Source organism: Mirounga angustirostris, unplaced genomic scaffold (genome assembly GCF_029215605.1).
Source record: "Mirounga angustirostris isolate CCGP_5_RB_7025 unplaced genomic scaffold, mMirAng1.0.hap1 SCAF_1, whole genome shotgun sequence".
NCBI classification, from domain to species: domain Eukaryota; kingdom Metazoa; phylum Chordata; class Mammalia; order Carnivora; family Phocidae; genus Mirounga; species Mirounga angustirostris.
The window spans coordinates 208,930,637-208,991,584 of NW_026991709.1; the positions used below are offsets into that span (position 1 = coordinate 208,930,637).

At 40.7% G+C, this 60,948-nt stretch overlaps 2 protein-coding genes and 1 pseudogene across 9 annotated transcripts; all 3 read left to right on the top strand.

Moving 5' to 3' along the window:
- Window positions 1-36,951: 36,951 nt before the first annotated feature.
- Window positions 36,952-40,005, top strand: LOC123834115 (olfactory receptor 7D4-like). Of its 2 annotated transcripts, XM_045863076.1 has the most exons (2): window positions 36,952-37,845; window positions 39,985-40,005. In XM_045863076.1, exons 1-2 carry the CDS (start codon window positions 36,952-36,954, stop codon window positions 40,003-40,005), a joined length of 915 nt encoding a protein of 304 aa, XP_045719032.1. The 2 variants fall into 2 exon arrangements, with proteins under 2 accessions (XP_045719032.1, XP_045719031.1); XM_045863075.1 differs by lacking the exon at window positions 39,985-40,005 and having other exon boundaries at window positions 36,952-37,884.
- Window positions 40,006-42,761: 2,756 nt separating this feature from the next.
- Window positions 42,762-43,981, top strand: LOC123863063 (zinc finger protein 639-like; annotated as a pseudogene).
- Window positions 43,982-45,703: 1,722 nt separating this feature from the next.
- On the top strand, window positions 45,704-60,510 carry LOC123834112 (zinc finger protein 426-like). 7 transcript variants are annotated; one of them, XM_054504938.2, is made up of 8 exons: window positions 45,704-45,802; window positions 46,039-46,109; window positions 53,464-53,511; window positions 53,986-54,071; window positions 54,686-54,812; window positions 55,323-55,484; window positions 56,399-56,481; window positions 56,942-60,510. In XM_054504938.2, exons 3-8 carry the CDS (start codon window positions 53,487-53,489, stop codon window positions 58,208-58,210), a joined length of 1,752 nt encoding a protein of 583 aa, XP_054360913.1. In that variant the 5' UTR covers window positions 45,704-45,802; window positions 46,039-46,109; window positions 53,464-53,486; the 3' UTR covers window positions 58,211-60,510. The 7 variants fall into 7 exon arrangements, with proteins under 7 accessions (XP_054360913.1, XP_054360915.1, XP_054360914.1 ...); XM_054504940.2 differs by lacking the exon at window positions 53,464-53,511 and having other exon boundaries at window positions 45,705-45,802; XM_054504939.2 differs by lacking the exon at window positions 45,704-45,802 and having other exon boundaries at window positions 45,816-46,109.
- Window positions 60,511-60,948: the final 438 nt, after the last annotated feature.

The following is a 60,948-nucleotide window of genomic DNA, read 5'->3' on the forward strand; positions in this document are numbered from 1 at the left end:
ACTTTTTCATTTATAATTTTGTTGATTTGGGGCCTCTCTTTTTTCACTGGTTAGTCCAGCAAAAGATCTGTCAATTATGGTTTTTTTTCCATGCTTTACTATTTATTTTTACATTTTTTTTTATTATCAGTACATCATTAGTTTTTGATGTAGTGTTCCATGATTCATTATTTGCATATAAACATCCAGTGCTCCATGCAATACATGCCCTCCTTAATACCCATCACTGGGCTAACCCATCCCCCCAACGCCCTCCCCTCTAAAAACCCTGTTTATTTCTTGGAGTCCACAGGCTGTCATGGTTCGTCTCCTCCTCTGATTCCCCCCCTTCATTTTCCCTTCCTTCTAATGTCCTCCATGCTATCCCTTATGTTCCACAAATAAGTGAAACCGTATGATAATTGACTTTCTCTGCTTGACTTATTTCACTTAGCATAATCTCCTCCAGGCCCATCCATGTTGATGTAAAAGTTGGGTATTCATCCTTTCTGGTGGCTGAGTAATATTCCATTGTATATATGGACCACATCTTCTTTATCCATTCATCTGTTGAAGGGCATCTCAGCTCTTTTTATGGTTTGGCTATTGTGGACATTGCTGCTATGAACATTGGGATGCATGTGGCCCTTCTTTTCACTACATCTGTGTCTTTGGGGTAAATGCCCAGTAGTGCAATTGCTGGGTCATAGGATAACTCTATTTTTAATTTTTTGAGGAACCTCCACACTGTCTTCGAAAGTGGCTGTCCCACTTTGCATTCCCACCAACAGTGTAAGAGGGTTCCCCTTTCTCCACAACCTCTCCAACATTTGTTGTTTCTTGCCCTGTCAATTTTTGCCATTCTAACTGGTGCAAGGTGGTATCTCAGTGTGGTTTTGATTTGAATTTCCCTGATGGCTAATGATGATGAACATGTTCTCATGTGTCTGTTAGCCATTTGTATGTCTTCTTTGGAGAAGTGTTGTTCATGTCTTCTGCCCATTATTTGACTGGGTTATTTGTTTTTTGAGTGTTGAGTTTGAGAAGTTCTTTATAGATCTTACATACCAGCCCTTTGTCTGTAGTGTTATTTGCAAAAATCTTCTCCTATTCCGTGGGTTGTCCCTTTGTCTTGTTGAGTGTTTCCTTTGCTGTGCAGAAGCTGTTTATCTTGATAAAGTCCCAGAAGTTCATTTTCGCTTTTGTTTCCTTTGCCTTTGGGGACGTGTCTTGAAAGAAGTTGCTGTGGCCAATGTCAAAGAGGTTACTGCCTATGTTCTCCTCTAGGATTTTGATGGATTCCTGTCTCACATTGAGGTCTTTCATCCATTTTTAGTTTATCTTTGTGTATGGTGTAAGAGAATGGTTGAGTTTCATTCTTCTGTATATAGCTGTCCAGTTTTCCCAGCACCATTTATTGAAGAGACTCTTTTTTCCATTGCATATTGTTTTCCTGCTTTGTCGAAGATTATTTGACCATAGAGTTGAGGGTCCATATCTGGGCTCTCTAGTCTGTTCCATTGGTCTATGTGTCTGTTTTTGTGCTAGTACCATGCTGTCTTGGTGATCACAGCTTTGTAATATAGCTTGAAATCAGGCAGTGTGATGCCCCCAGCTTTGTTTTTCTTTTTCAACATTTCCTTGGCAATTCAGGGTCTTTTCTGATTCCATACAAATTTTAGGATTGTTTGTTCCAGCACTTTGAAAAATGCAATTGGTATTTTGATTGGGATGGCATTGAAAGTATAGATTGCTCTGGGCAGCATAGACATTTTAACAATGTTTATTCTTCCAATCCATGAGCATGGGATGTTTTTCCATCTTTTTATGTCTTCTTCAATTTCTTTCAAGGGTGTTCTGTAGTTCCTAGAGTATAGATCCTTTACATCTGGTTAGGTTTATTCCGAGGTATCTTATGGTTTTTGGTGCTATTGTAAATGGAATCGATTCTCTAATTTCTCTTTCTACAGTTACATCGTTAGTGTATAAGAAAGCAACTGATTTCTGTGCATTGATTTTGTATCCTGCCACGTTACTGAATTGCTGTATGAGTTCTGGTAATTTGGGGGTGGAGTCTTTTGGGTTTTCCACATAAAGTATCATGTCGTCTGCGAAAAGAGAGAGTTTGACTTCTTCTTTGCCAATTTGAATACCTTTTATTTCTTTCTGTTGTCTGATTGCTGTTGCTAGGACTTCTAGTACTATGTTGAACAATAGTGGCAAGAGTGGGCATCCTTGTTGTGTTTCTGATCTTAAGGGGGAGGCTCTCAGCTTTTCCCCATTGCAAATGATATTTGCTGTGGGTTTTTCATTGATGGATTTTATGGAATTGAGGAATGTTCCCTCTATCCCTATACTATGAAGAGTTTTAATCAGGAAAGGATGCTGTATTTTGTCAAATGCTTTTCCTGCATCGATTGAGAAGACCATATGGTTCTTCTCTCTCCTCTTATTAATGTGTTCTATCACGTTGATTGATTTGTGAATGCTGAACCACCCTTGCATCCCAGGGATAAATCCCACTTGGTCGTGGTGGATGATCCTTGTAATGTACTGTTGGATCCTATTAGCTAGGATTTTGTTGAGAATTCTGGCATCCATATTCATCAGGGATATATTGGTCTGAAATTCTCCTTTATGATGGGGTCTTTGCCTGGTTTGGGGATCAAGGTGATGCTGGCCTCATAGAATGAGTCTGGAAGCTTTCCTTCTGTTTGTTTTTTGAAACAGCTTCAGCAGAATAAGTATTATTTCTTCTTTGAATGTTTTGTAGAATTCCCCAGGGAATCCATCAGGTCCTGGACTCTTGTTTTTTGGGAGGTTTTTGATCATGCTTCAATCTCATTACTGGTTATTGGTCTATTCAGGTTATCAGTTTCTTCCTGTTTCAGTCTTGGTAGTTTATAGATTTCCAGGAAGGCATCCATTTCTTCCAAGTTGCTTAATTTATTGGCATATAATTGTTGATAATAATTTCTGATAATTGTTTTATTTCCTTGATGTTAGTGTGATATCTCCCCTTTCTTTCATAATTTTATTAATTTGAGTCCTTTCTCTTTTCTTTTGGACAAGTCTGGACAGTGGTTTATCGATCTTATTAATTCTTTCAAAGAACCAGCTTCTAGTTTCATTGATATGTTCTACTGTATTTCTGGTTTCTAATTCATTGATCTCTGCTCTAATCTTATTTCCCCTCTCATGCGTGGATTAGGCTTAATTTGTTGTTGATTCTCCAGTTCTTTAAGGTATAAGGATAGTTTGTGTATTTGGGATTTTTCTATTCTTTTGAGTGAGGCTTGGATGGCTATGTATTTTCCCCTTAGGACTGCCTTTGCCAAATCCCATAGGTTTTGGAGCAATGTGTTTTCATTCTCATTGGTTTCCATGAATTGTTTAAATTCTTCTTTGATTTCCTGGTTGACCCATACATTCTTAATCAGGATGGTTTTTAGCTTCCAAGTGTTCGAATTTCTTCCTAACTTTTTCTTGTGATTGAGTTCCAGTTTCAAAGCATTTTGGTCTGAGAATATGCAGGGAATAATCTCAGGCTTTTGGTATAGGTTGAGACCTGACTTGTTACCCAGGATGTGGTCTATTCTGGAGAAAGTTCCATGTGCACTCGAGAAGAATGAGTATTCTGTTGTTTTAGGGTGGAATGTTCTGTATATATCTATGAGGTCCATCTGGTCCAGTGTGTCATTCAAAGCTCTTGTTTCTTTGTTAATTTTTCTGCTTAGATGATCTGTCTTTTGCTGAGAGTGGAGTGTTGAGGTCTCCTACTATTAATGTATTATTATCAACATGTCTCTTTATTTTGGTTAATAGTTGGATTATGTAGTTGGCTGCTCCCATGTTGGGGGCATAGATATTTACAAATGTTAGATATTCTTGTTGGATAGACCTTTTAAGAATGATAGAGTGTTGGAGGCGCCTGGGTGGCTCAGTCGTTAAGCGTCCGCCTTCGGCTCAGGTCATGATCCCAGGGTCCTGGGATCAAGCCCCACATCGGGCTCCCTGCTCTGCGGGAAGCCTGCTTCTCCCTCTCCCACTCCCCCTGCTTGTGTTCCCTCTCGCGCTGTCTCTCTCTCTAAAAAAAAAAAAAATCTTAAAAAAAAAAAAGAGAATGATATACTGTCCTTCTGTATCTCTAACTACAGTCTTTAGCTTAAAATCTAATTTGTCTGATATGAGAATTGCTACCCCAACTTTCTTTTGAGGACCATTGGCATGAAAGATGGTTCTCCATCCCTTCACTTTCAGTCTGGATGTATCTTTAGGTTCAAAATGAGTCTCTTGTGGAGAGCATATGGATAGGTCCTGTCTTTTTACCCAATCTGCAACCCTGTGCCATTTTATGGGTGCATTTAGGCGTTCACATTGACAGTGATTATTGAAAGATATGAATTAATTGTCATGTTGCCTGTGAAGTCCTTTGTTTCTATAGATTCTCTCCATAAATTTCTGTTCTATATAACTCTTGGGGTCTTTCTCATTTTATAGAGGCCCCCCCCCCCCCTTAATATTGCTTGCAGGGCTGGCTTAGTAGTCACATATTCTTTCAGTTTCTGCCAGTCCTGGAAACTCTGTATCTCTCCATCCATTCTAAATGACAGCCTTGCCAGATAAAGTGTTCTTGGATGCATGTTCTCATTTAGTACCCTGAATATGTCTTGCCAGCCCTTTCTGGCTTGCCAGGTCTCTGTGGACAGGTCTGACGTTATTCTGATGTTCCTCCCTCTATATGTAAGCAATCTCTTCCCCCTAACTGCCCTTAAGCTGGTTTCCTTGGTTCTAAGATTTGCGAGTTTTACTCTTACATGCCAGGGCATTGATCTTTTCTCCTTGATCTTGGGAGGGGTCCTCTCTGCCTCTAGGACATGAATGCTTGTTTCCTTACCCAGATTAGGGAAGTTCTCAGCTATGATTTGCTCAAATATATCTTCTAGTCCTCTCTCTCTCCACCCCCTCAGGGATCCCAATAATTCTGACATTGGAATGTTTCATGGCATCATTTATTTCTCTAATTCTGTTTTCATGGATTTTAAGCTGTTTGTTCTAGTCCTCCCCCTATTCCTTCTTTTCTATCAGTTTGTCTTCTAGATCACATTCTTTCTTCTGCCTCGTTTACCCTGTTAGAGTATCTAGATTAGATTGGATCTCATTGATAGCATTTTTAAGTTCTTCCAGTTCAGCTCTCATCTCTGCCCTTAGAGAATCTATGTTGCTGTTAATCGTTTTCTCCATCCTAGCTATTGTCTTCATAACTGTTACCCTGAAGTCTATTTCCAACATCTTGCTTATATCCATATCCATTTGTTCTGTGGCAGAGGTCATGGTCTCTGAGTCTTTCCTATTTTGGGGGTTCCTCCTCTTACTCATTCTGGTGAGGGGTGGCTGAGGAAATGCACAGAGTCCAAATTATTGACCACAACCCAAACAAAATGCACCTGTTTTATAGGGACCTTAGGGTTGTTGGCCTCTTGATCTTCCTGCCTGTCTTCTGGGGAAAGGGCCTGCTGCACTGTTATGCAGGCAACCCTGTTGGGCAGAGTTGCCTGGCCCCCTGTTCGGGGGGGGGATGAGCTCAGTGAAAACTGGTTTTTGGGGGCTTTTGCTCTCTGGTGGCTTTCCATGGTGGCTTTCTCCATCTCTTCTGAGAGTCAGAGCAAAATGACCACATCCAAACCTCTGCCTCACTACATCAAAAACTAATGATGTATTGTATGGTGACTAACATAATAAAATAAAATTTAAAAAAATAAGAAAAGAGATCACAGTCTGTTCTTCCATGAGCTCTCCAGGCCACACTTTCTCTGGTTCTGTCTGTGCTGCTAAAAACTGCAGCGTCCTAGGTTGTGCCCCCCACAGCAGTACTCCCAGACCCTTGCCTCCAGGTCCAGGCACGTCTCTGCCCTTTGTGCTTCTAAAACCACCAGCTGCCCCCAGTTCACAGGTGTGCCCCCGCAGCTCCAGGTTTCAGTCTGGGGGGCTGCCCTAAAGTCCTTTCCCCACTGCTACTGGTCTGTGAGCCTGGTCCGCAGCATGGGAGGCTTTCACACTCCATTGGTGCAGGATCCCGAAGGCTCCCTCCCCCTTTTGTTTATCTTCCAATATCTGCCCAGAGAATCATGGCTCCCTGCTTCATACCTTGAAACCACCTGCTGGAGATATTTTGTTTGTAGAGATCCAGATATATCTTCTTACATCTCAGGCTGATTTCGTGGGTGTTCAGAGTGGTCTGGTAGATATCCAGCTAAATTCAGGGGACCGGTTGAAGTAGGGTCCCCTACTCCTCTGCCATCTTTGGGACTTCAATTATGTTTATTTTTTTTAACAGAATGAACACTTTTATCTTTTCTATTTTTTCCCTTTTTCTATTTATATTTCTCCTCTAAGTCTTATTTCTTTCCTTCTGCTAATTTTGGGCTCAGTTTGTTTTGTTCTTTTTCTAGTTCCTAAAGGGTTGTTAGGTTGTCTATTTGAGATCTTTCTTCTTCTTCTTCTCTTTCTTCTTCTCTTTCTCCTCCTTTCTCCTTTCTTCTCCTTTCTCCTTTCCTTCCTTTCTTCTTCTTCTTCTTCTTCTTTTTTTTAGATCTATCTTGTTTCTTAATGTAAGCATTTATTGTTAGGTAGGAACATCCTTCTTAGAAATCTTTTTGCTGCATCCTGTAGATTTTCATATGCTGTGTTTCCTCTTTTGATTGTCTTGAGATACTATTTTATTTCCCCCTTAACTCATTGGTTATTCAGTAGATTGTTTAATTTTGAAGTATGTTTGAACTTTCCAGTTTTCTTCCTGTTTTACTTTTTTGTTTTTACTAATTTTTAAAATTTTATTATATTAGTCACCACACAATACATCATTAGTTTTTGATGTAGTGAGCCATGATTCATTATTTTTGTATATTTTCATGCCATTGTGGTCACAAAAGATTCTTGGTAGGATTTCAATCCTTGAATTTGCTAGGAATTTTTTTTTTTTTTTTTTTTTTGCCTATCATATGGTCTTAGATAATATTTCAGATGTGCTTAAGTAGAATTTGTATTTTTTTGTCAGAATGTTCTGTATATGTCTGTTAGGTCCATTTGGTCTATGGTTTTGTTAAAATCTGCTGTTTCCTTATTGATTCTGTCTGGATGATCTATCCATTGTTGTGAGTGGGGTATTAAAGTCCCCCAATATTAATGCATTTCTGCTTTTAGCTCTGCTAGTTTTTGCTTTGTATATTTGGATGCTGTGATGTTGGATGCATAAATATTTACAATAGTTAAATCTTCTTGAATGATTAATCCCTTTATCATTATGTAATAGCCTTGTCTCTTTTTACCATTTTTAGGTTAAAGTATATTGTCTGCTTTAAGTGTAGTTACCCCTGGCTTTTTTCTTTTCCTTTTTTGGTTACCATTTGCTGAGTATCTTTTTCAATCCCTTCACTGTTAGTCTATGTGTATCTTTAAGGCTAAAGTGATCTCTTGTATGAAGCATATTGCCAGATCTTGTTGTCTTAGCCATTCAGCCATTCTGCATTTTTTGATTGGAGAATTTAATCCATTTATATTTAAAATGATTATTGATATGTAAGGACACTATTGCCATTTTGTTCATTGTTTTCTGTCTTATTGACCCTTTATTCCTTGTTTTTATCCTGCTGTTGGATTGTTGTTTTTCTCTGATGTTTTTTGGTATCAGTTTCTGACTTCTTTATCAATGTGGGGCTCGAACTTATGAACCAGAGATCAAGAGCTGCATGCTCTACCAACTGAGCCAGCCAGGTGCCCCTATTATGTATTTTTACTACAGGTTTTTTCCCCCCCATGTGGTTATTATGAGGCTTACATAAAATATCTTAAAATTTTAACACCCTTTTAAAACTGTTAACAACTTCAGTGGCATTCCTAAATTTTATACTTTTACTTCTCCCTCTCACGTTTCAGGTTAATGATGTTACAGCTTACATATTTTTAAAACATATATTGTGTATAGAATAACAAATCATTATACTTCTAGATATTTTACTATATTTTCTAACTTTTATATTGGAGTTGTAAGTGAATCATGCACCACCATTACCATATTACAGAATCCAACTTTGAGTATATTTACTGTTACAAGTGAGTTTTACTCCATCTTCTTATGTTTTTATGATGTCAGTTGTGTCCTTTTACTTCCACTCAAAGAACTCCCTTTAGTATTTCTTGTAAAGCAGGTCTAGTGGTGATGAATCCCCACAGCTTTTGATTGGTCAAAAGCATCTTTATTTCTCTGAAGGACAGCTTTGCCAGGTATAGAAGTCTTGGTTGACAATTTAATTCTTTCAATATTTTGAATATATCATTCCATTCACTCCTGGCCTGAAAAATTTCAGAGAAATCCACCCATCATTTACAGGAGTTCCCTTGTATATAAATTATCTCTTTTCTCTTGCCACTTTCAAAATTCTTTGTCTTTGACTTTTGACAATTATAATGTGTCTTGCTGTAGCCCTATTCACGTTCAACCTAATGGGGGTCCTATGGGTCTCATGGATCTGGATGTCCATTTCTCTCTGGGTTTGAGAAATTTTTAGCTATCCTTGCTTTAAATCTTCTTCTGGATTTCCCATAATGCAGATATTGTTTCTTTTAATTATGTCCTATTAAGTCCTGTAAGTTTCCCTCTTTTTCATTCCTTTTTCTTTTTGCTGCTCTGAGTACTTTCAACTGTCTAGTCGTCTAGGACACTGATTCAGTCTTCTGCATGGTCATATCTGCTTTTCAAGCTTTCTATTGAATTCTTCAGTTCATTAATTGTATTTTTCATCTCTAGGATTTGTTTAAAAAAAAAAAAAGGTTAAGTAATCTCTACACCCAATGCAGGGCTCAAACTCATGACTCTGAGATCAAGAGTTGCATGCTCTACCAACTAAGCCAGCCTGGCACCCCTCTGTTTGGTTGTTTTTGATGGTTTCTATTTCTTTGTCAAACTTCTCATTTTCTCCATGCATTGTTTTCCTAATTTTGTTTAGTTATACATCAGTGTGTTCTTGTAGTTCACTAAACTTCTTTAAGAGTAATATTTTGACATTTTATAGATTTCCATTTCTTTAGGGTCAGTTATTAGAGCTGTATTAATTTCCTTTGACAGTGTCACGTTTACCTGATTTTTCATGATTCTTGATTACTTACATGGGTATCTGCACATTTTGAATAAGTGGTCTCCTCTTTCAGGATTTATAGGTTAACTTTGACAGAGAGAGTTCTTTACCAGTCAGGTCAGTAGCTTTCTGGATTGTTTCCTGGTAGTGTCTTTGGACAGATGGGACTGCTAACAATGTCTATTTTTGGGTCAACTGCCTGAGCTCTGAAGTTGGGGGAGCTGCTAACAGTTGTATAGGAATGCTAGCTTGGTTCCCTGCCCAAGCAGGGCTGTAGGATGGGCTCTTAGTTGCCTGGGTTCTCTAGTCAGGCTTACTACCTGGTAAGGACTGGGTACTATACTCAGAGGTCGGCAGCGTTATTAATTATCTTCCCTGTCTTGGTTGGGCAGCAAGACAGACTTAAGTGCCTACATGGCTCATTGTTTGAAGACCCAAATTAGGAAAGACTAGGCACTGAATTCTCTGGCCACTCAAATCAAGTGTCTGTGGGTAACCTTTTACATTTATGTTGATGGTCACATTTTGTTGGATAGGGTGTACCTATGTAACAATTCAGTAGAAAATGCCAAATGGATTTTCCAAATATATTGTTCAAGAAAACACACAAAGTCAGCCAAAGAACAAAGGGGGAGGATACAGAAACATCACCTCAATGGAAAGAAGTACAAATAACTTGGAGCCATTCTTCATATATCACAGTATGTCTCTGGGTTTCAATGTCTGCATCTAGGGGACTGTCCATTATGTTTGCCTATTTATCAGTTTGTTTCCTAATAGCTGTGTCCACAGGTTTGTGGTTACTACTGTTTTATCTTGTGTGATTCTGGACTTGTCTGTAAGTACTGTACCTAGTGTATAAAATCAGAAGGTAGTTGATTAGAATGACTGTATTCAAAATTCTCTGTATGCTTTGTAAGAGAGAAGAGATACTGATTAAGACTTTTAACTTTTTTCTAAAGTCATCTCTACACCCAATATGGGGTTCGATTCACTACCCCAAGATCAAAAGTTACATGCTCTATTGATAGCCAGCCAGGTGCCCCTAATTAAGACCTTAAACTACAAGGCTTTCAGTGTAATGCAGTGTATAAATTTTGGACATCAAGAGGAAAAATAAATGAGGAAAAAATGGAATTCAAAGAAAGAAACAAAAATAAGACAAATGAAAAGCATAAAATTAGATAACAAATCCAAATATTAGTAATTATATTACAAATAAATGGACTAAATGCTTCCATTAATTGATAGGGATTGTTACTGTGGATTTAAAAACTATCAATATTAGTGAAATGTGTGATTCTGAATGCACCCTGGCCCAAAAAACAGGCCAAATAAAACAAAGCTTGAACAAGGTTTGTAGATTAGGAAATTAACATTGATAAAATATTATCAACTAGTTTCAGTAATTATACTATGGTTACCTAAGATGTTAACCTTCAGGAGAGGTGGGTGAAAGATATACAGGAACATATGTCCTATTTTTACCTCTCTGAATGCCTGAATTTATTTCAAAATTAGAAATTTATTTAGGGCACCTGGGTGGCTCAGTTGGTTAAGCAACTGCCTTCGGCTCAGGTCATGATCCTGGAGTCCCGGGATCGAGTCCCACATCGGGCTCCCTGCTCAGCAGGGAGTCTGCTTCTCTCTCTGACCCTCCCCCCTCTCATGCTCTCTATCTCATTCTCTCTCTCAAATAAATAAATAAAATCTTAAAAAAAAAAAAGAAATTTATTTAGAATCCAGAGTTTTTAAATGACAGCTATATGTCTTTATTTTTTTTTTTAAACGTTTTATTTATTTGAGAGAGAGAGCACAAGCAGGGAGAGCAGCAGAGGGAGAGGGAGAAGCAGGCTCCCTACTGAGCAGGGAGCCCGATGCGGGACTCGATCCCAGGACCCTGGGATCATGACCTGAGCCGAAGGCAGATGCTTAACCAACTGAGCCACCCAGGCACCCTGAGACCCAGTGTTTTGAAGATAAGCCTCTGAATCAGTGATGCAGCTTGTCAGCGTTCAGAGGAAGTAGCAGGGACAATTGGTGCAATGTCACATCCAGGTCAGGAGTGGAGGTTAAACTTCTCATTAACCCAAAACCTCCTGGGCTTTTCTCTTTTCTCTAGTTGATCCACAGAGTAAAACTTAAGTAGCTGTCAGCATTATGGATTTGGTGCAAGAGTTACTTAATTTCCCTGCAGGTAGAACATTGCAGGGGATCCCATTTTCTCTGTTCATTTATTGCTTATGAATGTATTTTGAACATGTGTTTCCTAAGAAATCACTTGTATTATTTTTTAAAAAGTCACATAAAATGTTTAAGAAATCAGGTTGAGAAATACAGACGAAACAATATGATAAAGATACATAAAAATCTGATAAGATATTTTAATGAAATGGGCATTTATAGAGATAAAGCGTTACTCATAATATTTAAAAGTTAATTCACCAAAAAGCTACAGCAATTCCAAAACTGTATATAACACAGCTTTAAAAAAAAAAAAACAGAAAACAAAAATGGACCAAATAAAAAGAGAATTATAAAAACCACCATTAGAGTGGAATATTTTTTATACACCTTTCTCTGGAACAGAATAGAGGAACATTCAATAACCACAAAGGCTTGAGCAAAACAATTAATGAGCTGGGCCCAGAGACACAGAGCATTGCTGGCTGCAAACATTCTTTTCAAGCTTGCATGGAACACTTCTAAAAATTGCCCATATACAGAGCCAGAAAGCATATCTCAAACATTTCAAAAGATTAATAGAATTCTGGGCGCCTGGGTGGCTCAGTTGGTTAAGTGACTGCCTTCAGCTCAGGTCATGGTCCCGGAGTCCTGGGATCGAGTCCCACATTGGGCTCCAAGCTCAGCGGGGAGCCTGCTTCTCCCTCTGACCCTCTCTCCTCTCATGCTGTTTCTCTCTCTCAAATAAATAAATAAATAAATAAAATCTTAAAAAAAAAAGATTAATAGAATTCTGTAAAGACAATGAAGCTTGGTTATAAGCAGTAACAAAAACATTAAAAATACAACATGTGGTGGAAATACACAAACACATTTTGAAACAATGTCAAACTATACACCATAGTGCAAATTAAGTATTTATAATTGAAAAGTAACAAAATTATCAATAATCTAAATTTTGTTAGAGATTCAGCTCTAGCAATACAAATACAACCAAAGCTTCAAATGCTTACATTAATAATAGAAGAAAGTCTGAAAAATGGGCTATGTATTTAATTTGAGGTAGGAAAAGAATAATAAACACAGGGGCACCTGGGTGGCTCAGTTGGTAAAGCGTCCAACTCTTGATCTCAGCTTAGGTCTTGATCTCAAGGTCGGGAATTCAAGCCCCACACTGGGTTCCATGCTGGGTGTGGAGCCTATTTAAAAATAAATACAAACATACAAAGAAAGTAGAGTGGCCTAACTACAGTGCTGCTTATTGATAAGCCAAGACTGGCATAAAAGAGATGGAAAAAGATGTCCTATGCAAACAGGAACCAAAAGAAAGCTGGGATAGCATAATCAGACAAAATAGACTTTAATACAAAGACTGTAACAAGAAACAAAGGTGTGGAGTTAGTCTTAGAAAATATATTGTAAGCCCTAAGGGGTGATCGTGGAAGCAGCTGAAACGTCAGCAGCATTCCGGTTCTTGGGTTATTGAACACAGTGGCCCAATAGGAGCAGGATCCCATGATCTCCAGGGCATAAGTTAGGAGCTATGAGAAAACGGGGTCAGTCCCCCCTTTCTGCACCTGGCAATTGCTAGCCCAAATATCCCACTCCTCCCTTATCCCATGACTGCCTCTCTGAAGCCTATGCCTAGGGGGAGAATGCAGGCTGCTTTATGGCTTCAAGATATTTGCCATCGCTTTGTACTCCTTTCCATGCTTTGAGGCATCTGTCCTTGCTTTTCTGATAAAATAAAAGCTATATGCAGGATTCAGCTGTTCCTGCTCTCCCTTGCAGAGGTAGCCCTGCATGGCTGCTCAGATTGGTGTATGAGAACTTTATTTCAGTGCTTGACAACAAAAAGGTCACTACAAAATGATAAAAGGTTCAATCAGCAAGAGGATAGGACAGTTGTAAATATGTATTCACCCAACATAAAAGCACCTAAATATATAAAGCAAATATTAATAGACCAAAAGGGAAAAATGGAGAGCAATACAATAATGGTAGAGGATTTTAGTATCCTACTTTCATTAATAGATAGATCATCTAGACACAAAATCAATAAGGACATATTGACTTTATAGACCAAATAGACTTAACAGATACATACAGAATATTCCATCCGAAAGCAATAAAACCTATATATTTTTTTCAAACACACATGGGATATTCTTCAGGATAGATATGTCAGCCATGATTACAAAGCAGTGATCACCAAGACAGCATGGTACTGGCACAAAAAACAGACATATAGACCAATGGAACAGAATAGAGAACCCAGATATGGACCCTCAACTCTATGGTCAAATAATCTTCGACAAAGCAGGAAAAAAATGTGCAATGGAAAAAAGACAGTCTCTTCAATAAATGGTGCTGGGAAAATTGGACAGCCACATGCAGAAGAATGAAACTCGACCATTCTCTAACACCATTCACAAAGATAAACTCAAAATGGATGAAAGACCTCAATGTGAGACAGGAATCCATCAAAATCCTAGAGGAGAACATAGGCAATAACCTCTTTGACATCGGCCACAGCAACTTCTTTCAAGACACTTCCCCAAAGGCAAGGGAAACAAATGAACTTCTGACACTTTATCAAGATAAAAAGCTTCTGCACAGGGGCGCCTGGGTGGCTCAGTCATTAAGCGTCTGCCTTCAGCTCAGGTCATGATCCCAGGGTCCTGGGTTTGAGCCCTGCATCAGGCTCCCTGCTCCGCGGGAAGCCTGCTTCTCCCTCTCCCCCTCCCCCTGCTTGTGTTCCCTCTCTCGCTGTGTCTCTCTGTCAAATAAATAAATAAAATCTTAAAAAAAAAAACAAAACAACTTCTGCACAGCAAAGGAAACGGTCAACAAGATAAAGGGGCAACCCACGGAATTGGAGAAGATTTTTGCAAATAACATTATAGACAAAAGGCTGATATCCAAGATCTATAAAGAACTTCTCAAACTCAACACCCAAAAAACAAATAACCCAGTCAAAAAATGGCAGAAGACATGAACAGACACTTCTCCAAAGAAGACATACAGATGGCTAACATGAAAAAATGTTCATCATCATTAGCCGTCAGGGAAATTCAAATCAAAACCACACTGAGATACCACCTTGCACCAGTTAGAATGGCAAAATTGACAAGGCAAGAAATGACAAATGTTGGCGAGGCTGTGGAGAAAGGGGAACCCTCTTACACCATTGGTGGGAATGCATGTTGGTACAGCCACTTTGGAAAATGGTGTGGAGGTTCCTCAAAAAATTAAAAATAGAGCTAACCTATGATCCAGCAATTGCACTACTGGGCATTTACCCCAAAGAAATAGATGCAGTGAAAAGAAGGGCCACATGCACCCCAATGTTCATAGCAGCAATGTCCACAATAGCCAAACCATAAAAAGAGCTGAGATGCCCTTCAACAGATGAATGGATAAAGAAGATGTGGTCCATATATACAATGGAATATTACTCAGCCATCAGAAAGGATGAATACCCAACTTTTACATCAACATGGATGGGCCTGGAGGAGATTATGCTAAGTGAAATAAGTCAAGCAGAGAAAGTCAATTATCATATGGTTTCACTTATTTGCGGAACATAAGGAATAGCATGGAGGACATTAGAAGGAAGAGAAAATGAAGGGGAGGAATCAGAGGGGGAGATGAACCATGAGAGCCTGTGGACTCCAAGAAACAAACAGGGTTTTAGAGGGGAGGGAGGTGGGGGGATGGGTTAGCCCGGTGATGGGTATTAAGGAGGGCACGTATTGCATGGAGCACTGGGTGTTATATGCAAACAATGAATCATGGAACACTACATGAAAAACTAATGATGTCCTGTATGGTGACTAACATAATAAAATATATAAATTGTGACATAAAAACATAAACTTTGCATGGGGGGAGTAAATGTAAAGCTTTAGAATGCAATGAAACTAAAATATAAACTGTTATATGTAACAAAACAAAATCTGTTGATACAGAAAAAAGAAAGGTATCTAAGCATACCACTAAACAAAATCATTAATTTAAAAAGGAAGAGAGCAAGAGATGAAAAGAGGAATTACAAAATAGCCAGAAAACAATGACAAAATGGCAATAAGTACTTTCCTGTCAGGAATTGCATTAAATTTAAATGAACTAAATTCTCCAGTCAAGACATAGTTGGATGGATAAAAAAACTCAAGACCCATGTATATGCTCCTACAAGTGACTCATTTCAGATATAAGGATACACAGAAACTGAAAGTAAAGGGATGGAAAAAAATATTCCATGCAAATGAAAACCAAAAGAAAGCTGGATTAACTTTTATTTATATCAGACAACATATACCTTGAAAAAAGAGTATAATAAGAGACAAGTGCATTATACAGTGATAAGGGGTCAATCCAACAAGTGGATATAGCCTTTGTAAATATTTATCCATCCAACAAAGGAGCACCTAAGTTCATTAAGCAAATAGTAACAGACATAATGGAAGAAACACACTAATACAATAATAGTATTGTATTTTAATACCCCACTTTCATTAAAGGATAGAGCCCAGAAATAAACCCATGCATATATGGTCAATTAATTTATGACAAACAAGCTGAGACTACACAATGGGGAAAGAACAGTCTCTTCAATAAATAAAGCTGGGACAACTGGACAGCCACATGCAAAAGAATAAAACTGGACTGTTAGAAAAATTAACTCAAAATAGATTAAAGACTTGAATGTAAGACCTGAAACCATAAAACTCCTAGAAGACAACATAGGGGGTATGTTCCTGGATATAGATCTTGCCAACTATTTTTTTGGATTTGATACCAAAATCAAAGACAACAATAGCAAGAATAAACCAGCAAAAAGAAATGACAAGTTGAAGATAATCTACAAAATTGGTGAAAATTTTTGCAAACTATGTATCAGATAAGAGGACAATATCCAAAATAGATAAACTCATACAACTCATTTACATAAAAACAAAGAACAGTATTAAGAAATTGGCAGAGGATCTGAATAGACATTTTCCCAAAGAGGCATCCAGATGGCCAATAGGCACATGAAAAGGTGCTCAACATCACTCATCATCAAGGAAATGCAAATCAAAACCACAATGAGAAATTACCTTACACTTGTTAAAATGGCTATTATCAAAAAGACAAGAAATATTGAGGCTGGCCAGGATGTGAAGAAAAGGGAACCCTTGTACACTATTGGTGGGAAGGTAAATTGGTGCAACTACTATAGAAAACAATGTAAAGGTTCTTGAAAAGTTAAAAATAGAACTAGTATATGATCCAGCAATTCCACTTCCAGGTGTTTTTGCAGAAAACCAAAACACTAACTCAAAGCTGTATGAATCCCGATGTTCACAGCAGCATTATTTGCAATAGCCAAGACATGGAAGCAACATAAATTTCCATTGATGGATGAAAGAATTAAGAACTGTGTTCATATGGATATGTATATATACACACACATACATATACATACACACAAAGTGGAATTTTATTCAGTCATAAAAAAGAAAGAAATCTTGCCATTTGCAACATATAGATAGACACCAAAGGCATTATGCTAAGTGAAATAAGTTAGAGAAAGACGAATACTGTATGATCTCACTTACATGTGGAATCCACAATCAACAAACCAAATCATAAAGAAAACCGATTGGTGGTTGCCAGAGATCACGGGTGGAAGAAACTGGCGAAGGTGGTCAAAAGGCACAAATTCCCAGTTACAAAATAAATTTGTCCTGGCAATGTGATGTACAGCATGGTGACTATAGTTAATAATACTGTATTGTATATGTGAAAGTTGCTAAGAGTAGATCTTAAAAGTTCTCATCATTTAAAAAAAGCCCCAAAACTTGTAACTAGATGTAATGGATTTAAGTAGACTTACTGCAGTTATTGTTTCAAAATATATACAAATATCAAATCATCACCAGATGATTGTTGTACACCAGAAACTAATGCTATATGTCAATTCTATCTAAATGAAAAAAAAACCCAAAATGTAAAAAGAGGAAACCAACAATTAGTGTACAACATTCCCTAAAAAGGACAAATCAACCTCTTGGTGCAGATTGGTAACATTGGACCTCTTCTCTCATGGAGGTGGCAAAGATTCACTCTCACTAGAACAGAATCACACTGATATGGATTTGCCTTTTTGCTTACAGTGCTTCTGCTGGTACCACTTCCTATGGAATCACAGAATGCTTTATCTAGTCATGGCACTCACACATTTTGTTTCTAATTAAGAAACACATTTCACTGCAAACTGAAAGAAAAGAAGCATGTCCTCAGAATCAAATGTTCTTACCTCTTACATCCATGACTCAGGAGCTGAAGTAAATAGAAAGTCAAATAGCTTACTGAAAACACAGTTACAGTGCCATTAAGAGACCGCCCGCTAAGGTGATGGGCTCCTGTCTCATGGGACACAGTATATGCTTTGAGCCAGAGAGCATTCCATGGTACCCCCTACCCAAGCCAGAATACATGGGTCCAAAAGTTGATCGGTCAACGTGGGAATGGTTCCATCAACAGAATATTTGCTTCTAAACCCAGCAATTTAGACAGCTGAAGGTTGGATACCTAAGTTCCTAATGAGGAATGATTTCCTCAGACAACACAATTATAGTTCCACTAAATGGGAAGATGATATGGAGACATGGTCATTTGGAGCTTGGTTTTTGTTTGTTTAAGATTTATTTTGAGAGAGACAGAATCTCAAGCAGACTCCTCACTGAGTGCCTAACACAGGGCTCAATCTCATGAACCTGAGCTGAAATCAGAGTCCATTGCTTAACCAACTGAGCCACCCAGGCACCCTATCATTTGGGGCTTCTTATAATACCACTAAGCCAACTGTAAAAAAACCAATGCTTTTTTTGTTCTGTTTTTTAAAGAGGGAGAGTGAGTTTATATACTTGCTGGGGTGATTGATCCCATTTGCCAGAGAGAAAATGGGTTACTGCTATACAAGTGAGGCAAGAATTTATTGTAAGAGGTTTCCTAGTACTTCCATGCTCCACAGAAAAGGTTAAAAGAAAATTACAGCTGGAAAAAAAAAAAAAGGCAAGATGAGAGACTTGGACCTTTTTGGACTGCAGAATTTGGGTAACTACCAGGTGCAGAACCCAGAGTAGATGATGTTCTGTTAGAGGATAAGAAAAATATTGAGTTGGGCATTGAAGTAAGCCATGCATATCAATTATGCCAAGACCAATTTACAGAAGCAAGAACTGTCGTTTTGCAGGTTTTTTTCTTTACTTGTTATATATCTTTATATGCATGTGTTCAACTATATAAACCATTGACTTCTAATTCTTATTTTTACTTATATACAAGTACTAGAGATTAACTTGACAACTCAGTCTTTAGGTAACAGAATAGTCAGTGAGACTGTGACTAAACCTGGAATAATTAATAGGGCCTGCAATGGGGACACAATGATTATTGGGATTTTTGCATCTCTCACTTTGGGGAATGGCGAGAATTTCTTCACTTGTATCTGTGTTAGAAATTTAGAGTTGTTTTATTATTAGATGGGATTGCAAAGGGGCACATAGAAGGGTACATATGAATGCTGGTTACCAATTTATTCATCACAGCTCCAAAACCCCTCCAGGACCTGGTATGAAATATAGGAGTGGATTCTTTAAGGCTTTTATCTTTTACACTGAACATGTGAAGATTTTCAATTGAAGGCAATGAAGGAGCACTGCAGAAAGCAAGGAAATTCTCTTGCACCAGCTACAGGATTCTTCCAGCAGGTGCAGGATGGGTCAACGGTGTGGGCTAAGGACATCTTGTGATGCTTCACCCATGCCATGTAACCAGAACTCACAATCCCCAAGTAATCTTATTTATTTATTTAAAATTTTAAAATATTATTGTCACCATACATCATTGGTTTTTGATGTGGTGATCCACGATCCATTGTTTTCGTATAACACCCAGTGCTCCATGCAATACGTGCCCTCCTTAATACCCATCACCGGGCTAACCCATCCCCCCACACCCCTCCCCTCTAAAACTCTGTTTGTTTCTCAGAGTCCATCATCTCTCATGGTTCATCTCTCCCTCTGATTTCCTCCCCCTTCATTTTTCCCTTCCTTCTCCTAATGTCTTCCATGCTATTCCTTATGTTCCACAAATAAGCGAAACCATATGATTGGCTTTCTCTGCTTGACTTATTTCACTCAGCATAATCTCCTCCAGTCCCATCCATGTTGATATAAAAGTTGGGTATTCATCCTTTCTGATGGCTGAGTAATATTCCATTGTATATATGGACCACATCTTCTTTATCCATTCATCTGTTGAAGGGCATCTCGGCTCTTTCCACAGTTTGGCTATTGCGGACATTGCTATGAACCTTGGGGTGCATAGGGCCCTTCTTTTCACTACATCTGTGTCTTTGGGGTAAATACCCAGGAGTGCAATTGCTGGGTCATAGGGTAACTCTATTTTCAATTTTTTGAGGAACCTCCACACTGTTTTCCAAAGTGGCTGTACCAACTTGCATTCCCACCAACAGTGTAAGAAGAGGGTTCCCCTTTCTCCACAACCTCTCCAATATTTGTTGTTTCTTGCCCTGAGCATTTTTGCCATTCTAACTGGTGCAAGGTGGTATCTCAGTGTGGTTTTGATTTGAATTTCCCTGATGGCTAATGATGATGAACATTTTTTCACGTGTCTGTTAGCCATTTGTATGTCTTCTTCAGAGAAGTGTCTTTTCATATCTTCTGCCCACCTTTTGACTTATTTGTTTTTTGGGTGTTGAGTTTGAGAAGTTCTTTATAGATCTTGGATACCAGCCCTTTAACTGTAGTGTCATTTGCAAATATCTTCTCCCACTGTGTGGGTTGCCTCTTTGTTTTGTTGACTGTTTCCTTTGCTGTGCAGAAGCTTTTTATCTTGATGAAGTCCCAAAAGTTCATTTTTGCTTTTGTTTCACCAGCCTTTGGAGATGTATCTTGAAAGAAGTTGCTGTGGCCGATGTCAAAGAGGTTACTGCCTATGTTCTCCTCTAGGATTTTGATGGATTCCTGTCTCACATTGAGGTCTTTCATCCATTTTGAGTTTATCTTTGTGAATGGTGTTAGAGAATGGTCGAGTTTCATTCTTCTGCATGTGGCTGCCCAATTTTCCCAGCACCATTTATTGAAGAGACTGTCTTTTTTCCATTGCATGTTTTTTCCTGCTTTGTTGAAGATTAGTTGACCATAGAGTTGAGGGTCCATATCTGGGTTCTCTATTCTGTTCCACTGGTCTGTATGTCTGTTTTTGTGCCAGTACCATAGCCTTGGTGCAGTCACCACCTTCCTTAATGGACCCCTTGCAATAGTAACAACTCATGCTCAAAAGCTTCCCACTTGCAGACACACTCCATATCCCTCCGGACACAGGTGAACCTAATAGCTTCTTTACTATATCCCTCATGACATGTGACACTGTGTTCCAGGATGCATACTACATGTTGGCCCAACTCTGTCTTTGCACTAAACCACAATTAGCTTGTGCCCCATGGACTGTCCTCCAAGCACTCCATGTGTGGACACGGCATTGGACAATCTCCTCTTCTTGAGTGGATGCAAGACCTGTGACTTGCTTTTAAGTAATACAATATAGCAAATATGAAGAGATTCTATAGGTGTAATTAGGGTTCCAAGTCAGTAGATTCTGAGTTCATCAGTAGGAAATTATTCTGGTGGGCCTCACTTAATCAGATGGAAGTCTTTTAAAGAGTGTCTAGGCTTTCCCTCTGATTAAGATATTTTCCTTAACTGGCCAAGTGGCAAGGAAATGCACATGGCTTCTAGGAGCTGAGGCTAGCCCCCAGCTGCAAGGAAATGAATTTTGACAACTACTAAAGTGAGTGTGGAAACAGATTCTTCCCTAGTTAAGCTCTAGTGACTCTTTCCTACTGAAGCCTGATAAAAACAAAACCCAAGCAATATCCTGCCTGTAGCCTTCTGAAATCTTGAGTAGAGAACCTGTGTAAGCCATATATAGACTCCTGACCCAAACAAACAGTGAGATAATAAATGCAAGATGTTGTAACCCATCAAATTTGTCATATTTTGTTAGGCAGCAAGAGATAAATACATATCTACCATAATAAGGGCTGAATTCTTGCCTTGGGGAGGGGCATCCACTTTTGTACCTAGCTTCTGTCACTTGACATTATGTTTGGTCAAGTTCACCCACATTGTTACAAAGTATTCCAACAGTATGAAAATACAACAATTTACTCATTCTTCTGTTATTCCATGCTTGGAAATTTATCCAATTTAAGGCTCTTTCAAATAGTGCTGATAGCAACAGTATTTATGTTTACTTGATATACATGTGCACACCTTACTGTTTTGTCATAGGAGGATGCATATGTAAAAATTTAGTACATATTGAAAATTTTTTAAAAATTTATTTCCAGGGGTGCCTGGGTGGCTCAGTCGTTAAGCGTCTGCCTTCGGCTCAGGTCATGATCCCAGGGTCCTGGGATCAAGCCCCACATTGGGCTCCCTGCTCGGCAGGAAGCCTGCTTCTCCCTCTCACTCTGCTTCTTCCCCCGCTTGTGCTCTCTCTCTCTTTGTCTCAAATGAATAAATAAAAATCTTTTAAAAAAATTAAAAATAAAATAAAAATAAGCAAAAACAAAAACAACCCTCATAGACAAAAGTTAAATGAGGGGTGCCTGGGTGGCTCAGTCGTTAAGCATCTGCCTTCGGCTCAGGTCATGATTCCAGGTCCTGGGATCGAGCCCCACATTGGGCTCCCTGCTCCGCGGTAAGTCTGCTTCTCCCTCTCCCACTCCCCCTTCTTGTGTTCCCTCTCTCACTGTCTCTCTCTCTCTCTGTCAAATAAGTAAAATAAAATCTTAAAAAAAAAATTATTTCCAATATCTCCCAAACCAGCAGTAAATGTGGATCCTCAGCAACTCTACCTTTAAAACATTCATCAGGGGTGCCTGGCTGGCTCAACTGGGAGAGCATGTGACTCTTGATCGCAGGGTCATGACTTCAAGCCCCATATTGGGCATAGCGCTTACTTAAAAAACAAAACCAAACAGAACACCTTCATCAATTGTTTCCTTATGGCCAGCTAGCTCATTGGAATGTCTAAAAGATAAACAGAGAGGCAATATTTCCAAGCCTCATGGACCCTTGAGAGATTTCTGGCAGTTTGCATGGGCAGGGAAATCTAGTCATTTACATATGGACTGATTCCAAACCCCTAGAGGTGTGTCTATAAGGAGTCACAGATGTATGGTTCCTAAAGACATTCCTTTAGGAAATCAGAAATCCAGTTTGCATAGGAAGAGAAACCCAACAGTAGACTGCCAAATCACTAAGAGAGATTGTGACTTTCTGTTTATGAAAACAAACATTTCTAAAATAACAAAAACGAAAACTCCAAAAACCCACATTTCTAAGATTATTGATAATGTGTGAATTTTCATGGAGAACTTTATTATTTTTTTTTATTTAAAAGCTTTTATTTATCCATTTGACAGAGAGAGAGACAGCAAGAGAGGGAACACAAGCAGGGGGAGTGGGAGAGGGAGAAGCAGGCCTCCTGCGGAGCGGGGAGCCCAATGCGGGGCTCAATCCCAGGATCCTGGGATCACGACCTGAGCCAAAGGCAGACACTTAACAACTGAGCCACCCAGGTGCCCCGAATGGAGAACTTTTTAAAAAAAATTAATTTTTTGAGGGAGGGAAGGAGGAAGGGAAGAGAGATAGCACACGTGCATGGGGCGGGGGGGGGGGGGACCAGAGGGAAAGAATCTCAAGCAGACTCCCTGCTGAGCATGGAGTCTGGATGTGGGGCTCAATCTAAGGACCCTGAGATCATGACCTGAGCTGAATTCAAGAGTTGGATGCTCAAGCGACTGAGCCACCCAAGTGCCCTGAGAAATTATTTTTAATGCTCAGTCACTGATTTTGATTAAATCCTTGAATAATGAATGTCCTATTAATCAGATTAAATCACAATCATGTTTTTTTCTTATTCTCTCTCTCTTCTTTAAAAGATTTTATTTATTTATTTGACAGAGAGAGACAGCCAGAGAGGGAACACAAGCAGGGGGAGTGTGAGAGGGAGAAGCAGGCATCCCGCTGAGCAGAGAGCCCGATGCAGGGAGCCTGATGCAGGGCTCGATGCAGGGCTCGATCCCAGGACTCTGGGAGCATGACCTGAGCCAAAGGCGGATGCTTAACCAACTGAGCCACCAAGGCGCCCCTCTTATTTTCTCCTGATTCACATAATTTGAAGAGGTATCACTTTTCCTGTCAGTAATACACTGATAATTAGATTCCTACCTCAGCATTTTTCTCAACCAAATAAAATGTCTCTATGAGGGGCACCTGGGTGGCTCAGTCGTTAGGCATCTGCCTTCAGCTCGGGTCATGATCCCAGGGTCCTGGGATCTAGCCCTGCGTCGGGCTCCCTGCTCAGCGGGAAGTCTGCTTCTCCCTCTCCCACTCCCCCTGCTTGTGTTCCCTTTCTTGCTGTTTCTCTCTCTGTCAAATAAATAAATAAAAATCTTAAAAAAAAATGTCTCTATGAAATCTGGGAGTGAGTCTTGACACACTCCCTTCTCTCAAACTTCAACATAATCAACCTGATATAGAAGACTTTCCCAGTGCCTACTCTCATCACTTCCACCCTGGCTAACTCCTATGCCTTGTCTTTTTCAGACTTCAATACCAACTCTCTTTTCTTACCTTTACCTACTCCCATATAGAGAAAACAATACTATTCTCTACTTTGGCTCCAGAACACTAATCAATTTTTATCAATACTTTGTTTTCTTGGTTAGATGTTCACCTCCTCTAATAGTTTACAAGTTCCCTAAGAACTGCCCTGGATTGGATTTTTTTCCCTAAGCAATAATCAAACATTTAAGCATTAACTAAGTACAGGTATATACTCTAGTAAATGTATAAATGAAGAAATGATTGGATTCTCACTTTTACCTTCTACATGACTCTCAAATCATTTCCTATTCTTCTTTTCCATAACAACCACCGCCATCTAGGGGGACCAAGATCGTGTTTTAAAACTTATGCCTCCTAAAAAACAACAAAGAACTTACACACCCTAAGATTCTATCCTGACTCCATGCCCTCACTCTCATCTTTTCTGAAGTCCACTCCCAAAGTTGGAGTTAGTATATTCTATTTAAGCTGTAAATGGATTCAAATCATTCCCAGGCTTAGGCACTTCCGAAGTGTCCCTGGCCTTAGAATACTGGCTAGACTGCCTTACTTGTTCTCCTGGTCCTGTCCTTGCTCTCCACTCCATCTCCCACCACTTGCTGTCTGTTCACCTTCTGCCAACACTCTTGCCTCAGTTCAAGAAATACACTAATCTTCTAACTAGGCTATATTTTGCCCACGAAGTTCCCTTCATCTGATATTTTTCTTATCCACTCTACAAATCCTCAGGACCACTCAAAAACCTGCTTAACTAAATCCCACTCACACTTCCCTTCACAATGTAAATATCAGTCCCTCCCAATAGGTACAACCACCTCATATTAATCCATTCTTATGTTCCTGTTACAAATGTGCCAGTATTCATCTGAAATCTGTATTCCCAGGTAGACTGTAAGCCCTATGGTAGCAATTCTATGTCTGTTTAGATGGCCATTGTTTCCCTGCCCCTGGCACACAACCTAGCTCATTAAAAGAATTCAATAACCCTTTGTGGAATGTGAGACGATTGCCACTCACTGCCAAAAACGTTACAGTATGGTACATAAAAAGAAAAGGAAGACAAAAATAGAGTTACAACATGAAAACCACTTAAGTCTCATATAAAACGTTTCCACACAATATAACATAAAGCAAAACACTGTACTTCTGCGAAGGCATTTGAGTGTATTACTCAGATAAAAATGCGCAGGATATTCTTTTTGAAATAAGTACATAGGAAATAAAAATAAAATTTGTCCTTTATATGTCTCTATAATTTTTAGAAATTTTTAAAAAGGTGATTCCCTGTCATGTGCCACAAGAATTATCTAACAGAATTTACAGTATCCAGCAAAACGTATGTATACTTGTTCTTTGAGAAAACCAACCTGAGCAGCTTACCCTTACCTTGAAACACAACCCCACAAATGTGAAACTCTATATACAAAAGTTTATTCACACACGTATTAACAGAAATGAAGCAAACGTTAGAAAGGCTGTTGTGAAATAAGATATTCTGAGTATCAAAATATCAATCCATATATGACTTTTCTTACATCAAAGGAAAAGTCTATCTTTAAAACAGAGTGCTCTGGTGGTCACTAACAAGCAAGCAATCAAACCTGGCATCCGAGGGATGGTGTAAATTTAAGTTTTCCTGACAAAATGAAATTTGGTGTGCAAAACATCACCTACAGAATATTCTGAAATGATGTTCTGAAGCCTCTACACCAGGAATTGACACGCTCTGGTAAACGGTTTTCTTGGAACACACCTATCCCTATTTGTTGCCTCAGGTCTGTGATTGCACACTACAGAGGCAGAGGTGAGTAATTCTGACAACTTATGGCCTGCAGAGAGAGCATCAAGTAATTACTTTCTGGACCTTTCCAGAAAAAAGTTTGCTCCCCTCTAGTCTGGACCCAATTACCAGTTGACAGAAAATACAAGAAATGGAAGAAACACCTAAACACATTGTGAAAATAAAATCCAAAATTTCAAACTGTGTGACTTTTGGGGCGCCTGGGTGGCTCAGTCATTTAAGCGTCTGCCTTCGGCTCAGGTCATGATCCCAAGGTCCTAGGATCGAATCCACATCGGGCTCCCTGCTCAGCGGGAAGCCTGCTTTTCCCTCTCCCACTCCCCCTGCTTGTGTTTCTCTCTCGCTGTGTCTCTCTCTGTCAAATAAATAAATGAATTCGGTCAAGTGGCAGGATATAAAATCAATGCACAGAAATCAGTTGCATTTCTATACACCAACAACCAGACAGAAGAAAGAAATTAAGGAATTGATCCCATTTACAACTGTACCAAAAACCGTAAGATACTTAGGAATAAAACTAACCAAAGAGGCAAAGGATCTGTACTCAGAAAACTATAGAATACTCATGAAAGAAATTGAGGAAGGCAAAAGAAATGGAAAAAAGTTCCATGCTCATGGATTGGAAGAACAAATATTGTTAAAATGTCTATACTACCTAGAGCAATCTACACATTCAATGCACTCCCCATCAAAATACCATTAACTTTTTTCACAGAACTGGAACAAATAATCCTAAAATTTGTATGGAACCAGAAAAGACCCTGAATAGCCAGATGAATGTTGAAAAAGAAAACCAAAACTGGTGGCATCACAATTCTGGACTTCAAGCTCTATTACAAAGCTGTCATCATTAAGACAGTATGGTACTGGCACAAAAACAGACACACAGACCAATGGAACAGAATAGAGAACTCAGAAAAGGACTATCAACTCTATGTCAACTAATCTTCAACAAAGCAGGAAAGAATATCTAATGGAAAAAAGACAGTCTCTTCAACAAATGGTGTTGGGAAAATTGGACAGCCACATGCAGAAGAATGAAACTGGACCATTTCCTTATAGCACTTATAAAAATAGACTCAAAGTGGATGAAAGACCTCAGTGTGAGACAGGAATCCATCAAAATCCTTGAGGAGAACACAGGCAGCAACCTCTTTAACCCTGGCTGCAGCAACTTCTTCCTAGGCACATCACCAAAGGCAAGGGAAGCAAGGGCAAAAATGAACTACTGGGACTTCATCGAGATAAAAAGCTTTTGCACAGCAAAGGAAACAGTCAACAAAACCAAAGACAACTGACAGAATGGGAGAAGATACTTGCAAATGACATATCAGATAAAGGGCTAGTATCCAAAATCTATAAAGAACTTATCAAACTCAACACCCAAAGAACAAATAATCCAATCAAGAAATGGGCAGAAGACATGAGCAGACATTTTTCCAAAGAAGACATCCAAATGGCCAACAGACACATGAAAAAGTGCTCAACATTGCTCGGCATCAGGGAAATCCAAATCAAAACCTCAATGAGATACCACCTCACACCAGTCAGAATGGCTAAAATTAACAAGTCAGGAAATGACAGATGTTGGTGGGGATGCGGAGAAAGGGGAACCCTCCTACACTGTTGGTGGGAATGCAAGCTGGTCCAGCCCACTTTAGAAATCAGTTTGGAGGTTCCTCAAAAAGTTGAAAATAGAATTCCCCTATGACCCAGTGATTGCACTAATAGGTATTTACCCCAAAGATACAAATGTAGTAATCCGAAGGGGCACCTGCACCCCAATGATTATAGCAGCAATGTCCACAATAGCCCAACTATGGAAAGAGCCCAGCTGTCCACTGACAGATGAATGGATGAAGATGATGTGGTATACATATACAATGGAATATTATGCAGCCATTAAAAAACCGAAATCTTGCCATTTGCAATGATGTGGATGGAACTAGAGGGTATTATGCTAAGCGAAATAAGTCAATCAGAGAAAAACAATTATCATATGATCACACTGATATGTGGAATTTGAGAAACAAGACAGAGGATCATAGGGGAGGAGGGGAAAAAATGAAACAAGAAGAATCCAGGGAGACAAACCATAAGAGACTCTTAATCTCAGGAAATAAACTGAGGGTTGCTGGAGTGGTGGGGGGTGGGAGGGATGGAGTGGCTGGGTGATGGACATTGGGGAGGGTATGTGTTGTGGTGAGCACTGTGTATTGTGTAGGACTGATGAATCACAGACCTGGACCCCGAAACAAATAATACATCATATGTTAATAATAAAGGTCAAGTTTTCAAACCATGAGAGACGATGGACTCTGAAAAACAAACAGGGTTCTAGAGGGGAGGGGGGTGGGAGGATGGGTTAGCCTGGTGGTGGGTATTGAGGAGGGCACATTCTGCATGGAGCACTGGGTGTTGTGCACAAACAATGAATCATGGAACACTTCATCTAAAACTAATGATGTAATGTATGGGGATTAACATAAGAATAAAAAAATATATATATAATTAAAAAAAAAAGAAATCTGCAAAAAAAAAAAAAAAGGTCAAGTTTTATGTATGCATTTTCTTTTCAACTTATGCTCTCAGTTCACCATAAAATGCATTCAGCCATCCAGAGAGAGAGCATGTATGCAAATTGGTAAAAATGGGTGAAACTACTGTAACAAACATTCACTGCACTGGGTGTTCAAATTTTGTTGAAAGTTTCAGATTTTACAGAAGAAAAATTGAGAGGATAAAACACACTTAGTCCAAACACCTCGTTAATAAAGTCCCCAACTTTTTCTCCTGGAGGCCCTTCTTCTGATGGTTTGTGGGGGATGCACGGGCCCAGGACATACAGCGCATGAGAGAGCGGAGTATTCTTGCTTTCATCTAGAAGACTGATTTGCGGCTCACACATGTTCCTACTTATATACAGAAATACGCACACCCTTGAACGTAAGTCTCTTTTCTACCTATAGGTAACGTTCAAGAAGAAAAACAGGAGGGTGCCTGGGTGGCTCAGTTGGTTAAGCGACTGCCTTCGGCTCAGGTCATGATCCTGGAGTCCCGGGATCGAGTCCCGCATCGGGCTCCCTGCTCGGCGGGGAGTCTGCTTCTCCCTCTGACCCTCCTCCCTCTCATGCTCTCTGTCTCTCATTCTCTCTGTCTTAAATAAATAAATAAAAATCTTTAATAAAAAAAAAAGTGGTCATCAGAGCAAGGACTAACGACTCTTGTTTTCTACGTGCCAAGTGCTTTAGATAGTTTCTCCCTCTGGGAAATTCTGGTAAAACCCTCACTGGGGGGTGCCTGGGTGGCTCAGTTGGTTAAGCGACTGCCTTCGGCTCAGGTCATGATCCTGGAGTCCCAGGATCGAGTCCCGCATCGGGCTCCCTGCTCGGCGGGGAGTCTGCTTCTCCCTCTGACCCTCCCCCTCTCATGCTCTCTCTCTCTCATTCTCTCTGTCTCAAATAAATAAATAAATAAACTCTTAAAAAAAAAAAAGAAAAACAGGAAAAGACAAGGTCAAACGCTCGCTAAAACCTTTCTCCTGCGTATGAGAAGAGGAGAGGCTCGTTGAACCAACGCCCCCCCAGGGCTCACCAGGAGGGCCAGGAGCGCCGGGGTCGTGAGAACCGCTGGGCACCGGGCAGGGGCAACCTGCCTCGCTCAGCGGAAATTCGCTTCCTCCTGGAAAGGAGTCACAAAGGTTACCTGAGGCGTCTGAACAGGGAGGCGCTGCGGCAGAAACATTCCGCAGGCGCGCCCTCACCTCACCTCCGGCCCGGCCCAATGCGGGCACCAGCAAGGAAAGGCGCGAGCTCAGGGGACCCGACTCCTCTAAAGAGGCCCCTCGGAGACTGGGTCGCACCTGTGTTTTAACGCTCTCCTTGTATGCGGGCCTTCTACCCAACACACGCTCAGCCCCAAGACCACCAAGCTGACTCGCCCACGGAGACGCTGAGCAACCCAGCAAACACCGCGGGGGGGGGGCGAGTGACGCCACTTCCGCTTCCTGCCTCTCGCCGTAAGGGGCGTGGCTCCGAGTCGGACAGCTGGCCACGTCAGACTGCTTGTCGCGGGGAAGCCGTGGTTTCGTACCCGTGGGTGCTGAGGGTCCTGCAGTCGGCCCAGCGCGGGGGCAGAGAGCAGGGACAGACCCAAGGGACTAGGATGGGGCCCGAGCCAGTCCTGTGCTGCATTTGGAAGTCAAGAGGGCAAGGCTGAGGGGGGGCGGGGGTCCCCTCAGAGGATGCTTTTTTTAACAAGTAATTTAAAATTTTTTTAAATTTATTTTATTGTGTTATGTTAGTCACCATACATCATTAGTTTTTGATGTAGTGTTCCATGATGCATTTAATAAGTAATTTTGAGGGTTCCCGCCTTACCTTAAAAATTCTCTTCAAACTCTACATTCCATATTGATTTCCTATTTTCTTTCTTAATGTATATTTTAATGACATTATGATGTTATTCCTCCAAGAATGCAATTTAGCATATGATGTGGGATAGTGAATCCATTTTTCCTTTTTCTTCAGAAAGATAGTCTACTGTAGTATGATCTATTGATAAGCTATCCTTGACATACTGATTTGAAAATCCACTTTTATTAAACAGTGAATTGCTCTATATACACCTGTATCAGTTTCTAGACTTTTCTATGACAACAATATATACTTAGGGACATATACTTTTTTTTTTTTTAAAGATTTTATTTATTTATTTGAGACAGAGAGAATGAGAGGGAGGAGGGTCAGAGGGAGAAGCAGACTCCCCGCCGAGCAGGGAGCCCGATGTGGGACTCGATCCCGGGACTCCAGGATCATGACCTGAGCCGAAGGCAGTCGCTTAACCAACTGAGCCACCCAGGCGCCCGGGACATATACTTTTTTACAGTAATTTTATACTACGTTTTAGCCTTGAGTGGTAAAAATATAATGGCAGTTAATGGTTACTACATCTTTCTGCTCGAGGTTCTTCAGAGACATAAAATTTTTTATGAATTTACTTATGTAGCTATTATCATGATTTTCCCTTTTGTGTTTTGCAACAGCTATATTGAGATATAATTCACATACCGTATGATTTACTCTTTTAAAACTGTACTGATACATGTTTTTTAGTATGTCACAGAGTGGTGCAAACATTACATTTTAGAACCTTTGCATCACTCTGCAAGCACCCTTGGCTGTCCAACCCTTATTTTCCTCCTCCCTCAACATCTAAGCATCCACAAATCTACTTTCTTTCTCTATCGTATTGTATAGTCATTTCATGGAAATGAAATCATACAATATTTTGTCAATAATTTCTTTTCACTTAGTATGCTTTTCAAGGTTCATATGCCTATTGTAGTATACATCATTTTTTAAAAAGATTTTATTTATTAGAGAGAGAGCGTGCGTGCTCTCTGGTGGGGGCGGGCAGAGGGAGACGGGGAGAGAGAATCTCAGGCAGACTCCCTGAGCACTGAACCTGGCTTGGAGCTTGATCCCAGGACCCTGAGATCATGACCTGAGCCAAAATCAAGAGTTAGCACCTTAACCAACTGAGCCATCCATGCGCCCCCATCATTTCTTTTTCTTAGCTAATGATATTCCATTGTATATTCCATTTTATTTATTTATTCATCAGTTGACGAACATTTGGGTTGTTTCCACTTTGTGGGTATTAGGAGTGTGTATTTTTTTTTTTAATGTATGCTCTATGCCCAAGGTGGGGCTTGAACTCACGACCCGTGATACTTTTTTTTTTTTTTTAATTTTTATTTGTCAGAGAAAGAGAGAGCACAAGCACGGGGAGTGGCAGGCAGAGGCAGAAGCAGTCTCCCCACTAAGCAGGGAGCCCGATTTGGGACTCGATCCCAGGACCCTAGGATCATCACCTGAGCCAAACACAGACACTTAACCGACTGAGCCACCCAGGCACCTGACTCCATACAGTTTATACAGGGATTTTACTCAGGACAACTTACAGATGGGGGGATCGGGTGGGTGACAATCCAGGTGCTACACAGCTATTCTCTGCAAATTCCGGAAGTTACTCCACAAATTTTATAGATCAAGAGGATGCCCCCCCTTTTTTTTCCACGGGGGAGCTGTAGTGAAATCAAAGGTTTCATATGCACCCAACTAACAGCTAAACTTTAATTAGATTTTGTGGTGCACTCTGTGTATCACAAAGGGGAGAGACTATGTTATCTTTAACAAATTTACAGAGGACCAAAGCAAGCCTACCCCCATTCTGGCCTTGGCTATATTAGTCTCCAAGGGGGCCAGAAGAGGTAGCCCCAAGAGAGCTTATCACTGGAACATGAGCAAAAAGGAGGGTCAAAGCTGCAGTCGATATTGTCAGTGATCCTACAGTCCTTCAGTTCTCACTGTGGCTCCCACTTCCTAAGGACAGCCCTTCCCAACTACTGACTCTCATGCATCACAAATAAACCCTCACGGACACTGTACGTATTGTTGCAGTTCATGAACCAAATGCTAATGGGGTGGACTGTAGTAAACCCTGTGTTGGGTCCCCCACTCCTCCCTTCAAAATTAAGGGCTTATTCTTCAGGCTCAGGGAGTACAGCCATCTGACAGCCCTCAGCCTTTAACCCTGTTAGAGAATTGCCCTCAGCTAAAGAAGCTGACCTCACTTACCCACTCAGATCTCCTGCTGTGGGAGCATAACTGCCTGACAGCCATCTGTACCCACCACTGTCTTTGCTCTGAGAATGCTGCTCCCATCCTTGGACTGAACACAGTAGGGTATCAGTGCATGCCCACTGCCATGCTCACACAATGACATTCATGACCACGGTCAATTAACCCTGCCAAAATGGTGTTTCCTCTTTCTGGCATGACAGACCTCAAGTTCCAGGCAGCTGGAAAACTTCAAATTCAATAGGACCTTGGCCATGTCTCTGGAAGTGCTACCCTTGTAGGTGTCAAGACCTCTAAACCTGCTGAGGCCAGTGTTGAGGAGACCTGAAGCAAATACTGTCCAATTGGCTCACTGGGCATGACATTAGGGCTGCTTCTACTAAGAAGCCTTGACTTCTGGACCCACATATCCCATATATTTGAGTCAGAGCACATTATGATTGTCACTGACTTAGAGTGTACATGCATCCTGTGAATTGTGTAGCCAGAATATCTACTGTATGCAAATGTCTGCTCTAAATGTGATCATACTCTTTGAAATTAAACCTGTTGCATATTTTCCATTAAACAAAAATTTTAAAACCATACTCCACATTTTTTTCTCTGCACGGTTTTACCTATATCCTCACATTCCCTAACAAACTTTATAGGTGGTTTATATTGGCACCTCCATTTCCTCAATACTCACTTATCAATCCACTCTACCTGGATTGTTCATGCCCCTATCCCTCATGTTAGAGGTAAAAAATGGAGCCCTCTCTAATATCAACAAAGGCCTCCATGTTACCAGCGGTCCTCATTTGGTTAGTCCTTTCAACAGAACCAAAACTATTAACCACTCTGTTTTTCTTCAGAAAGGACCTCTTTGCTTCCATGACACTGTGGACTAAGTGATCTTTGAAATCTCCAAAGATTCTTCAGGAATGAACATTCCATAAAGTTGATTCCTGGTTTTGGTTCTTGTAGGAATTAAATGTTTCTTAGGTGATATTTTCTCATTTTAAGTCAAACCAAAGAAAGAAGAATTCCTTTTTTGAGAATATACCTTCATCTTTGCCCACTGTTGCCTACACAGACATGCCTGAAAATTTGCCATTCTTTCATCTTTGTATCCCATGGGACCTGAATTGTTTGCAGTGAGGAAAGTCAGAAGAACAATTTATTCAATGAGGACTTTAGAGAATTCAGCCACTGAGATGATAATAACATGTCCTGTTTCCCCTTTCCTATGATTCTCTGATGGCAGCCTAGGGGAAAACCCAAATGGGCTCTCCTGGGACAGACTACAGAGAAGAGAAAGCTTCAGTGATAATCATTAGAGAAGGTAGGATCATTGCTGGAGGAGTACGGAGGGAAAAGGGTGAGAAAGTGGGTACTGGGTTTATCTCTAGAGTCATGAGACAGGTACAGTCCCATATTTAGTCAGCCTACAAAGCTGGCCTCTAGTTTGAAGGTGCTTTACTTGCTACTTAAACCAGTCTTCCCCAGCTCTCGTTCTGTTTCCCTCTCTCTCTTTCAGAATCTAGAGACACTCTTCAGTAAGTTATTTTCCACTGAGTCTCCTCTTTATTCTTTCCCATGAATTCTAGGTTCCTGTTCCATTTCCTGTCCCATCATTTATCATTAACTACTCAGTGGGTATGTGTTATACATGATGTGTTGTCCTCTTTGTTCCTCAAGTGATTGGATTTTTAAAAAATATATTCCCTAACTGTTTTTGCTGGAAGATTTGTCTTACTGATAGCACTTAATCGTTCTGTATTGTTGTTGTTTTCCTTTAGTGTCCACAGTATATCTACAAATGATGCAATCACTTCTGACGTTTGGTATTCAGGCTAATATCCATTTCCTATCTTACTAATCTCTATAAATATTCAAGAGAATATGGAGTGACTGAGTTGGAGTAGATTGTCTTGATCTGCTCACAAATGTAAGAAAAATAATTTAGTGTATTAATGTGGAATACCCTGTTGGCCGCAGTTTTTTGTTTTTTTTTTAAAGTGATCTCTATGCCAAGCATGGGGCTCAAACTCACAACCCAAAGATCAAGAGTTGCATGCTCTACTGCCTGAGCCAGCCAGGTGCCCCTTGGTTGCAGTTTTAAACAACTATTCTTTATTGGGTTAAGAAACTGACTGAAGTTTCATGTAGTAAGAGGCTCGTTCCAGGAATCTAACCACAGTAATGACTGTTACATTTTCTCAAATAGTTTTTCCGTTGTGATTATGGTTATGATCCCTCTTCATTTCTCTATTTTTGTCATGCATACTTTTAGCAAACATCCTAGCATTAATGAGCTTTCCATTCCTAAAACACTTGTGTTATGTTTTTAGGATAGATTGCTCTTCTTAAATAGGTATGGCTGCATTGTATTTAACTTGACTATTCCGTGTCTTTTTTTGGCCTACATTTAGTTATATGATGAGCTTGAAGATTCCTTTTTTGTGTTAAGTGGACACTTTTGGTCTCAATCTTTATTATACACCTAACATTTCATGTGTTGAATGCCTAGTATGTGCAGGCACCATGTAAATCTTTAGAAAGACAATGGAGAACAAAACAGTCACAACCTCTGACCCGCAAATAAACATAAAATCACCAATGTGAGAGGTACATTAAGGAATAGTACAGGGTGCTCCACTTGTGCTCCTCACATACTCTGTCCCTCCTGAACCTCACTGTCTGCTCTCCATCTCACTGGCCTCTCAAATCCCTTCCATTACCAAGCTCACCCAATCATGGGGAAAGTGTAAATTCTGTTTTTGGGACCTGAAATATGTGCTCTTTCCTTATTTCCCTTGATTAACGATTACCCATCGTTCCTCTTGCAGCTCAAGTATACCTATTTCAGAAAAGACTTTTCTATGTACCTCCACAGACTAAATTGGTTCTCAATAATTATTTCTCTTTAATTAATTGCAATCTCTAGACATTAGGAATAACAAGGACCTCCTTTCTATCACACATAATGTAAACATTTATTTTCATGTTAAATTTGCCTTTTAATTTTTTGCCTTTTAATTTTTAAAGGATGATTTCCCTTATAGAAGTTTTCGAGTATTTTAAATCAAATCTACCAATCATTTTTTTTGCAATGAAAGTGCTGATTTTGGGGCACCTGGGTGGCTCAGTCGTTAAGCCATCTGCCTTCAGCTCAGGTCATGATCCCGGGGTCCTGGGATCGAGCCCCGCATCGGGCTCCCTGCTCCGTGGGAGGCCTGCTTCTCCCTCTCCCACTCCCCCTGCTTGTGTTCCTTCTCTCACTGTCTCTCTCTCTGTCAAATAAATAAATAAAATCTTAAAAAAAAAGTGCTGATTTTTAATACAACAGACACCTGCTCCAGGGCACACAGGACCACACACTCTCACACAAACTTTGTATTTTACTTTAATGGTTGTGTGCTTCTGTTTCATCCTATCATCTATGTAGTCCACCTGCTCTTCTCTCTTCTTAGAAGAATCCACCTGGCAGGTGGTATCTGAAAGAGGGAGGTATAGAGTATTCATTAATGAGAAGTGCTGGAAGGTGGTCAAAAGAGTTACCAGACCTGTTGTGTTTATAATGATCAGAATTCCACCTTTAATGGCTGCCTCAGTTTAATATTGATAAGTGATAGCCATACAAGACAGATTTATTGTGGTGGTAAGGACAGAAACTCACATTTTCCAAGTGTCCACAGAATGTCACAAGAACCACAGTAGAAACATTACATGCATCATCTCATTTAATTCACTCACCAGGATTACACTGTAGGGAATACTTACCACTCCCACTGGAGAGGTGTAGTATCTGCAACTACAAGAGATTAACTTTCTCAGGGTCACACAGAGGGTCAGTTGGTAGACCAAATTTCTGTTCTAGAAAGACTGACTCAAGATCCCATATTCTAAATCACAGCTCTATATGAATTTTGGGATATTTGTCTACCAAAGGGATCAACAAATAAAAGTAGCTATCATTTATTGACATCCTACTGTGTACATGAGCATTCTGAATCCCCACAAAGAAGTTAATAGCAGTAGCCACATATTTAGAATGAAAAATAATAAGACAATAGTTAACTGTCTCATTGAAAGGAAGCATCACCTCATCGAATTAAGGCTATTTGAGTTGAGAATCCACATTGTATAACTCGTATAGAGATATTTGAATTATGAAGATTGTCAAAGAAAGACATTTGATGTCTTCACTTATTTTGGATGATCATATAGAAGAAATTCGTTTATGTCCATGGCCTCAAATAGAATTAGACCTGTGAATAGGAAATTAAAAAATAGACATATCTGCTAAATTTTTAATAGGATACCTAAGTACATTTAGTTTGAAAATGAGATACCATTTGGCTGAGTGAATGAAATCATTGCCTTTGGAAGGACGAATGGAGGGTGAAGGATGTCCACCTAACAGTGGTATTATAAAGGTGATGACGGCTGATGTGACAGTTGGCTATTCACTGAATATTGCTTTCAACTCCTCTAGCAGGTACATCAGCTACATGGAAGCAGAAAACCATACCAGAGTATCAGAATTCTTCCTCCAGGGCCTCTCAGATGATCCAGAACTGCAGCCCCTCCTCTTTGGGTTGTTTCTGTTCATGTATCTGGTCACCGTGCTGGGAAACCTGCTCATCATCCTGGCTATCCTCTCTGACTCCCACCTCCACACTCCCATGTACTTCTTCCTCTCCAACCTGTCCTCTGTTGACATCTGTTTCATCTCTACCACCATTCCAAAGATGCTGCTGAACATCCAGGCACACAGAAAAGACATTTCCTACACTGGATGCCTCATTCAGGTGTACTTTTTTATGATTTTTGCTGGAATGGATGGTTTCCTCCTGACTGTGATGGCCTACGACCGGTTTGTGGCCATCTGCCACCCCCTGCGCTACACCATCATCATGAACCCACGACTCTGTGGCCTGCTGGTTCCGGTGTGTTGGTTCATCATTTTCTGTGTCTCCCTGATTCACGTCCTACTGATGAGGCAGCTGACCTTCTGTTCAGGCACAGAAATTCCACATTTCTTCTGTGAAGTGGTTCAGATTCTCAAGGTGGCCTGCTCTGACACCCTCATCAATAACATCTTCTTATATGTGTCCACTGCCATACTGGGTGTGTTTCCTCTCCTTGGGATCCTCTTTTCATACTCTCTGATTGTCTCCTCTTTAATGAGAATATCCTCTGCAGCAGGAAAACATAAAGCATTTTCAACCTGTGGGTCTCACCTCTCTGTGGTCTCCTTGTACTATGGGACAAGCCTGGGGCTCTATTTCAGTCCCTCTGCGACTCATTCTTCCCAGAGCTCAATTGGCTCAGTGATGTACACTGTGGTCACCCCCATGCTGAATCCCTTCATCTATAGCCTGAGGAATAAGGATGTGAAGGGGGCCCTGGGAAGACTCCACAGTCGAGCCCTTTGTCTGTGATGGGTCACTGGCCTCAGAACCAAGGGGACACTGTGACCTCCAAAGGCAAATATTGTACATGTAAATCTTCTGGGTTTTTTTCCTCCCCTAAAAGACAGGCCTCACTTCTATTCCCAAAGTACCCATGGGTTTGCTTTTGTTAGGTTTTGTTTTTGTGTTAGTTTCTCCTTAACAACCTCCTCAATAATTTTTTTTCTCTTTTTTCTTCCCTATTTACAGCCCATAACATTCTTTGGCCAGCTTTCCTATAGCCATTCCTGAGATTTTCAATATTATATGTGAAGTACTTATATTAAGTGCCAGCATGGTTTCCTCCCAAAATTGTCCTCTGGAATGCTGATATCCTTCACTTTAAGTTGGTTTTACGTTTGTTTTTCCCTGGAAGAAACGGAATGGAAATCATACAATAGTCACAACCAAAGCGCTTGCCATATCAACAAGACTGTACCTGTTGCTCTACATCTGTAAATTTGTGTATCTTGTCATTTCCTTAAGATATTGTCTCCCTTTTTAAAAAAGATTGAGATTGGGATGTGGAAACCTGACCCTGAGCTCACACTCCTAAGTTTGCTACCATAGTGTTCCTGAAAACACTGGTGTGATTTTCAGCTTCAACAGCGGGGATGTTGATTTGAAACCTCATTTGTTCAGGGTTTGGTTTTTTTTTTTAAGATTTTGTTTATTCATTTGTCAGAGAGAGTGAGAGCACACAAGCAGGGGGGCGGCAGGAAAAAGGGGAAGGAGAAGCAGGTTCCCTACTGAGCAAGGAGCCCGATGTGGGACTCGGTCCTTGGTCCCTGGGATCATGACCCGAGCTGAAAGCAGACACTTAACTGACTAAGCCACCCACGTGTCCCTCATTTGTTCAGGTTTATAGGTAATATATTGCGTTGCATGTCATTGAGATATTGCCTCCTATTTGTCTTCTTTCCTCTTCCTTCTTTCCTTCTTGTCCTCTGCCTATTCTTTGTTCTATTGGACCTTTGTTTCCCGTTATTGTGGTTTTAAGCTACATCCTCAAGATCCTAATACATGATTCCATTAAGTTTCAAGCAATGTTGAATTACTGTCTATGTGTACAAATTGAGGAGGGGACCAAAGAAGTAAATATGATTGCAATACAGAATTGTGAGCATAATAATGTTGGTGTGTAATAGAACCTGTTGAAAAGAAATGTAAAAGTTTTCAACTCAAGTAATTCCAGAGAAAATATTTATTTAATGAAATTACTGAGGTATAATTTGCATACCATGAAATTCACCCATTCAATTTTAGTAAACTTATAGAATTATGGGACCATTACCAAAATGCAATTTTAGAACATTTCTATCACTCCAAAAGTTCCCTTGCCTCCAGTTGCAGTTAATGTCCACTCCCACCTCAGTCCTAGGCAACACCTTATCTGCTTCCTGTCTCTATAAATTGGCTTTTTCTAGATATTTTATGTAAATGTAATCATACAATATGTGGTCTTTTGATTCTGGCTTCTTTCACTTAGCATAATGAATTTTGAGGGTAATCTATGTGGAAAACTCGTATCAGTATTTTGTTTCTTATAATTGCAGAATAGTACTCAAACGTATAAATATACCTTTATTTGTTTATTCATTTATCAGCTGGTAGACACTTGGATATTCCAGTTTGGGGTTATTATGAATAATTCTGTTATGAACTTTTGCATGTGCGTCTCTGTGTTGACATGTGTTTTCATTTCTTTGATAACTCATGGTGTAATTACTGAGTCACATGGTAAATTGATGTTTCATTTTTAAAAATCTGCTAAACTTTTTTCAAAGTGGATCCACTATTTTATATTTCCATGAGCAATGAATGATGGTTCCACATTTTCCACATCACCAACACTTGGAATTCAGCAAAAACTTCTAATGGGACAATACATTTGAGCACTGAGTAACAATCAGTAGAAATTTAACTGAAGAATGGTTTGGGTAGGAAGTAGAGAGGCAAGTTGGAACTAGAGGAGAAAGGAACCACATACACATAAACATGGAAAATTCAAGACAAAGGCATTTCAGGAGGCTATATGGAATGGATGAATGAGTTATTAGAAATAAGCCTAGATAGGTAGATGGAGGACAGGCTATTAAGAATCTAATTTGAGGGATGCCTGGGTGGCTCAGTCAGTTAAGCATCCGACTCTTTTTTTTTCTTTTCTTTTTAAAGATTTTATTTATTTATTTGAGAGAGAGAGACCGAGAGAGAGAGCACATGAGAGGGGGGAGGGTCGGGAGGGTCAGAGGGAGAAGCAGACTCCCTGCCGAGCAGGGAGCCCGATGCGGGACTCGATCCAGGGACTCCAGGATCATGACCTGAGCCGAAGGCAGTCACTTAACCAACTGAGCCACCCAGGCGCCCCAAGCATCTGACTCTTAATTTTGGCTCAGGTCATGATCTCAGGGTTGTGAGATCGAGTCCTGCATTGGCTCTGCATGGGGAATGGAGCCTGCTTGAGAGTCTCTCTCTCCCTCTGCCCTTCCCCTCTCCTCCCCGCTCTGCTCTAAAAAACAAAAAAGAGAGAGAGAGAGAATCTAATTTGACATATTAAGGATTTTGAACGCAATGGAGCACTAGGGCCATGTTGTAATCACAGGTGTAGCATGAAGACTTTAGGATTGCTCTGAGTGGGAGAAACTGGAGGCAGAGGGAACATTTTAGGAGACTGTTGAAGTAGTCGAGGGGAAAAGATGATGGGGACCTGACGTAGCCAGTGGCAATAAGATGGGAAGATTTTGGAAGAGAGGTGTATTAATTTCCTATTGAAGCTGTAACTGCCATAAGTCTAGTGGCCTAAAATGACACAAGTGTATTATTTTAGATTTCTGGAAGTCAGAAGTCTAAAATGCATCAACAGGGCTGATTTCTTTCTGGAGGTGCTTGAGGAAGTCTGTTTGCTTGCCTTTCCCAAATTCTAGAGACCCCCTCCATTTGTGGGAGTTTTGGAATTCAGTATAAGACTACAAAGCCCCAGTAGGGCCCAAGAACAAGGAGGGACATTTTGAGAAGGCAGACCTATGCCCAGGTGGTCGGCTTGCTGACCACGGTCCCAGCCACACACCTGGAAATAGCCATGTCCTCATGTGGACTTGGCTATAGCCCCATTTGGCCTTGGCACCAGCACCATCCCGCAGTCCCCAGAAGGAGACACTTCCACCCATGCCTCTCAGGTAACAGGCTGCCGACCTCACTCTAAGATGCAGATCTTGAGCAGCCAGCCTGTGATCCAGCTCCAGTCTCTCTGATCTGTGGTCCTCCCCACATAAGAATCCAGAAGGACATGTGTCCATCTGTGACTCTGAGGCAAACCTGCAGACCTGAAGCAGCCCACAGCCCAGCTCCAAACTCTCTGAGCCATGATGTAGGAATCATGAGGGGAAGACGCATCCATCAGTGCCGACTGAGGCAGGCCTACAGAACTCAGTCACGGATGGGGACCCTAAGGCAGTTCTATGACATGGCTTCAGCCCCTCTCAGCTGTGTTGTGGGGCTATTCATGCATGCCTAGTGGGAGAGCCATACTTTTTCACACAACTGGGAAGATAGCCCTGCCACCTGTGGATCCTGAAGAGAACTGTTGTCCCGGGTCCAGCCCTACTGACCAAGGTCCTGGACGCAGTCCTGTCTACCCAGGGACCAGACAAGGTCCACTTCCCTACTGATAGGATTTTCAACCACAGATTGTAGTATACAGATCCAGGAGCAGCTGTATTACATGGCTTCAACCCAACTCAACTATGATCCCAGAGGCAAAACCACCAGGCCTGAAACCCAGCAGGAGAAGGTCTTTATCTAGTGAAAGCAGCTTCTAAAGACCAAAAGAAGTGTTTGTTCCTTCAAATGCACAGACCCTAACACCAACACCACTTGTCTGCATACTCTACCAGCTGACCTGTGAAGGATGCCAAGCTGAATACCTACTGCTGTTACATGCAACAAATATTACCTGCCATTATATATTTACCATGAAATACTAAAACATATAAAGCTACCATAATCAAGTGAGAGATGTTTATATATAAATACATTACTAGTACAAAAGACTTCTAGAAACTGATACAGGTATTTTTTTAAATTTATTTATTTATTTATGATACAGGTATTTTTAAGAACTGTTTTTGGGGCGCCTGGGTGGCTCAGTCATTAAGCGTCTGCCTTTGGCTCAGATCATGATCCCAGGGTCCTGGGATCGAGCCCCGCATCGGGCTCCCTGCGCCGCAGGAGGCCTGCTTCTCCCTCTCAAACTCCCCCTACTTGTGTTCCCTTTCTCGCTGTGTCTCTCTCTGTCAAATAAATAGATAAAATCTTTAAAAAAAAAAAAAGAACTTTTTAAAAATAAGGGTGGAATTCCAATTCAGTATGCCAATTAATTTATCAGTAAGTGGTACTAAAACAACTAGTCATATTTTCTGGAGGACAAAATGTGACTGGATCCACTACCACACACTACATGTCAAAATACATTCCATGCAAATTAGAGATTTAAATGTCTTTAAATATATTTAAGAAGAAAATGATAAAATCTGAATAAAATCTGTAGTTTAAAGAGACTTTTAAAATTAAGGCAGGAAATGCAGATAGTCTTTTAAAAAACAGACTTCTTTGGGGGCGCTTGGGTGGCTCAGTCAGTTAAGGGTCCAACTCTTGGTTTTGGCTCAAGTCGTGATATTGGGTCATGGAATCATGTCCTACGTTGGGCTCCTTGCTGGGCAGGAAGTCTGCTTGAGATTCTCTCCCTCTGCCCCTCCCCAAGCTCTCTCTCTCATAAATAAATAAAATCTTAAAAAAAAAAAAACTAGACTTCTTCACCTATATAACATTTAAACCTTTGTACAGGGGGCCTAGAAGGCAGGGCGTGAGGCATGCAGGGGGGAGAGGGGCTAGGCTGGGGCAGTGCCCAGGAGCATGAGGGCCACAGTACTGCAGTCCTGGGGTCCTGGCATTTTTTAGCATCTGTGAAAGCTTCCTTGTAATTCATTTCTTCTCACTACAGTATTAAGAATTATACCAAATTGAAAAGATACGAATAAATATCCTAAAACAAGAAAAAGTAAGACATTAAACTCTTCTTGTTACTCAGATTCCTCTGGAATAAGCAGAATTGCAGATGGATTCAATGGAATTTTTTCTGATCAGTTATAGTATTTGTTCTATAAGAAAACCAGACTAAAATATTTTGACAAGAGGATGACTCTGATACAGAGACATCAAATGATTTGCCAAAATTTGCAGATGGAATCAAGGCCAGAAATAGAAATCATAACTACCTGGTTCCCAGTTCTGTACTGAGAATTCTAGACCACACTGTCTTTTGTGAAAAAAAAATCTGCTGATACTGAAATCTGTGATGAAGAGTGTGACTCACCTGAATCGGTCAACGAACAAACTCAAGAGGAGAGTCCTAGAGAAGTTCACACTGCTGAAGATGTTCCAATTGTTGCAGAAGTGCATGCAATTTCTGAAGAGTATGATTTGGAGACAGAAAACAATTCCTCCGAGAGTCTCCAAGACCAAACTGATGAGGAGCCACCAGCTAAAGTTTGCAAAATTCTTGACAGGAGCCAAGCTTTGAATGTGCTGGCCCAGCAGAAGCAGCCTTTACTGAGAGCTAATAGCAATGACTTCTGTAAATGTGAACTTTGTGAGTTCAACAGCAAATATTTTTCTGCTATAAAGTAGCATATGATGCTGATGCACAAAGGTACTGATTCAAATGTGTGTCGAATTTGCAAAGAAAGTTTCTCTACTAACATGCTTCTGATTGAACACACCAAACTGCATGAAGAGGATCCCTGCATTTGTAAATACCGTGATTACAAAACAGTGATTTTTGAGAACCTCAGCCAACACATTGCGGACGCCCATTTTAGTGACCTTTATTGCTGTGAGCAGTGCAATGAACAGTTATCTTCAAGCAGTGAACGCTATCTACGTTTCCAGGAGCACAACTGTGATGAATAGTACAAGTGCCTGTTCTGTAAACATGAAACCAACGATCCAGAAGACTTGCAAAGCCATATGGTAAATGAACATGCATGTAAATTAACTAAGTGCTAAGTATAACAATGGAGAACATGGATAGTACAGCCTCTTAAGCAAAACTGCCTTTTTTGGAAAAAGATTTTATTTATTTATTTAGAGAGAGGGCACACGGGGGGGAGGGGCAGAGGGAGAAGGAGCGAGAGAATCTCAAGCAGACTCCCCACTGAGTGCGGAGCCTGACACGGGCTCAATCTCATGACCCTGAGATCATGACCTGAGCCCAAAACAAGAGTTGGACGTTTAACTGACTGAACCACGCAGGCACCCGCAAAATTCCCTTTGACAAATGTAAAAACTTCTTTGTATGTCAAGTATGTGGTTTTCAGAGTAGAGTTAATATGAATGTTAACAGGCATGTTGCTATTGAACATACTAAAATTTTTCCTCATGCTTGTGATGACTGTGAAAACAGCTTTTCAAGTATGCTAGAATATTGCAAACATATAAATTCACATTTATCTGAAGGGATTTATTTATGTCAATACTATTAACATTCAACAGGACAAACTGAAGATCTTAAAAGTTCTTCTAGATTTCAAGCATTCAGCTGACTTACCTTATAAACATAGTGACTGCTTGATGAGGTTTGGAAATGAGAGGGAGTTAATAAGTCACCTTCCAGTCCATGAGACAACTTAATTATTTTCTTTAACTTCCATAATGTTGATGTAAACTAATAAATTTGACATTTTTGTTGATGTTAAAAAAAACAATTAAATGTTTGTACAATTAAAGATGAAACATTAACATTGCAACAGATTATCAATTCAATCGATGCATAAAACATTTGATGATGCGCATGAACAAGACGTTTTTTTTTTTTTTTTAAAGATTTTATTTATTTTTTTGAGAGAGAGAGAATGAGAGACAGAGAGCATGAGAGGGAGGAGGGTCAGAGGGAGAAGCAGGCTCCCCGCCGAGCAGGGAGCCCGATGCGGGACTCGATCCCGGGACTCCAGGATCATGACCTGAGCGAAGGCAGTCGCTTAACCAACTGAGCCACCCAGGCGCCCGCCCAACACGTTTCTTTTTATTGATGAACAACTGACATACAGTATTGGATTAGTTTCAGGGGTACACAGTGATTTGGCATATATACACGTCATGAAATGGTCACCACAGTAAGACTAGTTAAACAGCTGTCACCACACAAAGAATGGTGAAATGTTACATTGACTATATTCCACATGTGGGTACATTACATCCCCTGTCTTAATTATTTTATAACTGGAAGACTGTACCTCTTAATCCCCTTCACATATTTCGTCCATTGCCCTCTCACTCCCCTCCCCTAAGTCTTGACTAGATGGGATACCCAATCGTGTTTAAAAAGATCTTTCTTTACTGCAAAAAGGCCACCCAATAACACCCAAGATAAAGGCCTAAAAACGGGATCCTAAAAACTGGATTCTCGGGCTTATCGATATGGGACGACTGTAAAGGCTGTCTAGGACGTGCGGGGAGGGAGGCAGGAAACCTTTCACTGCGCAGGCTGTGGGGTTTGTCCAGGGGGTCCTCGCACCGCCCAAACTGGAGCTGGGCTTCGCCCCACGCCAGCCCGGGCCGCCCCCGCGCACGGGTCGCGCTCTCCGCGGGTAGTCGCGCCCACATACCTGGTTCCAGCCCCAGCCTGTCCTCCGGGCCGCATCCCGGCCTCACACCAAGCGCCCAGCCCAGCCGCCCACCCCAAGCCGGTGAGGGAGGGAACAGCAGCTGGGCGGTCTGAAGTGGAAGCCCCGCCCCTCGAGCCCCGGCAGGAAGCGGAAGTGGCGTCACACGCCCGCCGGGCTCTCTTCCGCTGCCTCTTCTGGGCCGCGTTCAGCGCGTCGGGATGGTAGAGGTCGTCCGTGGGCCGGCTGTGGTGAGGGCGGCGTGAAGGGGAGGGAAAGAGGAGGGAATCCAGGGACGGGTTTAGTCAGGGTCGCCGATGGGCCTGCGGAGGGGCCGGGTCGCTCGGTTCGCATCCGCCTAGATCGCCCGAGAGGTCGCGGGGGCCGGCGGTTCCCGCCCGGAGCCGCTGCGGACCTGCTGTCAGGGCGCTTCCGCGGGGTCTTTGTATCCGCTGTGCAAGCAACCTTTGTGACTTTTCTCCGCAAGGAAGAGAATTGCTGCTGTTGGGAGTGACCCAGAGTCCGCCCCGCGTCCTCGCTTTTTCGGGGACCTGACTGGTGAGTTTTGGGAAAGTTGGTTCACAAGGGCCTGTGTTTCCTTTTCGTGTGGAAGAGAATGTTTCGGCTGAGAGTGTGGCTTTGTCACGCTGGTCTTTGTTTTGGACACACTGTATCTTAGTAGGAAGCTAATGGGCTTTGTCGGATGTCTGCAGTGTGCATATTTCAGGAGCTGGTTATACACACGTCTCTGTACTGAAGGGAAAGTTTTCACCTACCTTATCATCCTTCCCTCCTGAACCCGTCCATCCCCACCAGGTTTCAAACCAGGGGACTCTTGGAGAGAAGAATGGAGGCTTTATTACCCCACTTGTAGAATAATTGAATTTCACAATTACAGGACGTTTGGATTAAGGGTATTTTGTTTCGTAAGATCTTAAACCTAAAGGAAATGTAAATACTACTGCTATGAATGTGCGTCGAAGTAAATTCACCCGTTTTCGCATTTTGCATGGTTGCTCTTTCTGGATAGAGAAATGTATTTTTTAGTGTACTGTTTGAGAGTAAAAAGGAAATAAATTGCAGGCGTGATACTTGACCTTTAAATACTTGGTAATGTATTTCCTAAAGATAAGGACCATTTTGCTACTAAAACGATAATACATTGATTTCACCCAAGAAAATTAAAAATGTTATCTAATACCTGCTCTGTAAAAACGAAAATCCTATACATTGTTTCAAAATATGTTTTTGAATGTTTTTGGATGTAGGACTTGGTTAGGGTTTATATATGGCAATGTATATGTTTATGTCTCTTAGTTTCTTTTAAGCTAAAGCAGAGCTGTTGTTTCTTCATAATACAGACTTGGGAGAGTCACATGCTCTTTGAGAAACACATACTTTTGATATTTGTGATTTTATTTCCATGATGTGTTTAAATGTTTTCTTTGTCTTGTAATTTTGAAATATGGTAATTGGGTCCGGTACAGAGGTTGGTAGACTTTTGTTAGAAAAGGTCAAGGTAGTAGTGTAGCTGGGGCTCAGGGATGCAAGAGCACCCGTCTCTGGGGTTCTAAAACAGACCAGGTTCGGCCACTGGTCACTGACAAAAGCAAAGGCAGAGAAACGAGTGGTGGTGAAACAAGATAGAAATACATGTCAGTGAGGCCAATACCAGAAAGAGAGCGAACTAGTATCTCAAAGATGGTTGCCGAAGTTCTGAAAATACTTCGTTTTTTATAAGGAACATGTGGGACAGAAGTCAGTGCGTACTTGCAGGTGAGCAAAGATCAGGTCAGTTATTGCCTTGGAATCAATCACATGGGGTCTTGCTGGCCCAGGGTAGTCCTTAAAGCTTGAGCAGGAAGTTTCAGTTCCCATCAGAGATGCTTTACCCTTTTGGATTTTTGTCTGAGTTAAGAGATGAGCTGGAAAGAAGACCTTAATCAATTACAAAGTTTGAGGTCAAAATGGAGGTAGTTGGAGTCCTCTTTCCGTGACTGCATTATGATTTGTTGGCCATAAGGCCTGGAATTACTCAGCTCTGCCTTTGTAGTGCACAAGCAACCATAGACCTTAGTAGATAAATGGATATGGCTTTGCTCCAATAAAATTTGATTTACAAAAACAGCCCTGTGATTTATAGTTTGCCAGCTTCAGGTCCAGAGACTACAAAAGATCTTTCACATACTATCTTGTGGGTGATATGTACTCCATATTATGCTGCATAAAGGAGTTATAAATGTATATCAAGTCATTTTATCCCCCTCACAGTCTATAGTAACTACTGCTCAAATTTAGTTACAATCTCACGAAAATCAGTTACCTAAAGACTAAATTGTAATGTTATCCTGTAATGACTTGTATAGTAATGAAAACGGGAAGGGTATAGATGCAGCTAATCTTTTGAAGCATTAAACCTTGCATTTCCCCCTGCAGTGTTGGTATTGTTTCTGGATTATTTTGTCCAGTGGTGGGGAATTCCAGGATCCTCCTTTTAGCTTTTCCTACCATAATGGTCCTTACCCGGTGGGTCAGAGATAAGGAAATTCTGCCAGTTGCCAAAAAATCCAATTATATATTTAGGTTTTGGGGAAGGAAATAAATATAGGGTGGGTGCTTGCTGCAGCTGGTCCAGTCTGAGTTCATTGAAGTTAAGACTTCTTAAAAAATCACCTGACTACCATAAGCCTCCACTTTGGTGGTGTGCCACAATGATATTTTGGATCCTCAGGAATTAGTGTCCTCTTAGAGACTGTCTGAGTATTTCCTTTTCCCCCATGCATAGTCACTTGTAAATGACTGTACATCCCCTTATGAAGAGTCTGTAGGAAGGTTTATAGTATGAACAGTGGTGATGATATGAAGGAGCTCTTAGTTTGTGATATGGTCTGTGTTTGGAAGTTGGGTAGGGGGCTGTGACTTTCCACTGTGGTCAGTCAAATCAGAGTTTTGGTTACTGTACTTGAAACTACTTGTTACAGACATCAAATAAAATTCTAGTACATAGGTTGGCAAACTGGACCCTGGGCCAAATCTGGCTCTCCACCTGTTTTTGTAAATAGTTTTAGACAAACCTAACCATATTCATTGGTTTACATATTTTCTATGGCTTCTGTGAAACCACAGTGACAGACTTGAGTATGTATAGCACAGAGACTATTTGGCCTGCTCTGCCTAAAAAGTACTGTATGGACTGTTAGTGCAGGTTTGTTGACCTCTGCTGTAATAGGCTGCATATCTCTTCATTGCAAGGGACCAATTAGGCTGGGATCAGTTAGCCACCACGAGAGGTCTCTGCAGGCCAAAGCACTCTGATTCCTGTTTCATTCCCACTGCTCTTCGTGGTTCATGTGCCCTCTTTGTCTTCGGCAACTAAGTGCCGCCTCCTTGATTTCTGTTACTTTGGCTTCTCATCATCCCCAGTGAAATCAGGGAGTTTATCTCAGTGATGGTATAGCCCCTACAGTCATACCTCACCTGTCATGGAGAATAACCACAGAGGCCTCTAGGATGGAGGCCGTCCACTTACCGTTTCTCCATACCTTTGTGGAGAATCTTCTGTTCCCTCAACATAGAATGGGGAATGGGGCTGTATATCACACAGGATAAATCCAGTGCTACATTGCTATCTCCCTAGGATTTGCTCCTTCACATTTTGTTGTGGAAGTTCTGGCATGTGAACTCATTACTGTAGGTCACCATTGAGTCTCTGGTATCAGCCAAGCAAGTAAGCTATTAGAGCTTTCCCTGGGTCCATGAGATAATATATATTAAACCCAGACTGTCTAATAAGTACCCCCATGTCAATGAATTTGGCCCAGTTTATTGTTATATTCCAACCTTATGGGTCTGGCATGCTTACAGTTTATTCCCCCACAGGGTACTCAGGTTTCTTCTATATATTATCCTAGTTGGAACTATTTTGTTGTACAGGCTATTTTATCTTGCACTGTGTTGTATCCCTGTTCCCCATGACTGTGAATTCATTGTCACTAGGGGCAGTGGTTTGGGTGGATCTTGAAGAGAGGAGCATTTCCTTCTAAGACTTCTGCCCCAGGTGAGATTTCCTCAGTATTTTTAAGCAGAGGAAGGCTCATTTCAGAAACCAAAGGGCAGGAGACTTCTGATAAGGGAGAGTTAGTATCTTGTGGATTCACGATTGTAAGTTTCATCTTTGTCTGACTCAATATCCCCATTCGTTTTCAAGTTCTCATTCTTCCTGTATCAGTGCCCTAATTTTCACATGAACAACTAGTTGATGTAGACACTCTAATCGTGGTTGTAATTTTACCTGTGCAATTAAATTTCGTGTTTGATTTTCAACTGTGTCAGTCCTGTGGCCACAAGAAATGTCCTTTTTAAGAGCTGTCTTGAGGCTTTGTGGTTATCAGACCTTGGTTTGAGCTTGTCTTAGTAAATCTGAGCAGGCCATTTTCTGTGCAACTCTAGTCATAAGAATCAATGTCTCGGGGCGCCTGGGTGGTTCAGTCATTAAGCATCTGCTTTTGGCTCAGGTCATGATCCCAGGGTCCTGGGATCAAGCCCCACATCGGGCTCCCTGCTCGGCGGGAAGCCTGCTTCTCTCTCTCCCACTCCCCCTGCTTGTGTTCCTTCTCTCGCTGTGTCTCTCTCTGTCAAATACATAAAATCTTAAAAAAAAAAAAAAAAAAAAAAAAAGAATCTATCTCTCACCACAATCTTTGTAGTCATCATTACTGAGGTAACAGCATTCACTTGGATTCCCAAGGCAAGTGCTTCTGTGTACATCTTCAGAGTGAGCCATAGGTCAGAGCTTGATTTTCATAATGCAGCTGAGTGTCTTTCAAGGAGCTCAGCGTCTTGCTCCAGACCAAAGACTTGATGAAATCAACCCCCAGATCTCACCTCTACATGTGTATCTCCTGCAATCACTGTCTGTTTCAATTCTGTATAAGTCTGGGTCTAATCAGAAGACAAAAACCACTCCTTGATTTCTTGATATACATGGGAAGAGTAACATAAAGATGTAAAGAGCACTCTGTTAGACCCTAGAGTTGAACAGTAATAAGGTCAGATTTATAGGGATGTCTTCTCCCCAAGATTGGGTCATATCTTATTTGCAAGGTATCATTGCAGTCTATTGATTGTAAAGAAGTTGGCTGGGTGTCCTGCAGCAGAGGTAGTCAGCAGGCATTGGACAAACATTTGAAAATCTCTCGATTGCAGCCAAGCCATGTCTGGTGGGCAGACACATCAGGTATCCATCGGAAATAGGTATTCAGTTTGCAGACATTCCTGGCTGGTGGGTGAGTGCTCAGAAGACTGAGATCCCCACACACTTACATTCCAAAGAGCTCTCCAAAAGAAAGTCTTCTGAGTTTTGTAAAATCCTCCTTATGTCAGACAACATTGTCATATAAAGCATTACTGGAGATAGAGCAGTTTACAATAGAAGATTCAATATCTCCAAGATTGGTACAGTTTCAAAGTTTGTATGTACCCCCACAATATTGTTGCACGAAATATAAACCAATGCTTGACAGAAATACAAGAAGAAATGGACATTTCTGCACTTCCTCGGGAGTTTTAAGACTGTTTCTCCCTTATTGTTTCTCTAAACAGGAGAAAATTGTCAGGATATAGATTTATAAATGATGTGCGTACTGCTTAACAACAAATCTAGTAATTGACAGAAATCAGATAATGATCATCTGGAATGAGGGTGAGGGAATGAACCAGAAGGGTGAAGGCTTTTTGGAGAGATGAATATATTCTCTGTCTTCCTTGAACTGCTCCTTATATGGGTAAATTTGTCAAAGCTCATCCTCAGAATACTTAAGATCTGCGCATTTCATTGTATAGCACTTTTCATCTGTAGAATGAAGTATCTTGTGTTGTGAGGGTTAATTTGGCTTATGGTAACGAAACTGGAACTTCCAGCATTTGTCATCATTTGGATACCATTCTGTAGATCAGCATTTGGGCTGCTGTTCTCTGTTCAGTTTATTAAAGAGAGTCAATAATTCTTTTTTTTTTTTTTTAAGATTTTCTTTATTTAACAGAGAGAGCACAAGCAGGGAGAGTGGCAGGCAGAGGCAGAGAGAGAAGCAGGCTCCCCGCTGAGAGGGAGCCTGATGTGGGACTCGATCCCAGGACCCTGGGATCATGACCTGAGCCGAAGGCAGTCGCTTAACCAACTGAGCCACCCAGGCGCCCGAGTCAATAATTTTCAACATAGGAGTTGTCCTTTAGACTGTATCAGGTTAAAAGATTAAAATAAGAAGGAAGCCTTATTAAGAAAGGAATAAAAATAAAATAAAAACTTGGTGGAAAAACAGAAGTGGTAATATGAAAAGGAAGTTCTGTGGAAAGACTCCTAAAATAGATCATTGTAAAGGACAGTGATTTGGCATTGCTCCTTTGCCAGGGCAAGGGGCAGTGGGCAAACCTTGATTGCTTTGAGCCTCAATCAAGACCCTCCTGAGGCTGTTGAATACTTAAAGAGTCTTCTGAGTTTTGTAAAATCCTTCCAGCATTATTTTTCTTAAAATTATTTAGAAAAAAAATTATTTAGAACAGCCTATGGTTATTTTCCTTTTTCTGTCATTACATTACCCAAGAAGCAACCCACAATATTTGTGTTTGTATATAGGATACTCTATTTTCTCACCTACTTGATTTTTTGCTCCATAAGCACTGATAAACAGAGGTGTTCATTAATAATTGAATATCTTGTCCCTTTGGAATGTTGGGCCATTAAGCCCTGGGACGTTTTCTGTATATATCACTGTTTTCTGCATAGTGCCTAGCACAGGACCACAATTTCTTAATTATTTGTGGAAAGGACAAAAGAATAAGCCTGTTATGATAAATTAAAAGGAGGCACAGGGCTCCAAGCCACTCGAAGCTCCATGAAGTGAAGCTCAGGGGTGTTAACCAAATCAAACACTTCATTTTTCTCCTCTTCATAATATCCAGCAGTATTGTAGGCCAGTGCTGGCCAATGGAAATATAATGTGTAGGCCAAGTATATGATTAAAGCTTTTCTGTAACTGTAATAAACAAAAAACAAGGAAATCATATAAGTATTTCAGTATGTAACCCATATAAAAATTGAGGTATTTTAAATTCTTCTCATGAATTCAGAATTCATTGGACACAAAATTTTCATCAGATGTATTTTATGCGTTTGAATCATGTAATAAATAGAGTTGAGAAAATAGATATATTTAAGCTTACGCAAACATTTAGGTTTTCTAATAAGTAAATTTGCAAAAAGTTTTTTTTTTTTAAGATTTTTTATTGCAAAAAGTTTTAAATTTAAAATTTAATTAAAAATAAATAAAATCTAAAATCCTGTTTTACTAACTGCATATCAAGTACTCAATAGCATATGTGGCTTCTGGCTACCAAAATGGACAATGCAGGTCTAGAATGACGTCTGATCATATTTGGGAATAAGAACCTCAGGATCTCAAACATTTGAGAGAAGCCTATCTGCATTCAATTGTGGATCTCTTTTTTCCTTAATTGGATGGTACTGGACCAATGATTAGTAAAAATCTAGCTTTATCAGCTATTAAATAGGGCTAATGATACCCATTGTAAAGGGTTGTTATGATAATTAGGTGAGCTGATATACATACAGCTCCTAGTGAGACGGACATCTGTTATGTATCTATCGTCAGGAAGTGGTAATAGTTATGACTGACTTTCATGCCAAAGGTTATAACATTTTTAGTGAATTTCCCATATATCATCTACAGAGAGAGAGCTAATGTATGATGTTTGATAATGGATTAGTAACGCTTGCTGATTAATGATTGATATGAAAAGTACTCTGGGTAACACTGTCAAAAGTAATGAAGATTGCCATATTTACTTAGATTCTTAAGTTGCACTGAACTGATCTTGGCATCAAATTTCTCATCAGGCAAATTTCATCACTCTCCCAGGATGGCAGCCATTGATCTGACCCACGGTAATTCATTGTTGATTCTTATTTTCAGAGGATTCTTAAAGGTCACCCCTACACAATATAGGGCCTAAGCAGTCAGGCTGCTGGTTTACTTAGAGCTGAAATATGCCAGAGAATGCTGTTATCTAGGTCACCTTCCTGGTGTGTGTGCTTTGGGACTTGGTGCTGCATAATCCCATTGATGAGTTTTATTATCTTGGGCAAATAAAGAATCGGATTTCCCAGGGATTAGGTTTCCATACCTGTAAAATAAGATGATGACCCCTTTCCTCATGGGCAGTATGTCTAACACGTCCCTTTTATGGCTCCAGGTGAGGCAGGGCTACTCTGATATTTTATCCAGTAGAGTGTGTATTTATGTGAGATTTCTTGAGTGTGCAGGGATATATGGGTATCTCAAACTAGGATGGAATGATTTTTCAGGTGGGTGATTCCGGTCATGCTGCATTCTAAGTATTCTTTTTTTTTTTCTCCAAGATCTTTCTAGAGATCCTTTTTGTCTTCCTGAGGAAAACACAGAGGCAGAAAGGATGGTGGCTGTCTGGCTGAAAAATTATCAACAGGTAATAAAAAAGCGTATCAATCAACAGAATGCCGTACTTATATCCACCAGGTGGATACATTCCTTCTAGGTACATCTGTGTCCTGAGCTTCCTAAAGTAAATAAACCCCACACAAGGACTGAATCCCCAGTTGCATTTTCCCTGGAAGTGGAAATTCTCATATTGAAAAGGATTACTCTGAAAATAATCTTAGTATTTCACTAATCACCTATGAACCTCATGGATACCAGGTGCATATTTCCACTTTGCTATGTGCTCTGACATGGTAAGGAAGGTGTTAAGTATCTTTTTCTCACAGAATTTAGTCATTCTGCGCTGTTTATCAAGGATCTTTAGTGTGCTCAGAAGTCTACTGCAATAGAGGGAAATAAGAACTACTACGGTTTTGCTGAGATAAGCTCAAAAGCTTAAAAGGTGCCATTAAAGCCATATGAGTGGAGATGAGCAGTGAGTGAGTTTAGATGGGGAGAAGAGGACCTAGGATCATGGAACCGTGGGAGGATAATGAGAAATCTCATAACCCTGCATAGGTATTGAGTCTCCTGTCCTTATTCTCCCGTGAACATTGGTGGAGATGTTTCTTGTCTCAGGCCAACATGGGTGTGATGGTTTAGATTGCAGTGACCTTCCAGGATGTGGCAGTGGACTTCACCCAGGAGGAGTGGCTATTACTGGACCTCACTCAGAGAAACCTATACAGAAACGTGATGCTGGAGAACTATCAGAACCTGGTCGCAGTAGGTGAGGCTGCCAACATTCCAGATACGTGTCATATACTTTATGTGTTTCCAGCCTTGGTGGTGCCCTCTGAACATAACTGGAAGAAAGAGATGCATAGTCCCTACACTAATGGGTTATAATCTGCAATGGGTGTTCTGTAAACGTGGCCATGAGGCCAACAGCAACACCATCACTCTGTTTGGAATTTACATTCTTAGATGCCACATTTGACATTCTGAATTATTAAGCTGGGGTTGTTGCCCCATCTTCTGTGTTTCAGTAAGCCATCCTGATGATTGTGAGACACTCCCAACATTTGAGGGCCACTCTTCTAGTGGTTTCCCCGTCAGAACAAAGATCTCCTTTCTTCATCTCCTTTATTTCCGATTTGAATAAATACCTTTATACTCTGTAAATATGTGCATACATTCAAATTTGGCTTTCAGGGGTTAAGAGATAACTACTCTTTTGTCAGAAGGGGAGTATTTGCCTCTTTTGGTCCTTTCAGGATAATTTCTCTGCTTTCATTAGAAATAAAGTTTTGGATTCATCGGAAGCTTTGTCATCTCTTGCATAAGCCTCTCCTGTTAATGTGCCTTTTCCTGTGGACAGAATATCAACTGTCGAAACCTAAGTTGATCGCTTGGTTGGAACAACAAGAGCTGAGGACAGTGGAGAAGGGAGTTTTCCAAGGTGAGTGTTGTTATTAACAAACTTAACTGGTCAACCTATAGGATGGCATCTTTGCAACTTTAATGTGTAAAATTTTTAAGATACATTTGTCTTAGAGGGCTGAAGCCATTTATCTCTGATGTTTTTGGATATCTTCACCTTCCTTCACTCTTTTACTTAAAATTTCTATGATCGCACAAATGACCTGTTCTAATTCTTCTTTAAGTTTATAATTTTGGGGGCACCTGGGTGGCTCAGTCGTTAAGCGTCTGCCTTTGGCTCAGGTCATGATCCCAGGGACCTGGGATCGAGCCCTGCATCAGGCTCCCTGCTCTGCGGGAAGCCTGCTTCTCCCTCTCCCACTCTCCCTGCTTGTGTTCCCTCTCTCGCTGTGTCTCTGTCAAATAAATGCAATCTTAAAAAAAAAAAGTTTATAATTTTGGTGTATCGTCCTTGTCCAGGTATTTTTCATGTATCTACTTGATCATATGTTACCTTGATAATATCTTGTTATTGTTTGACATGTTTTTCAGAAAATTATTTTTTAGTACTAGCCACTGAAGTCTGTCCCTACACACCTATTGTCATATTTTTCCCATAAAGAAACCAGTGAACCTTTTTTCTTTCTTGTTATTTCACCATTTTTAATATGAACATAAAGAAAACTTGAGTCTTTTTTTTTTTTTTTAATAATTTTATTTATTTGAGAGAGAGACACCAAGAGAGGGAACAGAAGCAGGCGGAGCAGGAGAGGGAGAAGCAGGCTTCCCGCCAAGCAGGGAGCCTGATGTGGGGCTCGATCGCAGGACCCTGGGATCATGACCTGAGCCGAAGGCAGATGCTTAACAACTGAGCCACCCAAGCTTAATTTAAAATTGTTTAGCCTATGATTTCTTCCTGCAAATATTTAAATTTGTGTTTTTGTTTTATTTCAGAATGGGAAACACAACCTCAAACAAAAGGGTCAGCATCTCACCAGGATTTTTTTGGAGGAAAAACAGCCATTGAAATACAAAAAGTAAGATTGATATGTGACATTTCTTATATTCCACATTCAAAAAAGATGGATGGTCCTGTTATAAAATTCAATGCAAGTTGAGATATTTGAGACAAATGGCATCCACCAAAGACAGAGTAATTCAGAGATACTCTGAATATGATGATTTGGGATTTATAATCCAAATCTATCTTGAGAATTGTTGCTCCCGAGATGCCACAGGTACACATTCCCAGATACATAACTTGTCATTGAGTCTTTAAACATTTTTGCGAAATTTTAATGGAATGATCTTAAGAGTAGATGGCATCAGTTTTTGGTAGAAGAGTTCCCTGGTTTAACTTGAAAGAAATCAACAGGAACTGTATTTATGTAATGAAAATGCAAAGAGTCATCATCATCATGTTTCTTGCATTATAAGGTTGAAATTTGTAATCAGTCTGAAAATCCTATCATCAACTTTCATCCCTTCCATCAACAGGAAAGGACCTACCATGGAGCAGAACTCTCTGACTGTGAGCAAGGTGGAAGAGTCTTGAGTAAATATTTAAACCTTAAGACCCACATGAGAACTCAAAATAGAGGGAACAGTTTTGAGTGTAATCAGTATCACAATGGCCTCCTTAATCTGCAAAAGAAAAACTCTACTAGAGAGAAACTTTCTGAGTTTAATCAGTGTGGTAAAGTCTTCAGCCGGACTCCACATGCAGTGTATGAGAGAACCAGCGTAGCAGAGAAGACTTTTGAATGCAGTGACTGTGGGAAAACGTTCATTAGTCGTTCACACTTTCAGGCACATAGGAGAACTCACAATGGAAGAGATTTCAATGAATGGAAGCAATTTATAAAAGCTTCAGTTTTCTCAGCAGGTCAAAATGAGCATGTGCAGACACACGCTGCTCAAGAACCCCATGAATGTAAACAATGTGGGAAGTCTTATGCAGATTCCAAGTGCCTCAATAATCATATCATTCGACTTCACACTGGAAGAAAACCCTTTGAATGTAGTGAATGTAGGAAAGCCTTCACTACATCTTCACGCCTTTATGTGCATTTGAGGATTCACACTGGGGAGAAACCCTACCGATGTAAAGAATGTGGGAAACACTTCCAGTGGCCCTCACTCCTTCGTAAACATGTGCGTACTCACAGTGGCGAGAAGCCCTATAAATGTAAGGAATGTGGAAAAGCCGTCAGTCGTTCTTCAGTTCTTAATGAACATTTGAGAATTCACACTGGAGAGAAGCCCTATAAATGTAAGGAATGTGGGAAACACTTTGCTTGGCTGTCAGTCCTTCGTAAACATGTTCAAACTCACAGTGGTGAGAAGCCCTATAAATGTAAGGAATGTGGGAAGGCCCTCAGTAGTTCCTCAATTCTTAATGAACATTTGAGAATTCACACGGGAGAGAAGCCCTATAAGTGTAAGGAGTGTGGGAAAGCCTTCACTAATTCCTCACGACTTAGTGTACATTTGAGAATTCACACCGGAGAGAAACCCTATCAATGTAAGGAGTGTGGGAAAGCTTTCGTTTGGCCCTCAGTCCTTAAAAAACATCTACGAACTCACAGTGGAGGGAAGCCCTTTGAATGTGGTGAATGTGAGAAAGCCTTCAGTAATTCCTCATATCTAAATGAACGTTTGAGACCTCATAGTGGAGAGAAACCCTTTCAATGTGGTGAATGTGGGGAAGCCTTTAGGACTTTCTTATATTTTAATAGCCATTTGAGAAATCACTCTCGAGAGTAGCCCTATGAATGTTAAGTACTGTGGGAAGGCTTTCACTAGTGCTCTCATCCTGATTTGACATTTAAGCATTCACACTGGAGAGAAACCCTATTAAAGTAAGGAGTATGGGAAAGGCTTCACTTGATCTTCCAACCTTTATAAACATACAATTCAAAGTAGAGAGCGGTCCTTTGAGTATACGGATTGTGGGAAAGCCTTCACTACTTGCACATTTGAAGTCACACTGGAGATAAGCCCTATGAATGTAAACACCGAGGGAAAGCCTTCACTGTTTCCTTAGGCCAATCTCAACATGTAAAAATTGATACCAGAGAGCAACCCCTTGAATGTAAGGAACGTGAGAAAGGCTTCACATCGTAGTCATGACTTAACGCCTAAAAATACACAATACGTTGAAGACTTATGTACGTAATAAGTTTGACAAGGACTGTTATTCCAGTGCATTTCAAAAACGAAGCCACGTTGGAGGGAAACCATATGAGGAATGTGGAAAGGTCTACAGGTGTCCCAATACATGAAAGAACTCACTAGTTAGATGCCTGTGAAGTTAAACAATGTGGGAAAGCAGAGTCTTCTACAAACGGTGCTGGAGGAACACAGTGAAGTTGTTTAAGAGCCATTTGGGACTCAACTTACAGGCTGGCTTCATAGATCTGGTTTGAACATGTGCCACTCTGCCCTGAACATTTTTGGGAATGCTCTGGCTTTCTGCCCAATAGCAATGCTAGTCCAGTCTAGTTTCTATACCTGGTTTGCAGCCTGGCCCCATGTGGGACTACTACCGTTAGACCTAATGTTATACAAACTACCTGGATCCTGTAGGTATATGACCTTGTCTAATACTGTGAAGATAGTGAACATGTGAGTCCGTTCACTGCTCACGGAGTCCATCTACAATGCCTCATGCTGGTGAAGGGGGAGGATATAGGTCTCTACATTTCCTGAAAATGCTCTTGTTTCTCTCTCACACCTGATCTTCCTGGGTCAGAAAAGACTTTATAAACGGTGAGGTTATACACCCTGATCTCATAGCCTTGGAAAGAGAACAACACACCTAGTACTAGGTTAGAAAATACCTTTAACCTCAGGCAGTACATGGAGAGGCTAGGAACAGAGAATATTCTCTTTGTTCCCAAATCACCACAGCCTGGAAGAACAATTATGTCCTTTGCCTGTGTTCAGAAAGAGCTGCACCTGGCATGTGACGTGCTGGTTCGTTTACATCACTTCAGATGTATGAGATGGGAAACCTTGAGAATAGGACAGGTCCTGATACTCTGTTATACTTGATGTCCCACTGGCAGTTCTTGAAAGTGGCCTTTGGATAGAGACAGAATCCATCAGAACCTTGTTTCAATTTTGAGTTAACACATTCAGATACTTGTAACACTTGAGCAGCCTTTAGTTAGGTCATGAGTGGCCTTGGAGGCTACAGCAGCTTACTGTCACTTCCCTTCTGGCTTAATCAAATCAGTGGAGTACACACCAAATCAAGTTTAGTGATAACTCCTGATCAGACGTGACCTGGATGGGGCACTGGGTGGCTCAGTCGGTTAAATGTCCCGACTGTTGATTTCAGCTCAGGTCTCGATCTCAGGGTTGTGAGTTCAAACCCTGCATTGGCCTCCAGGCTGGGCGTGGAGCCTACTTAAAAAAGTGACCTGGGTACATTCCCGTATGTTTGTGTTTGAAAGAGATTGGGAGATGAGGTGATTCTCTTGAGTATGGGTGTAGTCTTAACTGCACTGTGTGTATGGCAGTATATAATACACTGACATTGATTATCTCAAAACCCACAAGTCCTAATTCCAGCAATCTGGTACCCTCATCAGTAACATCTGTGTGTGTCAGTAACCATGCCAGCTGACTTTTGTCTCACTGGGATTCTCTTTTCATACTCTTGGATTGTCTCCTCCTCAATAAGAATGTCTTCTACATGGGGAAATATGAAGCATTTTCCACCTGTGGGTTTCACTGCTCTGTGATCTCCTTTTCCTATGGGAGAAGCCTGGCAGTCTAGCTCAGTTCTGCTGGAACCATTCTAACTGCGGAAGCTCGATTACCTCAGTGATGTGCACTGTGGTTACACCCATACTGAACTCTTCATCGACAGCCTGGGCAACAAGGATGTGATGGGGGTCCTGGGAAGACTTCTCTGCCTAGGAGAGATGGTCCATGATGGGCCACTGGCCTCAGAACCAAGAGGACCTCGTGGACCCCAAATGCAAATATTGTGAATTTAAGTTTTCTGGTTATTTTTCTCTTGTGATAGATCTGTTTATTTTCCTCTATTCCCAAAGCACCTATGACTTCTATTTATCTTTGTATTTGTTTCTCAGCAACATCTTCAGTAACTACTTTGTTACCTTTCTTCCCTAATTACAGCACCAAATTTCTGTCTCGGTCAGATTTCCTATAGCCATTCCTCAGATGCCCAACATTAGATATGAAGCACTCACATCAAATGTGGCATGGTTTTCTCAAAAATCATCCTCTGAAGTGTTGATGTTCACATTCATTTACTTGGGTGTGTTTTTTACATAAGTGGAATGAAAAGGGTACTTCAGTTGTAATTGAAGCGCTTGCCATATCAAAACTGTTCGTGTTGTTTTACATGTATAATTTTATGGAATTACGACATTTCTTGGAGATATTTTCTCATTTACCCCATTTTTCAGAAAAAGTTTGTGATTGCAGTGGATTCTACCTGGGACACACTGACATGATTTTGACCTTCC

Coding starts and splice junctions, on each gene's coding strand:
- LOC123834115 (XM_045863075.1), top strand. CDS start 36,952: ATGGAAGCAGAAAACCATACCAGAGTATCAGAATTCTTCCTCCAGGGC.
- LOC123834112 (XM_054504938.2), top strand. CDS start 53,487: ATGGCAGCCATTGATCTGACCCACG. Junction 53,512..53,985: donor AGCCATTGATCTGACCCACG/GTAATTCATTGT, acceptor TTTTTCTCCAAG/ATCTTTCTAGAGATCCTTTT. Junction 54,072..54,685: donor GGCTGAAAAATTATCAACAG/GTAATAAAAAAG, acceptor GTGATGGTTTAG/ATTGCAGTGACCTTCCAGGA.